Genomic DNA, 54612 nt, shown 5'->3' with positions numbered 1-54612 from the left:
CTATCAGCCATCTTTCTCCAGAGAACTGCACTGGGAGACACACTGAGTTGAAGCCTGTGAGAAGAGAGAGCTTCGTGTTTCTGTCACCCAAGGCTAGGCTCTCCAGAGGAGCACATGGATGGGTCTAGAGCAAGGGACTGGTTCCCAGGGTCGCAGGGCAGCTCTCCATCGTCAGAACACCAATGAGAGTCCAGATTATTGACCCTTAGTTTTCGATCTACTCTTTTCCTAGATGAACCCTTGGTGACTCAGGGCCATAGCCTGTGGTCTGTCTAAGAGAGGAGACTCTGAGGATATCTCCTCCATTCCCTGTGTCTCCCTTATCTCAAGTCTTTGTTTGTCAAAAACAGAGGTTGGAGACAGATTTGTCTCTTTCTCTGAGAGGCTCCTGAGGCTCAGTCTTAGTCTCTGGGACCATAGAGTCCTTATCTCTCTTGTCTTTCTAGTCTTCATGTTTACTCTTCTTTGTGGCTGCCCGTCTTTATCTTTCACCTTTTTTTTTTTTTGCCTTTTGGACCTATGTTTCTTATCTCTGGGTCTGGGGAGTGATACCTTCTCTGTTCTGTCCCTGGGGACAGGGCAAAGCAGGGGAGCATCTTCATTATCTCTCTGGTTCTTGTGACTTCTCTCTCTCCTTGACTTCCTTGGACATCCTTTTTTCCTCATCCTTCTTGTCCTTCTCTTCCTCCTTCTCTTCCTCCTCTTCCTCTTCTTCTTCTTCCTCCCCCTCTTCTTCTTCTTCCTTCCCCTCCTCCTCCTCCTCCTCCTCCTCCCCCTCCTCCTCCTCCTCCTCCTCCTTCTCCTCCTCCTCCTCCTCCTCCTTCTCCTCCTCTTCTTCTTCTTCTTCTTCTTTTTTCTTCTTCTTCTTCTTCTTCTTCTTCTTCTTCTTCTTCTTCTTCTTCTTCTCTTCTTCTTCTTCTTCTTCTTCTTCTTCTCCTCCTCCTCCTCCTCCTCCTCCTCCTCCTCCTCCTCCTCCTCCTCCTCCTCCTCCTCTCCTCCTCCTCCTCTTCTTCTTCTTCTTCTTCTTCTTCTTCTTCTTCTCCTCTCCCTCTCATTTTGTATTTATTTATAATGTAAATGACAGCTCCTCTGACAATATGTAACTTCTCAAGGGCAAGAACTGTCTCACCATTGTCTGTATCCCCAGCGCCTAGTACAATACCTGGCAAACAGCAGAAGCTTTTAATGCCTTTAGATGGATTCTAGAGCACCTACAGAAAACAGGGTTCCATATTTGCCCAAGGCCACTCATTTCAGGGCTATCTAGTAATACTGGCATTTAGAATATGTGTTCCTTAAAAGAAGAGACTCTAACTTTTCTATTTGAATTTCTAGTGTAACATTTTCAGTTGTGGGCAACTTCTCATGATGCCATTTAGGGTTTTTTTTTTTTGTTTTGTTTTTTGTTTTTTTTTTGGCAGAGATACCAGAGTGGTTTTCTATTTTCCTTCTCCGGGCCATTTTACAGATGAGGAAACTGAGGCAAACAAGGTTTAGTGACTTGTCCAAGCTCACACAGTTAGTGAGTGAGTGAAGTCAGATTTGAACTCAGGAACATGAGTCCAGACCTGGAACTCTATCCACTATGATACCACCTAGAGGCCTATAGTAAATGCTCAATAAACGCTTTTCATTTACTGGCCTCCTTGTTCCTCCCCCATCTCTGTGAAATCCCTGTGTCCTTTAATTGGCAGGAACCCTCTCCCTCCAAATTTCTGCCCCTTGGTTTTCCTGATTTATTTTAAGTCAGAGTAAATTGTTAGCTTCTATAGGAAGCCTTCTCCAAACCCCTTTAGTGACAGAGCTTTCTCTCTATAGATTAAGTCCAATTTAAACTGAACCTAGCTTGTCCGTACATTATCCTGCTATTGGACAGGGAGTTCCCTGAGAGTAAGCAGGGATTGGATGTGGGTAGTTTGGGACTTTTTTTTTTTGCCTTTCTTTCTATCCCCAGACCTTGGCACAGTCCCTGGCACATAATAGGTGCCTAATTAATGTTTGTTGACTATCTAGCAGGAAGTTCTGCTGTTAATATTTCCTTTCTTTCTCTCGTGTCAAAGTTTAACTCATTTTGAATTATCTGGACTCTTTCTAGTCTGGAAGAAAGAATGAATTTCCATTCCTCGTATCTAAAAGGTACCATTAACACGGTTTATCTGTATTTGTGTCCTCTGATAAGTTAGTAAAATGACTCCTTTCCAGGACATTTATTTAAGGAAACCAGAGCTCTCTTTTGAAACCATAGGGGGCCTGAAACTGAGAGTTCTGAGTTTTACATGAACAGTTCCTTATCACGAGTACTCAGCAAATTTTTTTTTTCTTTAATCACCATCTGATGCAAGAGTTATCGGAGGCCCCTGGAATAGCCTCCGAGAGAGGATCTGAAACTGTTTGAGTTTGGGGAGGGAAGTGTACTTTCGGAAGGAGAAGAAAAACACAGACAACTTACACCTGGTGAATGAGGTGAAAATTGTTTTGTCCAAATGAGAAGAAAAGACTGGGACATGGGGAGAGGGGATTCACATGTACGTTTTCCCCTTTGCTCCGGTAACTGTAACCAGAGACAGAATTGTCAATCCCTTTCTCCTCTCATCTGGAGTTTTCCCTCCAATGGGCATGTGTGCCTCGCCCCACCCTGCCAGCGTACAGAATTCCCCATTCACCTCTTTTTCTCCTTATATCCTGACTCTTTTACTTTCTTCTTGGAGTTCCTGGTTACCTGTTATTTCCTTGGAAAGGTCTCCCAAAGATAATTAACCTTGGAAGGCCAGGACTGGAGCCTAGTTTTTTATGTTTTATCACAGGGGCAGTTTAAACTTCCCAGCATCCCAAGCAGCCTCCTGAGGCTCTAGGGGATGGCAAATCTGCATTGATGGAGGAAATTTCCATACCAGGAGTCCCCTACTTCAGTAAAAGCACCAGGATCATAGGTCTTATAGATTTAGGGCTGGAAGGGATGTTAGAGGCCCAACCCTCTCATTTCACAATAAGGAAGTTGAGGCCCAGGAAGATTAGGTAACTTGATCATGTGGGTCCCAGGGTGGTTAAATAACAGAACAAGGATCCAGACCTAGAAATCTGAATAGTCCATTTATAGATAGATAGCACAGTTCCTTGGCTACTGGGGATACTTCTGGGAATGAATGTGCTCCTGCAAAAGATGAGGAATAGAGGAGCTAGACCAGAGGAATTCTAAGTTCCTCTTTCCGAACCATAAACTCTGTTGTTCAGTCACATCTGACTCTTGGTGACTCCTCTTGGGCTTCTCTTGGCTAAGACGCCAGAGTGGTTTGCCATTTTCTCCTCTGGCTCATTTTACAGATGAGGAAACTGAGGCAAAGAGGGCAAAGAGCTGAAAATGGAGTCCTATGGATATAGTAGATGGATCTAAAAGCTTTTGTTAAGCCCTTATTGTGTTCGAGGCCCTTGTGTGCCAGAGGCTTTTCTGGTGTTGCGCAGGAGGCGGTAGAAGGGGACAGCTTTAAGATTCTTAGCATTTTTAAATCCAGAGGAATTGCAGCTGGCTCCTGGGCTACCTGGGAACCTGGATCCTCACCATATGCAGAGGCTGATCACGCATGAATGACCGGGCTTCAGCCCACAAGAGCATCTTGTGCCTGGATGAAAAGCTCCAAAGAGCTGGCAGAAGGCCCTGTCCAAATTAAGCATTGACTTGGGTTACTCTGCTTAGCTCCTAGCCTATGGCCGTGGACACAGAGTCCTCAAGACCAGGGAATCACAACTGGGGTTTGAGAGATCTGCCCAAAGCCTCCATTTTTTTTTTTTTGGGGGGGGGAAATCTTGCCATATTTACTCCGGTCCCAAACTGCTTTTTTTAGGGCTGGGGGAGGGGGGGACACCATGGAAGGGGAGAGAGCAGATCAGATGCTTACTCCATCTTGTCTGTAGGTCCAGGGAGTTGCTGTTGACTTGAATCTGTCTTGTTCTGATTTGTCACTTCCTCTTTCCCCAAATCCACCTAGAACCACTTCCCACACCCCAGGTCTGTCTTGATGCTTGGGAACAAGAGGAAATACTGGTCAGCCAGGTGCACCCACCCCACCTGCCCTTCTATGCTACCCTCCCAGAGGGGAGGAAAAAGAAATTCATCAATTTAGTGGTTAAAGGGAACCTGGAACCTAAAAGACCTCAATCCCATTCATTCCTTTATCGCTTCTAAGATCTGTTGGCTTGGGGACAAAGAGGATGTATTCCAGTGCTTTTAGAAACTTCTTCCCCTTTTCTGGAAGCTGGGTATGGGTGAGCCTGTAGCTTTAAGATCTGTTCCCAACTAGTGGCAAAGCAGTTCCACTCAGAGGGTAATAAGAGAGCCAGCTAGGGGAAAAACAGACTTTTTCCAGTCAGGGAGAGAGGCAGAGAACAAATGAAGATGGAGAAAATGAGGTACTGGCCCTTTAAACATCCAGAAGATTAGAGGCTGTAATAAACCCTGGCCTAAGGGAGGGGAGGTGCCCAGGGGCCCGCTGGTAGAAAAGGGGATGAATCTGTGCTCCTTAAGCACCACTAGGCCCAGAGAGACCCTCCTACCCAACCATGACTCCCTATCCTGGGTTATCCTGGCTATCTCTATCTTCTCTTCTCTTTGACTCTCCTCTGGGAGACCTACTATGTATTAGGGAGTCTCCCTCTTTCCAACAATGCAGACAGATCCCTATCCATCTGTCTTCTCTTGTTTATCTGTGTCTTCCCTTTAATCCTCCTGGAGAGAGACCTACTATGTGTTAGGGCCTTCCTCTAGAACAATTGACATTTCGTGGAATATCAATGGCGCCCTTAGCTGGTCCAATGGTTATTTCTCAATCACATAATAGGATAAAGAAGCACAAGTCACTTAGCTTTCCCCAACATCTAATCCATAGCCATAAATTAAATTTATATGGTTAGCTAGCTTTTATATAATAGGTTAAGGTTTGCAAAATACTTTATACACAGTACTGTCTCATTTGACCCTTCTAACAACCCTATGAGGTAGATGCTATCATTATCCCCATTTTATAGTTGTAGAAACTGAGATTGAGAGAGACCAGTTGGTTATTAGAAACAGAATTTAAGCTCAGTTCTTCTGGATTCCGAGTCCAACACCCCTCAATTTAAAAGTCCCATCTCCCCCTTCTCACAGGATTGTTGGGAGCAAAAGCAGTGGAAAAGCTTAAATCACTAGGAAAAAATGGAATTATGAATCCTGTTATTGGCAAGTAGTACCTGTTTAATCAAGAACAGAAAATTAAAGATAAAAGGACTTGAGTGGCCCTCACTGAGGCAAGTAGCAGTGTCACAGTGTGTTCCTACCCTGTGAAAGGGTCCTGAGTGGGTCCTGAAAGTCTTCAAGCACTCTTAGGATGGTTATTTTGGGGGAAATTGTCGAAGGGATTATAATTCATAAATGTGCTAGACCAGATGGATTCTGGGACTGCTTCTCCCGCTGAGAATCAGCACTTCTCCGTTGATCAGGATTTAGAGATAGAGCCTTTAGCCCATTTCCTTCATTTTGCAGATGAAGCCCGAAGACTGTTTTACATTTTAAAAATGAAAACAAGATGCAGAGCAAGAAGGATTTAGGATCAGGAGTGCCTAGAACATAGTAGGGATGTAATAAATTTTTGGGGGGTAATTTTTCAACATTGAACTTTGCAAAACCTTCTGTTCCAGCTCTTCTCCTCCTTCCCCCACCCCCTCCCCCAGATGGCAGGTACTCCCATACATGTTAAATATATTAAATACAATATAGGGATACATAGTGATACAGTTATCTCGCTGCACAGGAAAGATCGGATTTAGAAAGAAAGGAAAAAACCTGAGAAGGAAAACAAAAATGCGAACAAACAATAACAGAAAGAGTGCAAAGAGTCCACACTCATTTCCCAGGTTCCTTCTCCGGCTGTAACTGGTTCTGTTCATGTAATAAACGTTTGATTGATTTTTTTTTTTAACTTCTCACTTGTGTGACCCTAAGCAAAACACCTGGCCTCCCTCTGGTCTATTGACCGGCTGACTGACTCTCCTGACTCCCGCTCCCCAGCCGGTGATAGAACTTCTAAGTTTGGGGCTGGCTCTGGGACTCTGGCCGAGCCTCTTCAGCCCGTCTGCCTCAGTTTCCTCATCTGTAAAACGAGCCGGGGGAAATGACGAGCCCTCCAGCATCTCTGCCAAGAAAACCCCGAAAAGGGGATCGGCTCCGGACCCCGCGGAGCGGCCGCAGCGCCCGATGGGATGACGTCATCTCCAGCCATCACGTTACAGAAATGGTTTTCTGTGTGTCTGGGTGGGAGGGGGGGCGATGGGTTTAACTGTCTCCTCTGCTAAGCGAGAGGGCCAGGCTGGAGGTCCCGTCCAGCTCCGAGGCCTGAGGGTGCGGACCCGCCGCCCCGCCCCACCCCCGGCTCAGTTTCCCAATTTGTCACTGAGAGAAGTTGGACTAAACGATCCCCGGGCTCGCTTATGATCTCTCTGATGCACCCTGGGTGTTGTCTCCTGGGGCCCCGATTGTAAAAGACAAAGCTGGACTTGTAAGGCTATTTCCCGCAGGGTCCGAGGACCTTCTCGGCGCTCCTCGGCTCCTCAGGGACTGTCACGTGGTAGAGTGCCTTTGCTCCGCCCCCTCACGCGCGCGGCCGCCGGCTTCTTCTACAGTTGACAGCGCTCGCTCCCGTCTCCTTCCCCTTCGTCCCGCCCCCGCGTCTAGAGAAGCCAATAGGAAGCGTAGAGAGGCGTGCGTCACTCGCCCCGGGCCAATGGGCGGCGGCCACGACGGTTATACGGCGAGCGGGCGCGGCCGGCCAGTCAGTTGGAGCGGCGGCGGTGACGGGGCAGGGGCCGGCTCGGGGCTGGGTTCGCGCATTAGGCGTCCGTGCCTCAGGCTCCGTCTGTCCGCATCACTCTTCAGGTGTCCGCACGGCCATGGTAGTGGTGGCCCCGAGCCCGGCCCCGGCTCCGGCCGCGCCTAAGGTGCTGCTGCTGTCGTCCGGGAAGCCCCCCGCGGCCGGGGCTGCCCCCGCGGCCGGCCGCGCCCTGCCCCTCGTACTGCCCCCGAGCCCGGAGGCGACGAGCGCGGCCCCCGGCCCCGGCCAGAGCCCGGCCCGCAAGCGGCAGCGCCTCACGCACCTGAGCCCGGAGGAGAAGGCGCTGCGCAGGTGAGCCCGCGGCCCTGCCCGGGGCGGAGGAGGGAGGGGCTCGACGAGAGGAGGGAGGAGGAGGGGACGAGAGGAAGGTGGGCCCCACCCCCTCCCGCTGCCCCGCCACGTCCTCACTTTTGCCCCAAGCGCTTCCTTCACATCCTCCCCCTGCGGCCACTCTGTAGACCCGGGGAAGTGGACTCATTATCGAGGCTCTGTGGTGGACAGAACCCCGGGCTGGGGGCCGTAGAATGGGAAGAACCCCCCCTCCCCTTGACCAGCAGCGTCATACACTCCTCTGAGCCTCAGTTTACTTTTCTGTCAGACCTCCAGCATTGATTAGGCTCTGAGGGCCGGGGGTGTGTAAAGGACAGCCTGGTGAGGACAGACAGACCCCCGCCCCGGGGAGCACGCCTCCCCCGCACTGACTGGCCCGAAACACTGGCCTGGGCGTGGGTCTGAGATAGCAGAGGACTGCATGGGCCTTCCACCGGTCACGTCAAGTTTTTCTAACCTTAGCAACTTTTCCTAATTCTCTCCATCCCATCCAGTTTACAATAAAACGTTGCCATTCCCCCCTCGTTCTCTTTTGATCTTTAATTTGCACATATGCATTTTACCATAGTTCTAATTAATTTGTCAGATTAGTTCATGCTCTCAAATTCATGTTTAATTCACTTAAGCATCTCCACATTGACACAGTTCACATTCTTGAAATCGGATAATTTCATTGCGTTAATAGATTGAGTTTGCTTAATGTCCCAGTTGTTGGGCTGTTTCTAATTTTTCCCTTGTATAATTGAATTATGAGTGTTCTGGTTACTGGGGGAAAATAAAATCCTGAATGAGCCCTTTTTTTTTTTTTTTTTTTTTCTGATGCAAGAAATAGTCCATGTGCATCTAGCAGGGCTTTGAGTGATGCAACATAGGAGAAACTCAGTTGAGGCTTTGTGCAAGTGAGCCAACAGCACACTTAAATGGTTCTTTGGATAGAGTCCTGAAGCACAGAGGGGTATATGCTGAGGAATAAACTTGAATTTACTTGGAATAGAGTACTTTTTTAAATTTGGGGAGCTGATCATCTTTGAATGGTAATATTTTCCAGTCTGATAGCTTAACAACGGCTGATTTAGCCGATATATTTCTGGACATCGACTCTCAAAAAGGACTGTTCTCTGACTATATGAGGGCAAAAAGCATATCTATTACTAAAAAGTAGAATTAATATTTGAAAACCTGGTTTAACTTGCCACCTCAGAGCCACAACAGTGGAATAATCTCTGATGTTAAAGACACATTTTTCCATTCCCAGAAAATTGAAAAACAGAGTAGCAGCACAAACAGCTCGCGACAGGAAGAAAGCCCGAATGAGCGAACTGGAGCAGCAAGTTGTGGACTTGGAAGAAGAGGTGAGAGACAGAACCTTCCTAGGGATGTCAGCCTTGGCTCTCTGGCTCCATGTGGACACGTGCACACTCACATACACAACAGTGCCATTTCCTGAGGCAGTCCCCTTAGAACACATTTATTTAATTTAGGTGGTCCTAGTGTATGGTGGGCTTTTGGGTTATCAGCTTCTGTGTGACAGACACTGTGACTAGGGGATATGAGTACGATACTAATGGCTGAAAAGCCTCAGGTCCCTACTAATAAAATGTTAAACCAGACCTTTGTGCTTGTCCCAGAGTTGTTACAGAGCTTTCAGCCTGAAGTTTGGTCCACCTGAACATTACACTGTGCAAACCAAACCTTGTGGTAGCTAACCATCCCCTTAGAGATTTAGGGATGGAACAGTCATTGTGGGGTGACTTAGGGGACACATACTTTCTATTTGAGTAATGGAGGAGGCTCCGAATTGAAACACATGCTTGTGGGGGCAGTGGAATAAAGTAGCTTCAAGGACTCGAGCTTTGCTTGGACCTCAGTGGGTTAACCCAAGTAAGAAGACTCTGTGTTTGAGGAGCCCTTTGACAAATACTTCATTTCTCCATCTTTGGGGGAATTTGGTCTTAAAAGTGACCCCCAGCCTGTCCTTTCTGTTTATATACACACTCAATAGGTAGGATGTATATATACACCACCTTGATTTTTTGAGTTAAGTTGTGAGGTTTTTTCTCATGTCTGCTTTCCGTAAGAACACAACTGATGAAGTTCAGGACCACTGTTTTCTTTGTGACATGGCTGTGCCATATGAGACAACTCCTCTAGAAACCAAAGGCCCTAAGGGCATCACTCATGAGCAGTCATGATTTATAAAATTTTATAAATAAGATTTAAGATTTTTTAGACTTGAAATTTTTTTATCTTGGTAGTACCTATTTGGAACCTTACTCTTAGGCCAGTTGATCAGGTTTCTGAGGGCTTTTAGGAAAAATAAGCTTTAAAAAAATATTCCTGCACACTGCATGATATTATTCAACATTTTAATTATTTGTGCATTAGAAAAAGTTCCCAGGAGCCTATACATATAACTATCTCTGAAATAGAATTCCAGATACTTTGGCAGTATCTAATCAAAACCATTTCTTTTCCAGAACCAAAAACTTTTGATTGAAAACCAACTTTTGCGTGAAAGAACCCATGGACTTGTTGTTGAAAATCAAGAGTTGAGACAGCGCTTGGGGATAGATGCCCTGATAACCAAGGAAGAACCAGAATCCAAGGTAACAATGGTCTGGATGTCATAGAACCGGTTCTGTGTGGGTATAGTTTGGTGGTGCAAGTTTAAATTCAGGGCCACTCCTGACCCCAGGGCCTTGCATGATTGTGAGTGTCAGCCATTGAAGGACCTTCCTTCCCTTGATCTGTGTCTCCCCTCAGGTGAATGATGTCCGGTTGGTGGCCGGGTCTGCTGAGTCCGCAGCACTCAGACTACGTGCGCCTCTGCAGCAGGTGCAGGCCCAGCTGTCACCCTTCCCGAACACGGCCCTGTGGATTCTGACTGTGTTGAGTCTTCAGACTCTGAGGTAAGGATTTGTCCCTCTTGTGGTCCAAGAGCCCTGGTTTCTGCTGCCCTACTGGCTGTACCACACAGAGATGTCTCATGACGGTCACTAAGTTACTGGGAAGTTTACATACCCTCCTCTGCCCCGTGGCCAAAGAAAACTCGCTATCTCAGTGAGAGTGCAGCGCAAACTGATCCTGCCCGTCCGTCCCTATGTCTTGCATGATTTGGATGTAAGGTCTGAGTTCTCTGGGATTAATCTCCCCATGAGCAGAGACTCTGAGCTCCGTTCCCTTTCTGTGTAGTTCCTAGCCTAGGGCCACTGCAGGAATGTCTGTCGCCGCTGAGGTTCCATTAATGTTTGGTCTCTTCCAGTCTGATATCTTGTTGGGCATTCTGGACAACCTGGACCCAGACATGTTCTTCAGATATGTTAACACAGAGTACTGCGTGGAGGAGCTCAAAGAAGTGGGTGCAGAGGAGCCCGACTCCATACCAGCCTCCCCTTCTCCCTTGGTGGGGCCCCCATCAACCAAGCTGGAAGCCATTAATGAACTGATACGGTTTGACCACGTGTACACCAAGCCACTCATCGTGGAGATTCCCTCGGAAACAGATGGTCAAAGCGGCGTGGTAGTGAAAATTGAGGAAGCCCCCCTTAGCCCGTCTCTGAAGCCAGACCCCCCTGAGCCACTCACTGTGTCAGTGAAGGAAGAGTTCCTCGAGGACGACTTCATCCCAGAGCTCGGGATGGAGAACCTGCTCTCCTCCGGCCCCTGCCTCAAGCCCTCTCCCTGCCTGCTGGATGCTTGTAGTGACTCTGGCTATGAGGGCTCTCCGTCCCCTTTTAGCGAGATGTCCTCTCCCCTGGGCACAGGCCACTCCTGGGAAGACACTTTTGCCAATGAACTCTTTCCTCAGTTGATCAGTGTCTGAAATAGTATTGTTGGCTCGTTGTCCAAAATATTGTATTGAACCCACAGTCTAAAGGCAGCGAATGGCCCAGTGCCGGTGAAGGCAGCCATTCCCTGGAATGATCGGTCCCTAGGGCCTTGTGGTCCGTTGGCCAGAGCCCCTCCGGTATTGTCCTTGGCTAACTCCTGCAGCCTTGAAGCAAGTGTGGACTCACCTTGTCACTATGATATCCCACCACCTGAGTAAGATAGGAAGTTGAGATCTTGATTCCTTTTTTCTCCCTTCCTATTTTGCCTCTTTGTTTAGTAAAGTCCTTAGTTTGCTTGTGTGAGCAGAGAAAATAGCTGTTGGAGGGGCTTGCTTTTCCCTTATGTACAGTTGGATAATGTGAACATTAGGAAAAAAATCTTTTGTAAAGTTAGAGAAATTTACTGTGTAAATGCTCAATGATATGAATTCTTTCATGTGAGCTTGGCTTTGGGGAGGTGCTTTCTCCATTTTATTTAAAACTACCCGTGCAATTAAAAAGTGCAATGCAGTTCTCTGTCTGGCTGCTGCTTCCTAGGTGGTTTGGGTCCCAGCTGTTTCTCATCTTTTTATATAGTCTGATGCTGACCTGTGCCTTCCACGAGGATTCTTTGTAGTCAAGATCTATGGCTCGATTATATAGAAAGCTCTCGGAGAGGAACGCCCTAGTGAGCTAGGTTCCTAAGGAGCTTGCTCAAGGGGTCTCCACTATGTGAGATGGCAGCACAGGGATTAGGACTTCCTGACTCTCTCAGTGCCCAAGATGCCTCTTTGAGGGGGGAAAACCCCTTTTAACTTCTGTTAGGGCAGGGCAAGAGTGGTCCTTTGACAGGAACAGGTCAAGTATTGACTAAGTGCTGGGCACCATGTGAGTAAAGCAAAAATTCCAGGTGTTCCCGTTCTGATGGGAAGACGCCATGCAATTATGTGTACAAAATGGGTGCAGGGGAAATGGGGAAAATTATGTATACACGTATACAAAATGGGTGCAGGGGAAATGGGGAAAATTATGTACACACGTATACAAAATGGGTGCAGGGGAAATGGGGAAAATTATGTACACACGTATACAAAATGGGTGCAGGGGAAATGGCAAAAAATTATGTACACACATGTATGCAAAACAGTGCAGGGGAAATGGGAAGATGCCATGTAATTATGTACACATGTATACAAAATGGGTGCAGGGGAAATGGGGAAAATTATGTACACACGTATACAAAATGGGTGCAGGGGAAATGGCAAAAAATTATGTACACACATGTATGCAAAACAGTGCAGGGGAAATGGGAAGATGCCATGTAATTATGTACACATGTATACAAAATGGGTGCAGGGGAAATGGCAAAAATTATGTACACACAGAGCCTGACATCTGATCCTAGAGATAAGTTTATGGAGAGCGGCCACCAGAGGTTCAAGTGTGGGAGGAAGGGTGACGTGGGCAGCCTGTGGAGGATGTACCGGAAAGGGGAGAGACTTTCAGAGGCCCATGACAACATTAGTTTGGCTAAAGGAGGACCCTTCTGAGCCAGTTAAGTGCTAAGGGCAGTGCCTATGTGAGCGAGTGGACAGACAGGAGCATAAAAGAAAGAACAGGACTTGGCAAGATTGGCTGTGTGGGGACAGCAAGATGGCACCATAGTTGTGGGCCTGGGTGTGACTGGGGACCGAAGCCTTAACGGCAATGGTGAATGAAGTTGGGTGGAGGGAGAAAAGTTTGTGGAGAGAGAAGGGGCCTGTGGAGAGAGGCTGTACAGCTAAATAAAAATCATCCACTTAAAGGTTATTTTGACTCCTTGAGAGGCTCAGGAGGCAACCAAACAGCCTTGAGGGACATCCCGTGATGACTGATGTGGATGAAAATGCAGTGAAGGAATGAAGCCGAGGAAAGGTTGGGTAAAGAGGCGGCCTTCCTGGGTTCTGTGCCCACATTATATATCTCTACCTTACTAACATCAGCTTTAACAAACAGCTCTCAGATTATTTGTCAAGACTAGTAGCTGTGGGGATGTAAGTTATTCTTTAAATCCCCTTTTCCCTGGATCAACAGGAGTAAAAGGCAGCCTCCTGCCTTCACACACAGAACACCAGTCGGGTCCAGAGCCAGAACCAAATCCTAGCGTAGCCCTCCAGCTGTGTGTCTCCTGGGCCTGTCACTTGAATGTTTCTGTGCCTCAAAGCTTCCCTTATCTGGAAAATGGAGGCTGAAATCTAGGATCTCAAAGATCCCTCTCCGCTCAAAATGCGTGATCTAGAAATGAGTCAGAGGAAAATGGTCCAAATCTGTCTTGAGCATTCAAAAGTTTTCAGAAGTTTTCACAGCTATTCTTCCATTTCCAAGGGACCAAATTTTAGGGTTCAGGGGCAGCTATGTGTCATTGTGGATACAGTGCTGGCTCTGGAGTCAGGAAGACTTTCCTGAGCTCCCATCCAGCTTCAGACATTTATTAGCTGTGACCCAGGCCTGTTTGTCTCAGTTTCCTTATTTGTAAAATGAGCCGCAGAAGGGCATCGCAAACCACTTCAGTATCTTTTCAAGAAAATCTCCAAAGGGGTCACAAGGCAGCAGATAGGACTGAAAAATAATTTTAAAATTACATTCATACCTTCTAACCCTAAAGAATCTTTAGCCAAAGGGGAAAAATGGCCATCTTTAAGACCGCCTCATGGGCAATTAAAAAAAAAAAAGGAATATCAACAAAGAACTAAAATCTGAGGTGTTTCAGCCACCTGAAGTTCAGGGAGTGGAAACCCCAAACTCAATCGCTGGAATCTAAAATTCCATTGCTGTTGCCGAAACCAAGAAGAGGCTGAGACCACCCACGGCCTAAAAGCTGCGTCTTCTCTGCCTTTGAATTTCTCACCGAGACAAAAATGTGATAATGATTGGTTTTCGCATGTTTGTTTGAAATCTCGACCCCTGGCCTCCAGTTTTGGCAACATCTTCCTTAGAGAAAAAAAATCAACTTAATAAGAAAATGATGTAATTGTGAACCAACATTCAAAAAGAAACGATACTGCCACAAATTGACACTTTGGAAACGCAGCTGCGGAGCGCTGCCCTGTGTCGGAACCGGAGGGACCGTCTCACCCCGCCGGGGACCTCGCCGTGAGGGACTTCCTGGACAGGTGTGCGAGAACCAATAGTTTACTAAGAATTGAGTTTTAGCTTTAGGACACCTGGTTGTTTCAAAGCCTGTTTGAAACAGAAATACCCAATATTCAAATGGGATATTACGACCAACTTACAAGATGGCGTTAAATGCTTATTGTGCAAAGGGAGGAACGACAAGGTTTTTTCTCTCCTTAAGTGAGGGGGTTTCCCTAATGATTTTTTTTGGGGGGAGGGATAGAGGGGAGAATAAGGAATGACTTGGTAAGTGGGGATGACTTGATCACAGCCTCCAGGACTGGAAAGATTCAGATCTGTAATACGATTTCATAACAAAAAGGGGAGCAGTGGGTCGGTTGCTCGAATGTTTTCCTAGCAAAGTGGGCCGGGCAGGCTCCCCCTTCCTGGAGATGTTGGAGCTCAGGCTCGATGGCCTCCTTTCTGGCCCACTGCAGAGGGAACAGACTCAGGAGGCTTCTGGTCATTCCAGCTACAATAGCATCTCCATAGGGTCCGACAGCTTTGCAGAGTATTTGACCATGTTACCTCATTCGATTCTCACAGTCGTGGGAGGGTGATGCTATTATTATCCCCATTTTACAGATGGGGAGACTGAAATAGGCAGAGATGGAGCGACTTGTTCAGGGTTACACAGGTAGAGTTTCGAGGTTGGATTTGAACTAGGTCTTCCTGACTCCAAGGCTGACCCTCCCACCACTGCATTACCAGCTACTCAGATAATGACAAAAATGAAGCATTCGCCCTCAACAAACCAACCTCCTGGAAGGACACTAATGCCGTGCCCAATTCTGGGGCCACTTTGTCTGAAACGGGGGGGGGGGGTGCAGGGGGGTCCCAGCACGGCCCGTTGTGGAGTCTTGGATCCCATTCCATCTCAAGGCGGCTCAATCTCAGCTGTTCCTTTTCCAAAGCCCTCCTGAGGCTGACCACGCTGCCCCCTAGTGCCCTGATGCACTAAAGAACCTTGCATCATCTGCTTATTTTTTATTTGCTTGTTTTAAATTGGATCACTTAGATGTAACTGGCTTCTCTTACAATCCCACATATTTTATTTTGTTCAGGTATAAACATGATTCTGAGAAGGGCCCATCCAGACTGACTGCCCAATGGATTCGGGGCCCCAAAAAATGACCCCAGTCCCTCCATGGATTAAGAGTCTCCTGCCCACATTCATCTCATTTGATCCTCCCAACCACCCTGGGGGGGAGGAAGGAGAGAGAAGGAAGAAAGGAGGGAGGGGCTGTTACAAACCTTTTACAGAGGTTCAGGGAGACGTGTCCAGGATCACAGAGCTAGAAGTGAGGTAGGGTCTGCAATGGGCCAACCCACCCCAAGCAGGCAAGCCAGCTTCACATGCTACGTTCCCTTCTTTTTGTTTTTTTCTCCCATGGCTTTTTCCTTTTGTTTTTGATTTCTCTCGCAACACGATGCGTAAAGCAATGCGTATTAAAAATAAATTAAATGTAGAGGGCTGAAACTCTTGAGTCCATGCACTGAGGTCTGACTACTGAGCGCTTAAAGCTAACTACGGATGGACAATACTCTATAACCCTATGCTTGGAAAATGGCCCTTCCCACTATCCTGTGCTGGCTCGATAATTGGTGTCCACAGAGAACTGTGGGAAGTATGAGGGGGTGGAGTAAGACTAGCCAGGGTCACTTTGGCAGTAGACAAGGAAGGAGGAGGTTGTGGAGGTTCTGCATCCATCCAATTCACTTCTACCTTTAAAGACCCCATTTGAAAGAGAGTGTAAGAACTGAATCCCACTTCAATCTGTATACCTAGCATTTAGACCAGTGCTCAGTGGGCCCTCAGTAAACTATTATTCATTCATTCATTCATTCATTCATTCTCTCAGGCACTCCTGACCTCAAGGTCAATACTCTCCACTGTCCCGTGTTAGGACTCCTAAAGAGATCAATTCCATCTAAAGATCAGTGAAACAGGAAAATGAGCAAAAGAAAGAGAAAGAGATTTATTTGGATTTGGGAAAAACAGAAATTCCTCTAAGTATGTATCGAATGGATGAGAGTTGGAAAAATTCCCCTCTTACTCCATGAGGCTGATAGAAGTTTTCCGTGTATGTATTTCTAATGGAATCTTTTAGCCATCATGGATGGTTATCTTAAACCTAACGGTTTTAAAAGCAATTGAACCAATTTGCATCCTTTAAAAATGTCTTCCCTGTGACCAACTAAAAGGAGATTTGGGACCCGACCCTTCGTCTGTCTAGGGATGGGAATTCCCAAGAGGTCAGGTTTTTCTAAGCTAACAACTAACCTCGGAATTAGAGAAATGGGTCACAGTCATCTTAAAGAATCCAAAACACTTAAGATTTATTGAAAACTATGACATACAGACAGACCAGATTTTCATTTGAAATAAAACAGCCAACAACTTCCAGTATTTCTCTGGTAGATCATTCACGTCCCCAGTTACTAACAAAGCCCAAATTAACAAGTGAAGTTTGCGCATCGACATTCATTTGTAATAGCTCTTGCTCTCCCCCTTTTCCAAGGACGGAAAGCAATTCTTTCTCGTCTTCGACCAAGTTTGTGAGAGTTGACCTCACTTGTTTGGCAGTAATCAAAAACCCTTCACCTTAGGTCAGAACTTGCAGAAAATCAACATTTGCTTTGTGGAGGTCCCTTTTCAGGTAAAAGTCCCCTCCTCACAATTCCAATGCTCACTGACTCCTGGTCCATGCTGCAGGATCCAGATGAAACAAAATATACAAGTTAACTCACTAGGAAACCCCTAAGGCCTTTCAAAAAGCTGAAGCGTGATGCTACCAAAAAAAAAAAAAAAAAAGAAAAAGAAAAAAAATGCTGAGGCAAAGTAAGAGCCAAGGAGATGGCTCAGAGAAGTCAGCACCAAAGGGGGTGAAGAAGGAACAATGTCTGTCATCAATACAAGCGAGAGAATGAAAGCCCAGAAAGGAACATGAAATACTTAGTTCTCTGCAGAAATAAACGGGTCTGAGAGTCATAACTCTCCCCGACCCCAAGTTTCCCGAGGCTCCCCAGGTCAGAGACCTTCTCTTTCAGAGCCGCACACCCACCAGCGTGCTTCTGCTCAACCATGAAGGGGAGCCCCTGGTGTGGGAGCCTGCTTCGCATTTTCTGCCCTCCCTCCCACCGGAGCTCACCCCAACTTCTGGGATGTCGCCCGTTAGTCCTCTTGCTACCCCCCTAGAGTACTCTGCACTCCAACCATCTTTTCAGTTACACCATTTACACGTTGGTCCCAGGAAAGAATGACACTGGGGCTGGAGCTGGCCAGTTCCCATGACTTGAGCAGGGTCAGCCAGCCTCCAAAAGAGAGGAACAAGACGGGGCACATTTCTAAGGACACTTTACATTCAGCTCCAAGTCCAAGAATAAGAAATGATTAGCTGGTTTCCATCTGGCTTCAATACTGGTTTGAAATGTGAATAGCTTTTTCCTGTATAGACATTAAATAGTTTAAATATTAAACATTACATTTATTTTTCCTGACTATACAGGCAGAAATAGTGAAAGCCAAAGCAACAGAGGCAAGAGCAGAACCAGACCCAGTGGCAGGCTGGCCTTCTCCGAGGCCAGAGACTTCAGCGAGAGCTTCGACAAGGCGAGGGAGTCGAGTCCTGGAACCCGCTCTATGGACACAAAGCTTCCTATCTGGATGATCAGACTGCTACAAAGGGGGAGGGTTCTGCCAAGTCAGTCCCAACCTGTGGCATGGAAAGACCTTTGCACAAAACTTTTTTCTTAGTCGAGGGACTGAGGGACCAACTGCTCTCTGGGCTAGCCCCTCCTGAGAGAACCAAACCCTCGATCTCCACGTCTCCAATGCAGAAGCTCAGATGGTTCCCTAATGGCAGGAGAATTATCAAGTGTGAGGTCATTGTAATAGGCAGAGCACCGAGCCAACAGGCTAGTTCTGTATATCCCAACAGAGGCCCTCTGCCAGCTCAGATCATCAACTCAACCCTGGGCTTCTAAATCTAGCCCTATCAAGGCCTCTGGCTAAAGCAAAGGTCCTTTCTCATATGCCCTCAGCTCTGGATTTAGCAGAAAGAAAACACTTTCTCAGGATTGCCTAAAGGATGTCATTCTATCGCCAAATTTACACGAGCTACACTCTTAAACCATCAAAGTTCAACTCAAAGCACTTATACCATCCAACACGAAGTAGGCTGGAAATATCACTGAAACACCAAGCTTTATCAATTAGGTACAGCAAACTGAGGCAGAATAATAATAGCAGCACCAGGTGTAGAGCCTTCCAAGGCCTTCTCTGCCTTGCACTGCTCTTCGGAGGCAAAAAGTTGAGCCCCTTTAGAAATGGCAGAAACTCCAGCGAGCAGACCATGAGCAGCAAGCACACAAGCTCTCCAACCCCTGGTGCTCTTGACCAAGAGGTTCTGACAGTTTACCTTCTTCCCACTAATTCACTAGAAATGGATGTAAACTGAATTCACTCCTGCCAAGACCGAGTCTGTGTCTTAACAGCCAAACCTCTCTCTCCTGATTTGTTTTCTGAACATCTCAAGGAGAGCTTTCTCCCAAAAGCTTTTAATGTTCAGAAGATGATATGAAGGGTGACCCAACACCTGACATCCAATTCCTCTAACTTTTTCCCACAGGCAGTGATTTGACATTCCCAATAAGCCTCCTAGAAGACAGCTTACTCCAAAGAGAAGCTTCCTTGGGAAGATGCTGAATCCAGTAAGAAGCTGCCCAAATCAAGATTTTTTTTTTTTTATAAATCACAGGTAGAGATATTATACCCCACATACAACTTTCAAGTCCTTAGGCTAAGAGGCTTACACAACCAACAAAAGAGCCTTCGAGAATTTCACACAAGATTTTTGAACCGATTTTCTAAAGTTCCATCTCTTCCTCTGTGCAGCCGGCTGCGTCTAGGCTACTGTAGAGAGGGACCCCTATTTGCTGGGGTTCAGAAAAGAGCTCAGTCTGTTGGTGGAAAGCAGCGCCAGCTCCCGTGTGCTTACTTTGGTCCCTTCCAGACTTTTCTTCGTAGTTCTTAGCACAAGGTGAAGGCTTTGGCTTATCCGGAAGGAGTTCCGGAAGAGGTTTCCAGAGGACCAACTCCATGGAAGGACGGCTCCTAAGAAATGAAATGAAATATAGTTTGTAACTAAAGCGCCTGATAAATGGAGTCACGGCACATATGCTAACGTTTCCTACCTAAACCTTACGCCTGAAAATCAAAGTAATTGGAAGAGAGAATCGCTGGCATGATAACCAACTAAGAAGCATTTTTAAGCACACCTCTGTGCCAGGCACCATGGAGGCTGGGAATACAGAGACAAAAATGAGAGACCCTGCCCTCGAGGAGCTGAAGTTCTATCAGGAAAGTCAATATGTATGAGTATAATGAGGTAGTTACAGAGGGAGGGAGAATCGAGAAGGATTCAGGAGAATCTGCCTCTCCCTCTAGCAGATCCTCATTATTCATATCCTTTTCTTAAAATAGGCATACATATTCATATAATTATTTTGCTGCACAAGAAAAATCAAATCAAACTGGAAAAAAATGAGAAATAAAATAAAACACAAGCAAACAACAACAGGAAAAATGAAAATGCTATGTTGTGGTCCACACTCAGTTCCCATAGTGTCTCTCTGCCTGTAAATAGCTCTCTTCATCATTAAACAATTGGAACTGGTCTGAATCATCTCATTGTTGAAGAGAGCCACGTCCATCAGAATTGATCATCAAATAATCTTGTTCCTGCCGTGTACAATGATGCCCTCATTTCTGCTCATTTCACTTAGTATCAGTTCATCTCTCCAGGCTTCTCTACAATCATCCTACTTACTGTTTCTTTTTTTTTTTCTCTTTTTTTCTTTTTACTGAGGCAACTGGGGTTAAGTGATTGCCCAGGCTCACACAACTAGGAAGTGTTAAGTGTCTGAGGCCAGATTTGAACTCAGGTCCTCCTGACTTCAGGGCTGGTGTTCTATCCACTGCGCCATCTAGCTGCCCCTGCTTATTGTTTCTTACAGAACACTAATATTCTATAACATTCATATGCCACAACTTATTCAGCCATTCTCCAACTGATGGGCATCCCCTTAGTCTCCAGTTTCTTGCTACTACAAAAAGGGTTGCCACAAACATTTCTGCACGTTTCACACCCTTTCTTTATCTGGGAAAAGGTCACCTAAATCTGTTAGAATTGTGTGTCAGAGGAGCCAAGATGGTGGAGAAACAGAAAGGCTATATAGTGAGCTCCACCCAAAAAAAAAATCTCTTCAAACATATCTAGAAAACACACCAGACCAAAATCTCATCAGGAAATCCAAGGGGGGAAAATATCACAGCGAGTCATTTTCTCAGCTAAAGTCAGCAGAAGGAGATAGAGAGGTCTAAGAACACCAATACAGGATTTGGCTAAGAGTGTACCTGGAAGAAACGTCTCAGATACAGCACAGAGAAGCTTAAACCTTGCACAATGCAGAAACAGGTTCCAACAGGTGGTTCTGTTGCTCACTACCAAGTTCCAAGTGACAAGGCTGGGGCTGGACTGAGGAGGGGATTTGAGGCCAGGGAGTTGCTTCCAGGTTGGAGAGACCAGTCACCCGTCAAGACTATGTTCTGAACAAGAAACCAGCAGCAGAGCCGGGTCTCATTTTAGCCTCCAGCTCAGTTGGAAGCCTACAGCATAACAATCAGGACAAGAACTCCAAACCAAGGAGAAAGCCTGCAGTTCTGTCCCTGTGAAAGAGCAGAGCTTCTCAGCTGGCTAATAAGGGCTGAGTTCAACAGAAATCTACTGAATCTCTGAAGCAAAGCCCATAAGGCAAATCTGCTGCAATTGGCAGAATTCGGACCAGGGGGCAGTGATCAGACTGTGTCCTGGCTCAGACCACTTTGTGAGCATTGAAAGTTTGCCAGACCCCAAATAAGCTGTCCCTTAGGGCATGGAATAATATAAGATCTAATAGTCCATCAAAATAACAGCAGGATCAGATCAGGCCTTCTCTCCAGAACCGTACAGAGTCTGGCTCTAATATCAAGTCTGAATTCAGGAAATACAAACAAAATAATCTTATCATAACAAGCTGTTATGGCAACAGGATGCTTAAGAAACGAACCCAGAAGAGAATGACTCCAAAATATCTATAAAATCTCAAAGAAAAACAAAGCTTGGACACAAATTCAACTAGAATTGCTGGAAAAGATAAAACATGGACTTTAAAAGAATAAAAAATGTGTTTATAAATGAGAGCTCTAGGAAAAAAAAACTGAAAGAAAAAATGAAAGCTACAGAAGAAATTGGAAAAGGAATTAAAAACTTCTACAATAGGTAAAATCTCCTCTAAGCAACAAGCATCCTAAAAATCACACATACTAAGAAGCCATAGTCAGGACCACACACAATTTAGTAGCAACCACTATGAAGGAGTACAGAGCTTGGAATACAACAGTCCAAAAAACAAAAGATATAGCTTTATAACCAAGAATAGCTTGTTTTTCTGTTAAAAAGACATATTATAGTTCTACATGGGAAAAAAATGGACCTTAATGAACTCCTAACCACTCCTGGAAAAAAACACAAACATAGGAATCAAGAGAAATATAAAAAGGTCAAAATGAACAAACTAAGAAACTACGTTAAACAAGGATAAATTGCTTATATTTTGGTGAAAGGAGAGGATATATGTGTTCCTTTTGAAATATTAGAGGTTACATAAAGTTATTTAGACAGAAAATCCAGAAGTAGTTCTGTTATGCCTTGAAGGAAAAAGGGAAAGGAAGAATTAGAGGAAAGATAAATTAAGAGAGGAGTTAGTCCTAATCTAAACAAATTCTAAGGATATTCATATAGCTCTTTTTGAGGGGACAAAGAATGAATATTGGGGGAGGGGGGGTCCATTAGGAAAAAGCTGAATTAGTTCTAATTGCTAGAATAAGTGTGACAAAGGGATGGTTTCAGAGAAACCTGGGAAGATTTGTATGAACTGATGGAGAATGAAGTGAGAAGAACCAGAATTTATACAATGACAAAAAAGGACAAGCAACTTTGAAAGACTTAAGTGTAAAAACTAATGATTCTGGAGAACTAATTGTGAAACATACTGCTCATCTTCCCACAGCAAAGTAAGATACTCACAGAACAGAATGAGACATATTTTGGGGGGAGAAAATGGCCAATGCCAAAATATGTTCTGTTTATTCTATGTTTGCAATAAAGGTTTTATTTCCTCTTCTTTTTCAATGATGGTGTAGAAAGTTGAAGGAAGATAATGTACATTTTTTCTGATTGAAAAAAATTTAATTGAAAAAATTATCTCTGCAGGAGGCATAAAGGAGATAAGGACAAATTTCATCCTTTTCAGAACTATTTTAACTTAAGGGTGTGAGAAACTATCAAAGTGTATTTTGGAAATGATATCTGCGATTACTGAAAAGACAGAACATTTTAAAAGATTTTAATCATATCTGAAGTAAACTCAATCAATTAATAAGCATTTATTAAGAACCTCCTATTTGCCAGCTACTGTACTATGTGTTTGAAACACTAAAAAAGAATGAAATGAACAAGCAACAACTCAGGAGAGTATCCTTCTGATCCGATAGGGCATCACTATGCATATGTAATCCCAATAATGCATCAGGGTATTGTTTTTGACCTGGGCTTAGGATGGCTTTTACACTGGAATGATAAGTACCTGGTAACTTCCTATCTATCTGGGTGAAGAAGAGCTGCCAGAAGGACAAGAGAGATAACAGACCTCCAGAACTGCATCCAGCACCCAGAACAAATTACTTAATAACCACCAAGAGACAAATGTAGTAACTGTTTCTCAGTATTAGGTTTCGGACTCAAGAAGAAGGCAGGGCAGGGCAGGGCAGGGAAATTTCTACAAATAGTTCTGACAAGGATGAAATTTGTCCTTACCTCTTGTGTCTCCCACAGAGATAATTTTTAAAATTAAAATTTTCTTTCAATCAGCAAAAATGTACCCTATTTCCCTTCAACTTTCTCCACCATCACTGAAAAAGAATGAGAAATAAAGTACAAGACTCTTATTCTTTTATAGCAAGAGACAAATGGAAGCCTTCAAAGAGAACTTACATGGACTCGATGATTTTCTTTGTGAGGACTTCATCAAAGCCACTCTTCAGGCTTGTCTTTAGAGTGTCCGATAGCACAAGACTGGGCAGGTCACTGATGCGTCTGTCAGCTTCAACTTCTTCATCTTCATCAATTATCCTGAATAAATCAAGAAAGCAGGAGAGGCAAAGAAAGGGACATTTCATTACTAATCAAACTGATGAATCTACCAAACCTGGGGAAGGATTAGGAAAAGTGATAAATGCAGGCAGCTGGGTAGCACCAGGATAAAGTATCAGCCTTGCAGTTGAAACACATTTACTAGCTGTGTAACTTTGGGCACGTCACTTAACTCTGCCTCAAAAGAAAGAAAAGAAAAGCAATAAATGAAAGGGATAGCCTGTAACTGAAAGAAGAAAGTGGTATACAAACAAAAACATTGTTCAATCAGCATTTCAGAAAGAGGGAAAGGAGGAAGAGAAAGAAAGAAGAGAAAATTTAGAAAAAAATTTAAAATAAATGTTTAAAATTATTTTTAGAAGTAACGAGGAAAAATACTAATTTTTTTTTAAATTAGTATATCAAAAAGGCTTAGTAAAAAAACAAACAATTATTCTATTTGACAGTAAAGTGTATATCCCTCAGAGCTCCTTACATACAGTAGGGGCAAAATCCTTTTTCTTGATTAAATACAGAAAGTAAACAGCATATCACACCCTTTTGGCTTGACTTTAAAGAATTAAAATGTGCTTCCTATTTCTTAATAATTTAATTCTTAATTAATTTTTAATAATTTAAGCTCCCAAGCCTGAAGAGGAGGGATGAGCCCTCCTGGAGCAGCAGGGTCAGCACCAGGAGCGTGGTGCCCTTCCAGCAGCCCGCACAAGCCCTCTTTACCTGTCTTCGATCTCCTGAAGCTTCCTTCGGGCAGCCTCACACTGCTGCTCTCCTGTTGTCTGATCCATTTCCTCACAGAGAACATCGAACATTCCGGATGCAGAGAGGCCAGCCCTGCACTCACTTGCCTCGGGACTCTCTATGCCCTGATGGGCAGGCAGGAGCCAGTCACCAGGACTGGCACAGAGCGCAGGTTCTGTCAGTCTCTTCTTTCTGAGAGGGCAACTGGAAAAATAAAGTTATTCATTAAATCAGGACATTTTAGAGCTTGTTACAATTCAAAGAGAAACTTCTCAGATTTGGAACAAATAGGAGAAAGCCCTCATGGACAGCAGGATAAGGACAATAGCTCTGAGCCCCTTTATATGCTGAGCACCTGCCTTTTTCATCACTAAAGCCACAAAAGCATATTTGGCGATCCCAAACTAGGCCCTCAGGCCCAAGGCTGGCCCACAAGGGACGCCCCACTCTAGGAAGCGCCTCTGTCAGAGAACTCTGATGAACGACCATCACCTCTCCTGCAGTTGTCCAGAGACAGCTCTTGCTGTAGAAGCCTTTTCTGATAGCAAGCCTGAATGCTCCAGGTTCGGCCCTGTCAGCCAAACAGATTAAGTCTTGCTTCTGAGAGCCCTTCAATTATTTGCAGACAGCCACCATACTCTTTCTGACCATTACACTTGTCCAGACTGCAAAATCCACATTCCTTCCACCAGCTCTCCCATGGTATGGACTAAAGGCTCTCTCCTCTGGTCACGTTTCATCTTATCAACAACATCCTTAGACTACAGTGTCCAAAACAGGATACAAGTGAGAGATGTAATTTGGCCAGGACAGAGTACAGATGGAACAGATCTTCTGCTTCGTTCCTAGAACCCCTCCCTGCCCATTTCAACACAGTCCAAGATTATATTAGGTTGGCTTTCGGGGCTGCCTTTTTCCACTTATTTTGTTTCAATAATTTTTCCAAATACATGTATAGTTTTCAATATTCATTTTTGTGAAACCTCGTGTTACCTATTTTTCTCCCTCTCTCCCTTACCTCCCCATCAAGCAATCTGATAGAGGTTAAATAGATGCAAGTGAATTTCATTTTATTAGATCCAGCCCCATGCTATGTCATTGCAGCTTTTGTGTAATGGGGCCAGAACTCTGGAGAAGTCTACTTGAAACAAGGATTCTTACAAGGTGTTACCTCAGAGGAATTGATAAAGACAATGGTTATCTAGTTTAGCCTGTGAGTTCTCTAGTTCAGTAGGATTGATTTAATCTTACAACAAATAATGGTTCCCTAGTGATATAATGATTGGCTTATACTCAGGATGATGAATGGATTTAATTGTAATAGAGTATTTAAGAGGTCAGTCAGACCTAGAGAGAGATTGGGAGACAGACTCAGGCAGAGGACTGGAGGCTGGAGCTCAAGCCTTGGACTCAAGAGAGACATTCCATCTTCATCAGCCTCCTGGTGGGAGGCTGTCCTCCTCCTGCTTCCCCCAGTGAGACCAAGGCTCATCTGAAGGGCCTCCAGAAAGCTGGCCAGGCCCCAAGTGAAGGAGACAGAGTGTGAAGGAGACAATAAAGGCCTTTGGACTTTATCCCTGGCTATTCTTGTAGTGATTACTCAACTGAAACGAAGGCTGGTCCCAAGATCTCCAGAAAGCTAACCAGAACCTTACACTTGTGCCCCTGCTAATGTGATGAGCGTGCCATCTCCACCTTCATCCCAGGGCCCGGCACAGTCCCTCGGCTTCCCCATTGGAGGAGCCACTCCACCAGTTCTGAATGCATCTCCTCCATAATCCTAATGCCCAGCGCGCTCATTTTCTCCAAAACAACAGTAGCAGTTTCTTTGTCAAATACTTGAGTAAAAGCTAGGAAAAGTCTATCTATAGCATTCCCCCCTTAATCAACTAGGTAACCCTGTCACAAAGGGAGTACGATTCGTGTCTCACTGACATGGCACCCAAGTGGGGGGTGTTACCTTGTGCCCAGAGTACCTGCAAACTGTTAGCTAACGAGGCTCTCTCTGGCCCCCTGCCACTGCAGTACAAAAGTCCGGGACCATCCTGCCGGACAGCAAGACAACCTCTTCCTGTTCTTTGGTGGCAGTGAACGCCTTCTTCATGAGTCTATGTTCTAAACTTCCCAGGTGTTAGTAATGTGACTTTATTGTTTCTTTCCATGAAGTCAGAAGGCTGCCATCTGGGCTTATATGGTTGATCTCCGATGTGGGAGGAAGGGGGGAGTTGGGCACTTTTTTCTGCTTTAGGGGACATTCCCTTTACAACCTAAGGGAATTATCTTGTTCCTGTTCTTGGGCTAAGGCATCACACCAAGGTGGTATTTACAAAAACCATGCACATAATGTTCAGTCAGGAGTTGGACAACATTAAGAGACAGGACTTCCATACTCTAGGGGCTTCCTTCACCCGGGCACAGACCAGCAAAGCTAGGACAAGGCCTTAGGAGATCCAGCCCTCTGGTCAGACATATACATTCTTGGCTTATATCACTCCCTGTTCCTAGTGACAAAATAACATCGAGTTTTCCCAGGGAAAATTCCTGCTTTTTGACCAAGATTGAGAAGGCTACCAGAAAAGGCAATGGGGAGTACCACTTAATGGAGCACATCTAATAGGGAAGCCATTCTTCCCTAGACTCTCCCCTAAACGCTCCAGGCAGGGCTGGATTCAAAATCTGGACAAGATCTGTTCAAATCCTGCCACAGTCCCTTATTAATTAATTAATTAACTCTGGGGGAAGGCAAGAAGACACTTACCCTTCTCTCAAGTTCCAAAGCCTCACTGAGAGTTTTTCTCTTTCAAGGTTATCTTTGCACATCCTTAAAGCACTAAGGAACTGCAATTTTGCTCCTATCCTAATTAATAGCTCAACAGCGCCTTCACAGTTAGGGTGAGAGGCAGAATTTAAATGCAGCCTCCTGAATGCAAGTCTAGCCATCTCTCCACTATCCTCCCCTGCCTGGTTTGGGAAGTTTATTCTTCATATGGAACTGAAAGCTGACCATTAAGCTTAAAGCCTAGGGAAGCGGCTCCATGCTGGGCCTGAGCTTCACCCTCTCAGGCAGCATGGTGCCAAACAGCTTCTCCTGACATGGCTCTGATCTATACTCTTGCAATTTTGTGTCCACCTTGATGCCTCTAAACTAGAGGGGCTATGTTAACCTTTATTTCACAAAGATGATACAAGGAAGAGAAATTCTATGAAGCTAATACAGAGAGCTGAAGACCAGGGGACATTACTTCTTTGACTCAGTTTCTTCACCAGAAAATGGGAAGGGTGGGCTATTTAGAAAGCACCTTAGAGCTCGTTCCAACACTAAAATTCTATGACCAAGAATCCCAAATAGATACCAAAAAAAAAAAAAAAAAAAAAAGGCCTATCAAGCTGCCAGTAAGTCAGGAGGGAAAAAAATCCAATTTAAATTAACATTCAGTTGTAGAAATGAAAAGGAACTCACCTATCATCTTCTTCTTCTCGCTTGTGTTTCTTTCTATAGCGGACTGAGATTCTGTCAATAGAAGAAAAATTCATTAATTGGGAAAAATCCTTTTAATTAAATAACCTTTTACACATTGTGGGAAATTAAAGCATGATAGCTTTTCACCGAATATTTGGGTGCTTATAGGAAACAGGGCATCTACATAGTAGATGAAAAAGTTTTCAAATCCCAGGCGCTTTTGTATTTTGTCCGGCTCTGGTTCCTTCCCTCCCTGTGGGCTGAGATGTGCATTTTATTCCATCTGTCTCCATATTATTAGAATTCCTCCTTGGAGAAGATTCCTGGTCATCAGGGGCCCTTGGGGCAATCCAAGCTCCAATCTGAGAAAGGCCCTAATGAGGGACTGGAGATAAGATAGTAAATGAGAGGCTGCCCTCAAAGAACTCAATCTAATGGGAGGTGGGAGAAGAAGGGATAGAAGGAGCACATGAACAACGCTAATACAGGCTAGAAAAAGCGAAAGTGTTTCTTCCTCCTTATCTCGGGCTGCCCTGGGTTATACTTATCTAATCAAACACCTCACAGAGTGTGCAAGCCAAGCCAAAAGGGTATGATATGCTGTTTACTTTCTGCATTTAATCAACAAAAAGGATTTTGTCCCTACTGCATGTAAGCGGATGTGCATCTGTTTGTGTGTGTGTGTGTGTGAGAGATGCAGAGGCAGCCAGGTGCTACAGTAGAGAGTGGAACTTGGAGTCAAGAAGACCCAAGTTCAAATCCACTCTCAGAAACATCCTAGCTGGATGATCTTGGGCAGAAATAGTATAGTCACTATTTGTACGCTTTAAAATTTGCTAGGTGCTTCACAAATATCACCTCATTTGCCATCACAATAACCTTGGGAGGTGATCCATATTTTACAGAATAGGACACTGAACTGACTTCTACCTCAGTTTCCTCATCTGTAAAATGGGAGAGAATCACCTCCCAGAATAAAATGAGGTATTTTTAAAAGCACTTTGCAAACCTTAGGGTACTCTGTAAAGATTATTCCTGTTATTTTGTCCCACACAACCTTCTCTCCAGAAAACTCTGACAACCATTACTTTCCATCTTTGTATCTGCCCATCTGTCTAGCGCCTGCATATGGAAGGGCTTCCTGAGAGTCGGGAGTCAGAGAGATTCCCGGGAGGGACAGAGGACTTCCAGGGAAGCAGAGGAGCCATGAGAAATCAGGGAAGAGGTTGCAGAGGGGCTACAAGAAAAGCACCCCAGGATGGTGTTTGATGGGGAGATGGGGGAGGTCCATGTGGGATGAGGAGGCCAGAGGCAAAAGCCTGGAAACAATGACCTGTCCAGTCTGACTAAAGCAGGGGAAGTCAAGCCTTATGAAATGGGCCTTGAATGTCACGCCAGACCAAGAAGCTTATATCCTTTCAACAAGCAGGAGGAAACCACTGACCATCTTCATCAGGAGAGGGACTCCCACTCTGAGCAGAGCCCGGAACACTCTGATCCTGGCTACCTGACCCCCGGTACCTCGCACAAGTTACTTCCCTAGCCTGTCAAACACGGAGGCCGGACCAGGTGACTTGTAAGGTCCCTGGTCACTTTACAGCTCGTGTTCTTCTAGTTCTAAGGGAGACCAGATGCAGGAGAGGCGGGAGGAGGGCCACATAAAAGGTGATGAGAGGCAGGGGGGCCCGGGGAAGGGAAGATAGAGCCAGGAGCCTCGAGGGAGCGCTTAAAGAGCACTGCAGAGAAGGGGCTCAGGGAGGGCCCAGGAAGCTCTCACTTCCATCCCAGCTGCTTCCCAGCCAAGGGAGGCCCAGGAAGCCGCAGAAGCTCCGTAAGCCGGGCTAACAGCTCTTGCTCCCAGGGCAATCGGGAGGATCAGATCCCATTTGATTTGGCCACGTGTTTTACAAATGTTCACCTGCCACAGAAGGGCTGCACTGAGTGTTCCTGCACCTCAGGGAGGCTGCAGGGGAAACGAGAGTTTTTCAAACCTATGCACGCAGCCCGTTACTGGCCCTGGAGTTCAAGGCCCTGAGGTCTGGAAGCATCCAATCTGTCGGGGAGGGGACCCGGGTTTCCCACGGGTACAAGCTGATCCATAAGCCGGGTCTAGCCCCTGTCTCCCACAGCAGGGAGGTACCGGTGGCTCAGGTCCCCCTTCCCAGGGTCCCCGAGAGGCTGGAGCTGGGAGACCAGGAGGACTCAAGCCAACGGAGGTGGGAACCTGAACACTGCCTACCCAAGTCGGAGACCCCACCCAGCAGAGCCTCCAGCAGCCTGCACATGGGGGGCTGGGACCAACCCAGAGAGAAGTAAGAGATGCAGGGACTCCAGGCCCTAGAACAGCATCTCGTGGGGCCAGCTGGGCTGGCTCCTTCTGGTATCCCCGGCCTAAGGCCCTGGCCCGGCCCGTCTGATTCTGGAAGCTCCCAAAGGAGGAGGCCCAATCAGGGCAGAGGTTACTGCTGGGGGCGGGGGGGAGGTGGGGAGCAGGACACAGACGCCTCTTCTTGGTGAATAGAAGGAGACTGAGGGAGGCCGAGAAGGGCCGGTGAGGGGAAATGCCTCCTGTGAGGCAGGCCCAGGGCCAAGGAAAGGCACAAGGCAGACAGGGGTCTCCAGAGCTCGGCCTGGTGGGGGCCACTCAGCAGGCCAGCAAACGTATGCACGCAGGGGACACCAGCTGTATGCACGGTGGGCAGGCAGGGGGGATAACTGTGCATGGTATGCATGCGGGGGGACAACTGTATGCACACAGGTACAGACAGTGTAGATGGGTGATGATTGGCAGGAGGAAGGGACAACCAGGTGACAGACCAAGCCTGGGAGGGAGGGGCAAGAAGACTCTTGGCCAGAAGGAAAAGGAGACAGAACACCCCCTTCCAGGGAAAGGGAGAGCAGTAAGGAGGCCCTGGGAGCTTGAGAATGGGGACCCCTGGGGACATGAAGAATGGGGGAGACAGACAGCTGTGAGAATGGGGACCCCCGGGGACATGAAGAATGGGGGAGATAGATAGACAGCTGTGAGAATGGGGACCCCTGGGGACATGAGGAAAAAGGGAGACAGGTAGACATTGGACCGAGAGAATGGGGGAGACAGGTAGCTGCGAGAATGGGGGACCCCCAGGGACATGAAGAATGGGGGAGACAGATAGACAGCTGTGAGAATGGGGGATTCCTGGGATATGAAGAATGAGGGAGACAGCTGTGAGAATGAGGGACCCCCGGGGACATGAAGAATGGGGGAGACAGATAGACAGCTGTGAGAATGGGGGACCCCCGGGGACATGAAGAATGGGGGAGACAGATAGACAGCTGTGAGAATGGGGGATTCCTGGGATATGAAGAATGAGGGAGACAGCTGTGAGAATGAGGGACCCCCGGGGACATGAAGAATGGGGGAGACAGATAGACAGCTGTGAGAATGGGGGACCCCCGGGGACATGAAGAATGGGGGAGACAGATAGACAGCTGTGAGAATGGGGGACCCCCGGGGACATGAAGAATGGGGGAGACAGATAGACAGCTGTGAGAATGGGGGATTCCTGAGATATGAAGAATGGGGGAGACAGACAGCTGTGAGAATGGGGGATTCCTGGGATATGAGCAAAGGAGAGTTAGGTAGACACCGGACCGGGAGAATGGGGGACCCCCAGGCACATGAGGCATGGGGAAGACAGGTAGACATTGGACCGTGAGAAGGCGGGGAGGAGCCGAGGCTGAGGCAGCCCCAGGGACGGGGAGCTCCCGGAAGCCGGCCGGAGGGGGCGTGAGGAAGGGGCAGGACAGAGACTCCTCCCCACATCTCCCCCCTCCCTCCGCATAGCCGGACCCCCCGCCGGGCCCCCCCACTCACCGGCCTCGGGGCGCGGGGCTCCGCTGGCCGGCCAGGCCGGGGGCGACGGGGCCGGGGGCGACAGGGCCGGGGGCCCCCGGGCCCGGGAAGGGGCGGCCGTGGAAGGAGGGCTGCGACGGCGCCTGCAGACTGAGGGGCAGCCCCGGGAAGGGCCGACCCAGCGCGGCCATGGCGGGCGGACAGGCCGCGGCAAGAAGCCGCTCCTTCTTCCTCCTCCTCTTCTTCCTCCTCCTCCTCGTCCTAATCTCCCTCCACTTCCAGCTCCTTCTCCTCCTCCTTCTCTTCCTCCTCCTCCTCCTCCTCCTCCTCCTCCTTCTCCTCCTCCTCACAGGCGCGCTCCCGACCCCGGCCCCGGCCCGACCCCGACCCCTCTGAGGCGCGCAGCGGGCACGAGCGCAGGCGCGGACACGAGCGGTCCCCGCCCCCCGCGCGCGCGTCACGACTTCTAGAAGCCTCCGCTTGGGGCTCTCCCGGGGCACGCCGGGACGCTCCTTTCCGCAACCGGCCTCCAAGAGGGTACTGGGAAATGTAGTCGGAGCCCCGGAGCCCGCGAGAAGGACCACCAAAATGGCCGCCGCGCTGCAGGGCGCGTGCGTGGGCCCGCTGGTGCTAGCCTTTTGAGGCCGGGCCGCCATAATAAAGGGAAGGATACTTAGTTGCTTCGTCTGCGATTTCGTTGGCGGAGGAGACCTTCGAGACAGCTGCGACAAATAGTCCGGGGTCACTAAGGGGCAGGACGGCCGTCAGCGGGTTTTAGACTCCCGCTAGTCACCATAAAAATAATGAATAACAGTAGCAATAATAAAATCTCGTCGCCCTCGGGCGGAACTTCTCTAGCCTGCTGACTCCGGATCTGTCAGCACTTATTAGGCACCTACAATGTGCCAGCCCGCCAATAAGCGTGTATTAAGCAGCCCATCCCATGCTAGCCCCTAAGGCGGTTCTGCGGCTCCCCATGATGCCCTTTGAGGTTTTCCCAGCAGAGACCCGGAGATCTGCCATTCTCATCTCCTGCTCATTTGACAGATGAGAAAACAAATGGAAGAGGGGGGAGTAGCCCAGGCTCACCCAGCTGAAACCAACTTTAATTCAAGATGGATCTTCTTGCTGCATTTATTAAGCACCTACTACATGCGAGGTACTATGCTAAGCACTAGGGATACAAAGAAAGGCAAAAGACGGTTCCTGTCCTCTGGAAGCTTACAGTCAAATGACCCTGGGAAGCTCTGGGTTGTGGTTAGGGATGAGTAATTAAACGGCTCAGAGCCTCTGGCTCCTCATCTGTAAAATGGGCTAACAACACAACTCCCCTCACAAGGTGGTGAAAATCAAATGAGATACTCCAGGAGGTTCTGGAAATTTTAAAATGCATAATTTATATAAAATTTTACATAACTGTTCTCCTTTGTTGGGGAAGAAGGAAAGGTACAAGAATTTAAGCTGCTACCTGTATGCCAAAATGTCTCATTTAATCCTTATAACAGCCTGGGAAGTATGTACTATTATTATCCCCATTTTACAGATGAAGAAACTGAGGCAGATGGAGATGAAGTATCTTATACAGAGTCTCACTCACTTAAGTGTCTGAGGCAGGATTAAACGCAGGCCTTCCTGACAAGTCCTGTACGCTTTTTTTTTTTTTTTTAATTTTAAAGCTTTTTATCTTCAAAACACACGCAGGGATAATTTATATAAATTATGCATTTTGTCCAACTGATGGACATCCACTCAGTTTCCAGTTTCCCTTACAAACAGGGCTGCCACAAACATTCTGGCACATACAGGTCCCTTTCCCTCCTTTAAGATCTCTTTGGGACGTAAGTCCCCGTAGTAACACCGCTGGATCAAAGGGTGTGCACAGTTTGATAACTCTTTGAGCCTAGTTCCAAATTGCTCTCCAGAATGGCTGGATCTGTTCACAGTTCCAGCAACAATGTATCAGTATCCCTGTTTTCCCACATCCCCTCCAACATTTGTCATTATCTTTTCCTGTCATCTTATCGGATCTGAGAGGTGTGTAGTGGTATCTCAGAGTTGTCTTAATTTGCATTTCTCTGATCAATAGTGATTTGGAGCATCTTTTCATATGATTAGAAATGGTTCATCTCCTTTGAACATTTATCAATTGGAGAATGGCTTGAATTCTTATAAATTTGAGTCAATTCTCTATATATTTTAGAAATGAGGCTTTTATTAGTACCCTTAAATTAAAAATGATTTCCCAATTTATTGCTTCACTTCTGATCTTGTCTGCATTAGTTTTATTTGTACAAAACCTTTTTAATTTAATATAATCAAAATTATCTATCTGGTGTTCAATTATGAGTCCCAGTTCTTCTTTGGACACAAATTCTTTCCTTTTCCACAGATCTGAGAAGTAAATTATCCTATAATCTTCTAATTTGCTTATTATATCACTCTTTATGTCTAAATCATGAACTCATTTAGATCTTATCTTGGTATGTAGTGTTAGGTGTGAGTCAAGCTCTAATTTCTTCCATACTAGTTTCCAATTTCCCCAGCAGTTTTTGTCAAATAATGAGTTCTTATCCCAAAAGCTGGGGTCTTTGGGTTTGTCAAACACTAGATTGCTATAGTTATTGACTATTTTGTCCTGTGATCCTAATCTATTCCACTGATCGACTACTCTATTTCTTAGTCAGTATCAAATGGTTTTGATGACCTCTGTTTTATGATATAGTTAATTTAGATCTGGCACATCTAGGCCGCCTGTATTAGCATTTTTTTTCCCCATTAATTCTCTTGAAATTCTTAACCTTTTGTTCTTCCAGATGAACTTTGTTATTATTTTTTCTAAATCTGTAAAATAATTTCTTGGGAGTTTGATTGGTATGGCACTAAATAAGTAAATTAATTTAGGTAGTATTGTCATTTTTATTTTATTCGCTCGGCCTATCTGTGAGCACTTGCTATTTAGATCTGACTTTATTTGTGTGGAAAGTGTTTTGTAATTGTGTTCATATAGTTCCTGACTTTCCCTTGGTCTTTAGATTCCCAAATATGTTATACTATCTATAATGCCAGAGAAACTGAGCAAGACAGAGATTAGAGAGTATTTAATAATTTATTAAATGGGAGAGATTTACTGGGACCAAATGGATCCATGTTTAATCCCAGGGTTGAATGAACTATCGTCTCAAAGAATCCAGCACAGACTGTGGACACAAGATACAAGAATGGTTCTAGTTTGTCCCCATTACATATCATGCTTGCTGATGGTTTTAAATAGATAACTACTGATTATTTTAAGGAAAAGTCCATTTATTCCTATACTCTCTAGTGTTTTTAATTGTTGGAATCTTTACAAACTGTTAAGTTGATAGAGACAATATCTAATTTAGCATGATTCAGTATGATTGATCTGATCCTACAAGGAGATGTTATGGGCCAGAAGAAACAAGGTACTAAGTGGAACTGAGAAACAATGCTTGTATTCACACCTTTACTCATTGGAGTTCACAAGTATGGGAGAGTCACAAAGTTAATTTTGTAACTTTGTGAATTCACACCTCCCTTGAAGCTCTTAGGGCCAGAGAGCACTCTGGGAGGAAACCCATAATCCCACTCTCTCGGAGAAGGAGCATAAATAGAGTTTCAGAGAGCCAGTCAAATTAATTTACTTCAGAATGTTGCCAGGTAATGAAGAAGAGCATTCTGGGAGAAAGCCCACAAGCCCTCTCTCAGAGGCAAGAGAGATTCATTTCCAACTTTCATCCATCTCTGGATGTGGATGACATCACTATTAATTAGAGAAAAACAAATTAAAACAACTCTGACATACCCACCTCACATCTATCATATTGGCTAATATGACAAGAAAGGGAAGTTATAAATGTTAGAGAGGATGTGAAAAAAATTGGAATACTAATGCATTGTTGGTGGAGTCATGAACTGATCCAACCCTGCTGGAGTGCAATCTGGAACTATACCCAAAGGACTATCGAACTGTGTATACCCTTTGATCCGGCAATATCATTACTGGGTCTATGTCTCAGAGAGATCATAAAAAAATGCAAAAGACATGTTCAGAAATGTTTATAGCGACTCTTTTTGTAATGGCAAGGACCTGGAAATTGAGTGGATGCCCATGAGTTGGGGAATGGCTGAATAAATTGTGGTATATGTGTATTAAAGGAGGAGCAGGCTGATTTCAGAAAAACCTAGAAAGACTTACATGCACTACTGCTAAGTGAAGTGGGTAGAAGCAAGAGAACATTGTACACAGCAACAACAAGATTATGTGATGATTAATTGTGAAGGACTTGACTCTTCAACTATGGGGTGATTCAAAGCAGTTCCAATAAATTTGTGATGAAAAGAGTCATCCACATCCAGAGAGAGAAACTTGGAGACTGAATGTGGATCAAAGCATAGTACTTTCACCTTTTGTTGTTGCTCTTGTTTGTTTGCTTTTTTAATTTTCTCTTTTCTCTTTTGATCTGGTTTTTCTTTTATAGCAGGACAAATATAGAAATATGTTTAAAAGGAATTGCACTCTGGGCCATTTGCACCTGTCTTTGTCTTTCTATAATGCATCTGTCCCTCTCCCCCCCCCCCCCATACCACTATGAGAAACACTAATTTCTGGCAGATTTTGGAAAAGAATGACCATCATCTTTGCCTCATATTTTGCTTCTTTGGCAGCTACTTTCAAAAGGTTTGGGGACAGACTCCTTGCTAACCCTGTTTTATACTATTTTGTAAATGCTGTCTAGAAACCTGAGAATTTTTACTTTTGATTATAGTTATGAGGAAATTATAGTTAAAACAATTTGGCTGTCACTTGTGAAAACTGTAAGATTATTAAGTAAGTTTATTTGGAGTTATTGCCATAATGTTAAACTAAAAATTGGTAATTACTGTGGGTAGAAAGGAGATGAGGTAAAAGCCCTATCTGGATTGGTTCTGCTTCTTCACCAATGTTCAGGGAATGGCCTTCTTCTGGCCCAAACCTGACTCCAGTGTTTGCAGATCTTTTTATCTATCTGCTCATGCTGGGCTAAACAACACTGACTTTTTTCTGGATTTTCTCATCAGGATTTGATTCAATATATTTTTTAGATTTATTTGAAGAAATTTGTGGAGATGTTGAGATTACGAGGTTCATTCAGACTCTCCCCATATTGAGTCACCAGAATTATGGGATTTGGAGTGTTGGACTCTAAAGCTATGGTGGGGTTATAGGCCAATGACTTAGGTTGTCTCAAAGGAATTTAAAGACTTAGACATCTGGGGCAGCTAGGTGGCTGCGGTGGATAGAGCCCCAGCCCTGAAGTCAGGAGGACCTGAATCCAAATCTGGTCTCAGACATGTAACACTTCCTAGCTGTGTGATCCTGGGCAAGTCACAACCCCAATTGCCTCAGCAAACAAACAAACACTTAGACATCCTCCAAAAAATGGGGCAAAGAATTTATTATACTGCAAAGAGTGAACTAAATCTCAAGAGAAGTTAGTTATTATGATACTTAGCAAGTGGACTAACCCCAAAAAGGAGTTTGCTATAATAAGGAAAGACACCATGAAGCTGGAATATGCTATTGACTCTTGGGCTAGTCTTCAAAAGGAATTAGTGAGGATCTGCATATGAGTAGATCTTTTATAGGAAATTTAACTTTGGGGTTTGACATCACAGCTTGGCTTTCAGATTGGATATGGTGGGTTATGATAATTTTGTCCATGCAAGGAACTGCAGACCTACTTAAAGCTGAGATGATCTTATCAGTGCTCCTCCCTATTTGCCTCGGGTAGTATTATAGTCCTGTCAGTGTTCCTCCCTTCTTGTCTGAGTAGCTAAGCTTCCATATTGTTTACTCTGATTCAGGCTTTCTCTACTGCTTCCCACCTGGCTACCATGGGCCTCAACAGAGAGAAGCTCACAGCATTGCTTCCTGTAACTCTGCCATCTTGGTTCCCTGTTCTAATTCACTTTCCGCTGAGTCATGATGTCTTTCAGTATTTTATAGGTAGAAAAACAGACCCCTGGATTTTAGTGCTGATGAGGTCCTGGGTAACTAGGTGGGCATTTTCATATTCTTTTGATCTGACACCATTGATGGGGTCAAGATAGCAATTCCTAGTTCAAAGTACATGGTGGAAGGCGCATGTGAAAAATGTACAGTGGCTTTCTCTTTGTCAAAAGGTACCTTTATTTATGAGAAGAGGTTACGGACAAAATGAAGAGATAAAGTAGACACCTGGAGAGTTCATTTGGGAGAGTATATAATTAGGAAGCAGACAGGTTTTAACAATTAACAAGGGAAAAGACAAGTTCCCTAATGGAATTCACAATTAACCTGGAGAAAGGGAATATACAATGGAGTAGGAGTATGCCATTGACTAGCAGGCTAACTCCATCAAGGAGTTAAGCACTTAAATGAGCTAATTAGCTATAACAAGGAGAAAGAGGCCCAACTCCGGGGAGGACTAACAACACCAAAAGGGATTTAGCAAAGGTGGGATAGGCAGATTTACAGGGAAATTTAGCCTCCGGAATTGCCATTGTCACCTAGTTTTCTGATTGGATACATTAAGGTAGGATTTCCTAAGACTTCCCCAAAGGGTAGGACTGTAGGGCTGAACTCTTCCCAGTTTGACCTGAGAGATAATACAATTTTATCTGGTCTTTAGGCCTTCAGGAGGCTTCAGGCCTTTTCTGCCAACACCCACTTAATAATCTCTTCACTATTACTCCACCCTACCCTCAAGCCTCTTTTTGGCGGTCAGTTTCAGGGATATTTTCTCCTTTCAATATAACTATTACCATTCTCATTTAGGTCCTCATCTTCTCTCATCTGAACTATTTTAATAACTTCTATTGATATATCTGCCTTTAATTTCTCCCTCCATGATCCAGCTGGGAAAGTGAATTTTTTTAAGGCACAAATCTTTTACTTCTCTTTTCAAAAATCCTTTACAATGAACTTAGTACACCTCCTCCCCCTAGGGAAAGATGCTAGCAAAAAGATCATCCCTGCCCTTGGGGAGTTTATAATCTAATGGAAACAAATAACATATGAAAAAGAGATGAAGAGGGAGTGGGACAAGAATTAGCTACTTTTATTTATTGTCAAGTCTATAACCCCCCAATTCAGATTGTCCAGTCTGCTGACCACAGTAAATTTACTCTGCTTTGAGTTAGGCACTGGAGATAACAGAGACCAAAAAAACCATTCCACTTACATTCAAACCCTTACTTTCTTTCTAGGCTTGGTTATCAAGATAGTCCCCCAGCTGCTAGATTGAGAATCAGGAAGATTTGAGTTCAAATCCAGTTTCAGATATTTGCTAGTCATGTGACCCTGGGTAAATCCCTCAGTATTTTCCTCAGTTTCCTTATCTGCAAAATGGGGATACTAGCCCCTTTCTCACAGAGTTGTTATGAGGATAAAGTGAAATAAAATAAAATATTCTAAAAATCTAGTGCAGATTGAAGTTTTTTGCCTGCACTTTGCAAACTTTTAAGTGCTATGCAAATGCTTATTTTTATTTCCCTTCTCAATTGTTCTAGAGACTTCTTTTTTGGGGGGTGGGGTGGGGAGATCATTCTCTGTTCTCTATTATTTTCTGCTGGATGTGGTATCAGGGGTCCTCAAACTACGGCCTGCGTGGCAGATGCAACAGCTGAGGACGTTTATCTCCTCACCCAGGGCTATGAAGTTTCTTTATTTAAAGGCCCACAAAACAAAGGTTTTGTTTTTATTATAGTCCGGACCTCCAACAGTCTGAGGGACAGTGAACTGGTCCCCTGTTGGAAGAACATAACTGACTCTATTTGGTCCTAGTTTTGCCTTTAATAGGCATCTTTGACACGATCTGATCTCTAAAAGTATCTTTCCCCAATCACTTTACAACTGCAAAAGAAAACTCATTCTGGCTTCTTTAATTTCCTGGATTTCTCTACCCCTCTTCCTCCAACCAGGGGTTTAACAACTGCTAATTAACTCCCAGGCTGATAAAGATACTGTTTCCCAAATTCTGGTGTAAATGGCTACTCTAAAGGATGCATTCTTCCTCTGGTAACAATTTAAGTTCCTTTTTTTTTTTTATTTTAATAAGTATCTTTCCTTTTTTAATAAGTATGGGTAGTGCAGTGGATAGAGCTCTGGCTTGGAATCAGGAAGACCTAAGTTAAATTGGACCTCAGTCATTAGCTGTGGCTGTCTGAGCAAGCCCTTCATATTATTTGCCTCAATTTCCTCATCTGTAAAAGGAGCTGGAGAAAGAAATGGTTACACACTCCAGGTCTTTGTTAGTAACCCCAAATGGGGTCATGGAGAGTGGGAAGCAACTGAAATAACTGAACAACAAACACTAGCACCGTGCCTCCCATAGAATAAATGTTTAATAAATATTTCCAGTTAGAAAAGCATCTTGTAAACCTTAAAGCATCATAGGAACATAAGTTATGAGCTTGCAGCTCTGAGGAATGAATAAAAGCAGAGCTCCATTTTCATTCTTCTATTTACAACTTAGACCGTGTTTAGCACTTTTCTATCAGACCTCCTGAGGCAATATCCAATCAGTGATTATGGCTGGGTAAGAGATGAGGCAGAGTATAGCCTCTTTTACCTAGTTTTGGCTTTTTTTTTTTTTTTTAAAGAGATATGGATGTGATGTGAATTCAGAAACTCTTGCCCTTCTTAGGAAATACCAAAAGACTCATCCTGGGAACTTCCTTTCCAGATTGTCTTATTACCATAGTTAAGAAAACCTTGATGTGGTCAGATACTTCCTTGATTAGCATCTTTAAGATACCCACTACGGGAACTTCCCAGACTGTTTGGTTAAGCCTAGATAGGAACCAAATTTCCCCCAAATACCTTTAAGACAGTCTCTGTATCTCAAAACACATTTTTTCTCTCTCCCAACTCTTCCCTGGTACTTCCCCTTCTCCCCTGAGAAATTCCCAAGATTATATTTCTCCTATAAAAGATGTGCTCAAAATGAAAATTGTTGCTAAATCCTTTATGAGAAATACCTCATAGCATCTTCCCTTAATGGCATTGAATGAGATAGAGTGAGATCTCTAAAAGACAATTATGAAAAGCAAGTAAGGCTTTATTTACCCCAGAGTTAGAGTAGGCCTGAAGGTAAGTCTTGGGCATTGACCCAAGGATATATCTTCTTTCCCTTCCTGCTATTCTTCCATGACACTTTTTCTTCCTACCTCAATCAACTATGGGCAGCTATGCACTTACTGACCAAAATTCAATTTCCTGGGTAGTTCCTGCATTTAAAATATAAGACCCTCAGCCAATGAGGATGGGGTCCATAGCGGGGGAGGGGTATTTGCATTAAGGGTTATTTAAACTGCTGATCTGTCTCCAGAAATGCCTTCTCATCTGGAGGGACACCGGCTTCTCCTCAAGAACATATAATAAACCTTAATTTTGCTCCTAGAGATATCTCCAGTTTTTTTTATTATATGCTCTGAGCACAGAGCATCTTTCTCCTTACTTGGTTAATCTGCCAAACTCTAGGGATCTAACAGGCCAGTGAATGGCAAGCTTGGGGCTCATGGCATATTCCTTTAATGGATTCTTCCAAATAACTTTTCTTGGTAACCCTATCACTCTCCCAGTTTTATTTTATACTTACTACTCCTGGCACCTATTTTATCTCTTATTTTGTCTGTAACCTCTTCTCCTAAATACACTTTTGTGAATTTGTCACCTGTTTCTTTCTTTCATTTATTTATTTGTTTATTTTGATGAGGCGGTTGGAGTTAGTGATTCACTCACATCATCACATAGCTAGGAAATGTTAAGTGGCTGAGTTTGAATTCAGGTCCTCCTAACTTTAAGTCCAGAGCTCTATCCACTGCATCATCTAGCTACCCCCACGTGTTTATTTTGAATTAGAAATTGCTACCTAGACCTCATCATTTTGTGAATTTGTCACATGTGCTTTGCTCCTTGTATTTCAAACTCCCCATTGGAAGGGAGGGGGAATGAGGGGATGGCAAAGATACTAGAATGTTTTGTCCTTTCTTTCTCTAGCTCATTTTACAGATGAGGAAACTGAGGCAAACAGGGTCTTGCCCAGGATCATAAAGTTATTCTGAAGCCTCAGGTTTCCTTGATGCTATCTAATGAACCACTTGCCTCTCCCTAGGTGGATGTGAGGTTTGATGATCATTTGTCCAATATGCTGTAGCAGGAGATTTTTTTTTTTTTTTTTTTTGGTTTGGGTTCGGTAGGTTGGTTTCTGAATTCCTTAGAGTAATGATGATTCAATCTGTGGACAGAAGGGACATGGCCACAAAACAAGAGAAAACCCTCTCTCACACGATGGATCCAATAATAATTTGTTGAAAGAAAAATTCTTCATTTGGACTTTCAACCTGATTAACAAGACAAACTTGTGTCAAAGAGAATTAAAAGGATTTTATTAGGCTGATCACTGAAGGCTTCAAAATGGGGGATATCTTTTTTAGGAAACTTTAAGACTATCCATATAAGTCAGCAAAAGAGGTTGGGCCCTTACTTTTCAGTTCCTCCAAAGTAGCAAGAACATGACCATTTGCAGGTAAGGATATGTGACAAAGAGCAGGTAACACAAAAAGCTGCAGACTTCTGTAGTACCGGAGAAATGAGGGGAGTCGAGAGTGGTTTAATTTTAAAATGGAGAGTTTAATAAGCCAGCTGACTTAATTCCAGCATGGGAATATTTTTCCAAAGCATATAGTACAGAGAAACTGAGGCACAGAGCTTATATAGGGTTTTAGCTAACTAGGGTTTGCAAGCAGAATACAGAAGCTGAGTATGCAATTAGCCTAACATCTTGCAGCTGTTATCTTCTGGGAAACACTTCAAAGGTAGAAAAAAGAAACAAAGGCAGATGAGGGAGGCAAGGACACTGGGAGGATAGGAGATATAATTCCAGGGAAGGACAAGCCTGTCGAGATATGAGAACATAACTTAAACCTTGACAGGACAGGAGGGAGGCAAGATAAAAAAAAAAATCTTGTCAAGGACAGGAGACAGCGAGACATGGGACAATTCTCAAAGTCTTGAGGGAGGGAGGAGGGGTCATCCTGGCAAGGATAGAGACAGGGAAGCGGGCACCTGGACAATGTTTTTCTTTGCTATCTTTCATTGTGACACAATAGTATGGAAACAAGCGGGATAGGAGTCTCAAGGTTTAGGGCTCTCTTCTAAACTCAGTTTTCCCAGACTTAATTGCAAGAAGAGGTGGGCTATGGCCTATTATCTCAACACTTTCCCATCACAGCCTCCCCTAACACTGATTGAAAAGTGGGCGGCCAATGCGAGTAACGGAATCAACATAATTTTCAACATATTCTTTCCACCCATGGGGATGGTCTTTGATAAATGTACCAACTTGGACTTGGCGTCTCATTTCTAAAAGATGGCTACAATGAGCTGAGCATGGTTTTTTGGAAGAAAAAGAGGTGATTAGGACAGCCTCATGGAAAGGAGGCCCTGTGTATCAGAGTATTGATTGGGAAGTTCCATGGGAAAGCTGGTTCTGGCCAGGAGGAGATAGTCTGTGACAGACACTTAAAGCTGCAAGGACCTGGGGAGAAGAGCTGGCCTGATCCCTATCCACCCTAAAACTGAAGCCATGACCTTATCCTGGTGCATCCCCCTGTTCTCAGAAGGGAGTGTTTGGTCCTGCCAGTTGTAACAATGGAATTGAAGCCCTGAAGGAGATAGGGAGGTGGGAAGGAACTGGGGATTGATGCTTTGTTGGAAGGGAGACTTGCAAAGCTGAGGACTTGGGTTTCTTTCCTAATATCAAGCAATACATGCAGACAAGGTCATAGATTTAGAGCCGGCAGGGATCTTTGAGGTCATTTGGGTCAAGGAGCAAAGGACCTTGCCAGAGAGGTCACACAGAGATATTCAGTGGCTGAGGCTACTGAGTTCCAAGTTTTTTGCTTTCATTCTTCTTTACCACACTGAAGATTGCATCATAAGAATCAAACAATAAAGCAGAGTTAGAAGGGATATCAGGCCATCTAATCCAATGGATGGCCAAACAAGAGGTTTCTCTACAAGATCTGCTTGAAGATCTCCAGAGTGGGGAGAGGGAAGCTTCTGGAAGCAGCCCATTTCACTCTGGGTCAGCTCAGAAGATTGCTTTCCTTAACCTCTGTCTCTTTGTGATCCAACCCCTCCCCATACACTTCTTGTTCCTGCTCTCACCTTCTGGGGGGGAAGGAGAAAATGTGCTCCAAGCTCCTCATCTCCAATTTGAGATTCCCAGGTACTTCAACTGAGCCTTATATGGCCCTCTCTATTCTAGGCAGGGGCAGGTGGGAGTTACTGTGGAGTCGGGAAGATCTTAGTTCATGTGTCTTCAGATACTCACTAGCTGTGTGACCCTGGGCAAGTCACTTACCATGTTTACCTCAGTTCCTCATCTGAAAAGTGGGAGCACACTGGAGAAGGAAATGGCAATCCTCTCCAGTATCTTTGCCAAGAAAAACCCAAGTCGACATGATTGACCAACAAGTCTAGACCATCTTCTCTCTAGATAACTTTGCCCTAGTGCTCAGAGGGGCAGATCCAGTATTTTATTCCTTGCTTCACTTCCCCTTTCCATCTTTTCCCCAACCACAAATCTATTGGAAGTATACTTTCATCCCACCCCATCCTGTTCTGGAATCTTGTCCAATCAGCTCTGCCATTGTTCCCTGGAAGAATACCAACATGACATCACAGTATCAGAGTGGAGTTACAGTCTGTCTGACTGTGGCTGATCAGACCAACATGAGCTCAGAATGCTCTGCTACAGGTCAGATAAATAAGTCCCTATGAACATTTGGGTGGATTCTCTAACCGCCCCATTCCTTATGAGCTAATTCAATTCTGTTTTGCTCCTAGAGCACAGTATCTTCTCTGATGAGGGCACAGTATTCTGGGCAGGCTGTGCCGGTGTCTCTGTGCCATGTCAGTAGATATAAAGTTCTTAAGAGACCTTGAGACTGTCCTTGTATCACTCTTTCTGATCACCTTGTGATCACTTGCCCTTTCCCTTTATAGAGATGGACAATGGAAGCATCCTTGAACTTCTGGTGATGAGGAGCAGCTTCTAGGAGAAATATAGCAGTAATCCTGAGGTCCCCAGACCTTAGGAGTGCTATCGTTCTAATAGTCTGTTTATCAATGATCCTAAAGTCTCCTGGCTTTAAGAATACGATAGTGTAGTCCTAGAAACTTTGCTGACTGCCAGATAACAATCTGCTGGTCAGTGATAATAGGGTTCTGAGACAAATGGTGAAGTGTATACCAGTTTACTCCTCAGTTCTACCTCTGGGCCATAAAATTAACATATCAATGACATGAAGAACTAGATCTTTCTGTCTTTTTCTATAAATTTGTCTTCTTGCTCCTGTTCTTCACTAAATCATTTTGGAACTTACCCCTCTTCAGTTGGCATGACAATTACAATAAACTTAGCTCCTTGACTTGGAGATGGGATCAAGCCTGCAAATTCTTTTGAGACACCTCGGGACACAGATCTGTGACCCCAACCTTTTGGAGTCTCTTTTTGAACCTCAACACTGGGGTATAATCCTCCTCTGGCCAGATTATCTGGAAGATGTGTATGAACAGTGCACCTCCAACCTTGTAAATCTCAACTGGAATAGAATCAGCACCAGGTGCTTTACCCCACTTAATGGCATTTAAAACCTCTTCTTTATTTGGAACTTCAGCTAGGAAGGGATTGATTTCAACTTGAGTGAAATAGGCAGTGGCTTCAGCATTGATTGATGATGGTCTGTTGAGAACACTATGGAAGAGTCCATCCCATCTCTCTAGGATCATTAATCTATGTGGTCATCAGCACTGAGCACTTGAGATGCACCATAAGTTTTTGGCTCATAATATTCAGAGCATCATCAAAACTCTTTGTATTGTTACTATCAGTGCTCTGTGGAACAGTAGAGACCACAAAAACAATCAGAGACTCTCAGAGTAAGAAAAAAGGGACGTAGTATGATCTCATGAGAAAGGACAATTCCCATCTGACAAGGTGTTTGTCAGTAAAAGGAGTGCAAAGTAAAAACTGCAAATCACAAGATTAACTAGCTTGAACACAGAAGTCTCCACTCCTCTACCTGATCTTTTCTCCCATTGTTTGGAGGAGTCCAGGCTTACATTCTAATGGGGGAAATCTAACCCAGAAATAAGAGAATAAAAAAGAGGTACTTAAATGTTAATTAAGAGATGATGGGAAACAGGAGGAGACAAACACCTGCAATTTTTTTAGCTATAGCTCTACTTGTTATAAAGTCTCAAGTCACAATTAAGATATAGTTTAAGGCTATATTCCCATGAGATTGTCTTCACTCAGTTAATTCCATAGAAAGCAAAATTGAATTTCCTCTGTTTTCTTACTGAGCCAAGAGTCCTTCATGTCTCTAAGTTTCAATTGTACTTTACTTTTGAGGGAATTGAATGCTATCTTCTTAGAGATGGATGAATTATACTGCTGGTATCTCTGGAGTTCTTATTTTTTTCATTTAGTAGCTTCTGAATTTCCCTATCATTTTCATCAAATCAGCCTTGATGTTTGCAATTATTCTGATCCAGATGAGCAAATGTAGTTTTGTACACCAAATCTCTGAGAGCTGCCTTCTCCTTTTCTGCTCCTTGCCAGCTGTGTTGGCTCAACTTACAAGTTAGCAACATACTGTTCCCTCTCACAGAAGTGCTCTAATCAAATTCCAGATTAAAAAAGGACCTCCCCTTCCCTCCCTAACATGTTCCTTCCCTATAAAAACTCAAGTTTCTTGAGAGTAAAGCCTGACTTTGTTTTTGTAATTAGAGTCCTTATAAATGAAGTTGTGCTTAATAAACACTTTTTCATTCATGCATTTATTCATAAAGGCATGAACTCCAGGCCCTTCCCCTTGCCAGTGGCACATCTCTGACTTCTTTAAGTCCTTTTTAAATGTGGTATCCAGAATCAGATCAATCAACAAATATTCATTTTGGCACAATACTGGGTACAAGGACAAAAAACAAATCCTTTTGGTAATTCTAATGATAAGAGACAGAAATTGTTTTGTTTTGTTTTTCCATGGAAGAAAAGTCCCTACTATGTACAAATTTGCACAAAGTCATACTCTGGTAGCTTTATCATAGCATGGGGATGAGCCCATGTTCTCTTTTTTTCCTTCCTCCCACTACATATTATTTTATTTTTTCTCTAATTACATGTTTGTTTGTTTTTAATTTTTGAAACTTTTTATTTTCAAAACATATGCACGGGGGCAGTTAGGTGGCACAGTGGATAGAGCATCAGCCCTTGAAGTCAGGAGGACCTGAGTTTAAATCTGGTCTCAAACACTTAACGCATCCTAGCTGCGTGACCCTGGGCAAGTCACTTAACCCCAATTGCCTCAGCAAAAAATAAAACAAAAACCAAAAAAAATATGCAGGGATGATTTGACAACATCATAGCTTTATGTTTCAGATTTTCTCCTCTTTCCACCACCCCCTCCCCTAAATGGCAAGCAATCCAATATATGTTAAATATGTTAAAATTTATGTCAAATCCAATATGTATAAACATATTTATAAAATTCTCTTGCTGTGCAAGAAAAATCAGAATAAAAAAAGAAAGTAAATGAGTAAGAAAACAGAATGCAAGTCAACAAAAAGAGTGAGAATGTTATGTTGTGATCCACATTCAGTTCCCACAGTTCACTCTCTGGGTATAGATGGCTGTCTTGATCACAAAATCATTGGAACTGGCCTCAATCATCTCATTGTTGGAAAGAGCCATGTCCATCAGAATTGATCATCATATATTCTTGTTGCCATGTATAATGATCTTTTGGTTCTGCTCATTTCACTCAGCATCAGTTCCTGTAAGTCTCTCCAGGCTTCTCTAAAATCATTCTTCCCATCATTTCTTTTAGAACAATAATATTCCATAACATTTATATACTATAATTTATTCAACCATTCTCCAACTGATGAACAACCAGTCAGTTTCCAGTTTTTGCCACCACAAAAAGCGATGCAACAAACATTTTTGCACATTTTTCCTTGCTTTAAGATCTCTTTGGGATATAGGCCCAATAGAAACACTGCTGGATCAAAGGATATGCACAATTTAGTAACTTTTTGAACATAGCTCCAAATTGCTCTCCAGAATGACTGCATCTGTTCACAACTCCACCAACAATGTATCAGTATCCCAGTTTTCCCACATCCTCTCCAACATTCGTCATTATCTTTTCCTGTCATCTTAGCCAGTCTGACAGGTGTGTAGTAGGTACCTCAGAGTTGTCTTAATTTGCATTTTCTGATCAATAGTGATTTAGAGCACCTTTTTGTATGACTAGAAATAGTTTCAATTTCTTCATCTGAAAATTGTCTGTTCATATCCTTTGACCATTTATCAATTGGAGAATGGTTTGAATTCTTATACATTTGAGTCAGTTCTCTATATATTTTCGAAACGAGGCCTTTATCAGAATGCTTAAATGTACAAATGGTTTCCCAATTTATTGCTTCCCTTCTGATCTTGTCTGTGAGACAGAAATTGTTAAAAAATATATATATATAGAAGATTTTATTACATTTACATACCGTGTAGGTAAGAACCAGGTAGTTGAGGCTAGGGGGAAGGTATTAACAATAAGGAGGATCCAGGAAAAGCTTGATAAATAAAGTTAACCACCAGAATTGCATCTTAATTGAAGAATCACTGAGGTAGACAAAGGAATGATGTAAGTGAGTGCATTCTAAGCATATGGGGAATGGGAATATAGTATTGCAGATGAAGTGTGCAGAGACCAGAGGGATTCTCCACATCTTATTTCTGGAAGCTATATCTCTCTTGAAGCAGTTCAATATTGTAATGGCCTTTGACTCTCTGTCTCTAGGTCTTTTTCTGTGGGTAAATCTGCATCCAACAAATGGAAAGGAGAGAATTAAGTAAAAAAAAGACCCATGAGCTTCCTGGTTCTATGTAAGGAAAGAGTGCTCCTCTCACCTTCATTCCAACTTCGGGGTCACTGACAGTCCTTTCCTTCTCTCCCCATCTCCAAGGGCACAAAGAGAATGATATGGCTGAGTTCCCAGAACATGTCAGCCATGACACCTACATTTACATAGTTTATAGCACAATTTGCAGCCCGGAAGGGGACTACTATATCTCATGGGGTCAAGGTAACTTTTCAGTTTCTCATTACAAAATGCTGTAGACATAAAAAAAGCAAATTCAAACCTTGCTTGTCTTTCCTAATATTTTAGGAACCAGAAGATGTTTCTTGACCCTGAAATGGTCAATGAGAGGTTTGCTTCCTGGGGTTTTCACAGGGGCTACAGAATAATTTTTAATTCCATGTGACCTTCCCCAAACATGGAGAAAATATGATAATAATAGTAAACCATTCCCATGATGCTAAGACTTTTGGATTATTGTAGAATGTTTAAGAGGGTGGAGGGGAGAAAGCGTTGGCAGAGATCGGAGGCAGGCCATGATGATGGAGCATTTTTCCTGAAAAATCAAGAGAACCCATACCTTTTCTGTAAAATCTTCCCTCAGAACAAAGCTTTCCAAACTACTTCAAGGCTAAGGAAGCATTTTTGTCTCCTTTTATTTACTTTAGGGCAACTAAATGATGCTGGGGAGAGAGTTCCAGATCTGGAGTCAAGAAGACTCATCTTCCTAAATTCAAATCTAGCCTCAGACATGTAAATAGTTAGGTGATCCTAGGCAAGTGACTTGCCTCTGTTTGCCTCAGTTTCCTCATCTGTTAAATAAGCTGGGGAAGGAAATGGTGAACTATTACAGTATCTCTGCCAAACAAACCCCAAATATGACAAAGAATCAGACAAGTAAATAACAATGGGAATAAAACGAGAGGGAATGTTTTGTTTTGGATAGCACAATCTGTCCTTGGAGTCCCCATTGGAGACAATGAAATCCCACTGAGGCATGATAGCCATATGATTGTGACCAAGCCAATGATATCAAATTCAGAGAGACACAAGGGCCACCAAATTGTCCATGAGGATCCCTGTGGGGTCCATGTTGACTTAGAAAACCACATATCTTTATTTCTTAAAAAAATTTTTTTTAATACATCTGCTGAGGTGTGAAAAAGTAGCAATTCCTAAGAAATCCCACCCCTATGACTCCACAATTGTACCTTTAAACCATAATGTTACATAGCAACCTAATCTTTCTTTTTCTTATAAAGTTATCTTGATTCTACCTCTGCTAAACTCCTTTGGAAATTACCCCGCTGTCAAGCAGTGCAATAAATCTTTGCCCCTTAACTTGGAGACTGAGTGTGCGAATTCTTTCGCCATTCTTCTTAGATTATCTTTCTCCTCAACACATCAACACATTAAAATCAGATAGCAACTACATTTTAACTTGGTTCAGCTACTCTTGGGGATGGTGAGGGCTGAGTCAGCTTGGCGTCTGACCCCTTGTCCTCAGCAGCTATTTAGCACCATGGCTGTCAGATAGATTGCAAATCTGCCTCAGTGAAAGGTGTCCCATACTGGAAATAATACCTGTCTGCTGCTAATGAAATCACAAGTCTGGACAAAAATAAAAGAGCTAGAAAAGACTTTAGGCTTTACTGAGCCCAACCCCTTTAGTTATTGAATGAGGAAGCACAGGAAATTTAAGTGTCTTGCCCCAAGATCATAATCTCAATAAAGAGCAAAAAACCACAGTCTCTTCTTTAATGTCAATATTGGAAGGCTTACTTTCTTCTCTTGCCAGGAAAAAGCCCAACCAGTTATTATCAAGCATAACCAAGTCCCCGACTATCCTGTATGTATAGAGTGATTATATTGCCCATAATCAGTCACTTCCTTGAGTTTCTAAGGTGTGGTTGGAACCAAGCTCTCCTTGATTCAAATCTACTCTTCTCTGCTACACAGAGGCTATGTCTTTACCAGCCTCCATTGTCTAGCCCTCAAACCTCTGGCATCTTTAAACAGCCTTTGAGATATTGATTAGCATATCTTCAGGCAGGTCTGAGACCTGGTTCACCAGGTGCACACCATCTGGCTCCTTCTTGATCTCTCCCCTCTGAACCCCCTTGCTCTTCCTCTCTTCCCCTGAGGAACCCCTAAGGTGTGACCACGATGAAGATCTTTGCTAAGCACTTTCCAGGACTAAGTCCCATTACGAGGTTCTCTCTCTCCTCATAGTGTCTTCCCTTTAATGGCGGTTTTCTCCGTACTATACATCTGACTGGTTAATCTGCTAAACTCCTTTATGGATTTAAATTGCAAGTCAATGGCATGCCTGGGCCTCATGACATATTCCTTTGGATTTTTCCAAGCTCCTTTCCTTGAAAATGATAACCCGATTGATCTTCCAACTCTTTTGTATTTGCCATCCCCGGTGTTCATTTTACTTATTTTGTTTGTAACTTTTTCTCCTAAATAAACCTACCTTTAAACAAAGAATATGGCCATTATGAATTTGTCATATGTTCATTTTGAATTACTACCTTGACCTCATCAATTACCAGTTTCTGATAATGAACCATTTAATAGTGTCAGGGATTTGGAGAGTGAGAAATTTCTTTCATTTGTCTTCAACCTCAATCCCTTCAGCTCCAGTGCCAGACGGCGTCTGAGGGGAGTGGGAGTGAGAAGGTTGAATGACAGCCTCAGAGGCCAGGACTGGGTATCCTGGAGGCTTGCCTTGGTCAGATTACCTGAAGACCACGGGCACCATAGTTTAAGAAGAGCATTCATAGATTGGAGAATATCCAAAGGAGAGCAACCAGTATGTTTTGGGTCCTGGCATCTATGTTACACGAGGATTGTGGGAAGAACTTGGAATAGGTGTTTTCTGGAGAAGACAAGACTCAAGGCCAGACCCAACAAATGGTCTTCAAGCATGAGAAGGGCTCTCTATTCTGTTTGGCTAGAACTAGTAACAATGGATTCAAGTTGCAAGCAGGGAGATTTAGGCTTGATGTCAGTGAAAACTTCCTGTCCTAAGGTGGAATGGGCTGGTGGGCTTCTCTTCATTGGATATTTTCTATCAGAGGCTGCATGATCCCATGTTGGTTATGTTAGATCAAGAATTCCTTTCCATGTATGGGTTAGATTGATTCTATAATCATAAAAAAAAATCATAAAATAAATAAATAAAATATTAGGTAGCTGCTGAGACCCCTTCCCTCTTGAAAATCCTGTGATACTGTGTAGCAGAGAGGAGTAGATTTGAATCAAGGAGAGCTTGGTTCCAACAACACCTTAGAAACTCAAGGAAGTGACTGATTATGAGCAAGCCCAATGTACATGATAATATTTGTACTACAGTGATTCATGATAATTCTGAAGCACTTAAGATGAAGAGTGCTGTCCATTTACATAGAAAGAACTGATAGAGCCTGAATGCAGAGCAATATAGTTTTTCTTTATTTGGGGGAAGGAGGATGTGGTCTGTGTTTTTCCCCATAGCATGACTTATGTGGAAATGTGTATTGCATGACGACAAATGTATAACCTATGTCAAGTTGTTTGTCTTCTCAATGGGAGGCAGGGGATCAAAGGAGGGAGATTATTTGGAATTCTGAGATTTAAAAAAAGAATGTTGTAATGTTCCCTTTAAAATGTAATCTTCTCTTGTTGGGTTTTCTTGGGGTCTCTGGAGGCAGCCTTCCTTTCAGTTCAGTAATCATCACAATTGCAACCAGGGATTAAAATCCAAATCCTTTATTGTCTCTTTCAAAGTCTTGTCTCCTTTCCTGCGCCAGGTTAGCTTTCTTAGAGTCCAGATCCTTTATTATCTCCTTCCTGGGGCTGGGCAGCTTTCTGGAGAGTCTTTCAGTCTGGCCTTGGTTTTAGTGGGGGAAGTGCAGGAGTCCAGGCCAGCCACCAGGAAGATCTCCTTCACTTGGGGCCCGGTTAGCTTTCTTAGAGGCCTATCTCTCTCCTTGATTCTGAGAGCTTAAGCTGCCTTCTCTGGCTTCCGAATGTCCCTGACTGAATCCTGGTTAAGGTTCCTAGAGCTTCTAATGCTCTTGTCTTTCTGGCCCTGAGAGCTTCTAGTTTATATGTCCCATACTGAGTATACACCAATCATTACATCACTCGGAAACCATTATTTGTTGTAGGATTAAATCAGTGCTAAACTTGATTTAACCATTGTCTCCTCAATCCCACTTAGTGCCTTGTTTCAAGTTCTGGCCCTAACATCTCCTTGTAGGATTAAATCAATCATCCTGAACCAGGCTAAATGAGATAACTATTGTCTCTTTCAATTCTACTGACTCAGTACCTTGTACGACTCCTTTGTTTCAAGTTCAGAGTTCTGGCCCAAAACAGAATGTTAAGATTGTTTTTATATGTAATCAATGAGAGGAATAAAATATTAAATTAAAATTAAGTTAAAAAAAGTTTATACTACCAACCTCACATGATTAATGTGGATAAAGTACTTTTTAAACTTTACAAACTAGGTTTAAAACTCGTGTGTGTGTGTGTGTGTGTGTGTGTGTGTGTGTGTGGGTGTGTGTGTGTGTGTGGGTGTGGGTGTGGGTGTGGGTGTGTATGTTGCTGTTGACTCTGTCCTCAAATAAAATTTCTCTTGACATATGACATGACCTGGAATAGAATTCCAGACTCTATAGACAATTGGTCTGACCCAGGAGGAATATTTCTACACTTTCCTAGTTTCTGCTAAACAATGAATGTCCTAATTATAAGGGATTCTTATGTAATTTTTAAAGATACAATGCTTAAAGAAATTTTCTAAGCCCTGAAGCACTGTTCTTGTTCCTGTCAGAATTACTAGATATACCCGAGAGCAGTGGAACCTTGTTTATTCATAATTTTAAAGAGACTTTTCACTCAGTCAGACTGACCTTTCTCACTATGGATGTGAATCAAAGAGGTTTTACAATCTTTGTTATTCTTTTATCCTCAGGGATTTGGTAATAAGATGCTGATCATTCTTTTTGGTTTCTTACTTCAAGGATAATCTGATATCTCTCTAATCTCTCCAGTTCCCAGAGACAAGATCACTTATAGGACCATAGAATTCAGAGCTTTAGAAGACCCATGAAATTAACAATTTCAACATCTCCCCTCCCCTCCATTTTTATAGAGAAAAAAATTGGAGGTCCAGAGAGAACAAGCATCCAGAGCAGGGGCAAGTTTTATAACTTTCAGATCATTCTGTTTGAGGATTGTGTGAGAGAACTAGAGGGGTTTAGAAAAAGAAGACTGACTAAAATGGAAAAGTTTGACATGATTGCACATGTATAACCTATATCTGATTGCTTTCTATCTGGGACAAGGGAGAAAACAGAGGGGGGAGGAATAGAATTTAGAATTCAAAACTTAAAAAAAGCAAATATTAATAATTGTTTTAATCCATAATTGGGAAAAATAAACTATTATCACAATACATCTTTAAGTTTTAAAAAGAGGGAAAAAGAAAAGACTTAGGGATAACATGCTGTCTTTCCATATTTTAAGGACTATCAGAAGGTATTACTAGATGTGCTCTGCTTGACCAGGGAAGGTAGAATCATAATTCAGAAGTAATCCAAGATGGAAGAAGGAAGGTTTTATCTTGATATGAGAAAAAAAAGCCAATCAAAACTTTTAAATAATGAGCTCTCTATAGAACTCAAATAGACTGCCTCTTCATGGGGAGATTTCACCATCAAAGAGGTCTTCAAAGGAAAGGCCAAGATGATCCTTTGTCAGGTATTTGGTACAGAGCTTAACTAGCACTTAGGACAGCTCCAGTCCCATGATTGGTGCTTGATAAATGTTTATCGATTCTTGTTCAGAATGGAGAAGACTGGATGAAAGGCTTCTCAGATCACTTCCAAGTCTTAAGATTCTGTTGATCTTTGTCTGTCTTGCTATTACACTGTTAGTAAAGAATAGCCAGGATTTGAACACAGGTCTTCTGCCTCTCTGCTCAAGGCTATTTCTGTTAATCTGTGTTTGTTCCTATAGCAGCTAGGTGGCACAGGGATAGAGTACTGGGCTTGAAATCAGGAAGACTCATCTTCCTGAATTCAGATCTGGTTTTAGATACTTTCTCAGCTATGTGACCCTGGGCAAGTCACTTCACCCTGTTTGTCTCTGTTATGGGGGCATATTTGAGAAGGCAATGACAAAACACTTCAGTTACTTTGC

The 54612-nt window shown here is 43.8% G+C and overlaps 2 protein-coding genes across 2 annotated transcripts; one reads left to right on the top strand and one right to left on the bottom strand.

The window, feature by feature from the left end:
- The first annotated feature begins 6779 nt into the window (after positions 1-6779).
- Positions 6780-11530, top strand: XBP1 (X-box binding protein 1). Its single transcript, XM_051973047.1, is given in 6 exon segments — positions 6780-7151; positions 8446-8542; positions 9668-9796; positions 9954-10013; positions 10016-10099; positions 10453-11530. Coding segments are annotated over 6 exon segments (1164 nt in total). The 5' UTR covers positions 6780-6918; the 3' UTR covers positions 11014-11530.
- A 4937-nt stretch (positions 11531-16467) lies between these two features.
- On the bottom strand, positions 16468-31745 carry CCDC117 (coiled-coil domain containing 117). The gene is made up of 5 exons (XM_051973046.1): positions 31461-31745; positions 27605-27655; positions 24124-24348; positions 23248-23385; positions 16468-19268 (listed from the first exon to the last, which is right to left on the bottom strand). The coding sequence occupies exons 1-5, from the start codon at positions 31628-31630 to the stop codon at positions 19022-19024; spliced, it is 831 nt and encodes a 276-aa protein (XP_051829006.1). The 5' UTR covers positions 31631-31745; the 3' UTR covers positions 16468-19021.
- Between the last annotated feature and the right edge of the window lie 22867 nt (positions 31746-54612).

Source organism: Antechinus flavipes, chromosome 1 (genome assembly GCF_016432865.1).
Source record: "Antechinus flavipes isolate AdamAnt ecotype Samford, QLD, Australia chromosome 1, AdamAnt_v2, whole genome shotgun sequence".
NCBI classification, from domain to species: Eukaryota; Metazoa; Chordata; class Mammalia; order Dasyuromorphia; family Dasyuridae; genus Antechinus; species Antechinus flavipes.
This window is presented reverse-complemented; position numbering and strand designations above follow the sequence as displayed.

Bases quoted from the DNA above. Each gene is read 5' to 3' on its own strand.
- CCDC117 (XM_051973046.1), bottom strand. From the start codon at position 31,630: ATGGCCGCGCTGGGTCGGCCCTTCCCGGGGCTGCCCCTCAGTCTGCAG. The intron at 27,656-31,460 runs GTGAGTGGGGGG...TTCTATTGACAG, and splicing joins AGCCCCGCGCCCCGAGGCCG to AATCTCAGTCCGCTATAGAA. The intron at 23,386-24,123 runs GTAAAGAGGGCT...TGATTTATTCAG, and splicing joins CTTCAGGAGATCGAAGACAG to GATAATTGATGAAGATGAAG.